Genomic DNA, 72,089 nt, shown 5'->3' on the forward strand with positions numbered 1-72,089 from the left:
GGCTCCTGCACGTGTCAGCTTTGTGACCTGGGGCAAGTGACTTCACTTCTCTGTGCCTTAGTTACCTCATCTGTAAAACGAGGATTAAAACTGTGAGCCCCATATGGGCCAGAGACTGTGTCCAACCCAATTTGCTGGTATTTCCCCCCAGTGCTTAGTGCAGTGTCTGACACATAGTAAGGGCTTAATAACAATAATAATAATAATTATGGTATTTGTTAAGCGCTTACTTCGTGCCGAGCACTTTTCTAAGCATCGGGGTGGATACAAGGTAATCAGGTTGTCCCACGTGGGGCTCACACTTTTAATCCCCTTTTTACAGATGAGGTCACTGAGACCCGGAGAAGTTAAATGAGTTGCCCAAAGTCACAGAGCAGACAAGTGGCAAAGCCGGGATTAGAACCCACGTCCTCTGACTCCCAAGCTTGTGCTCTTTCCACTAAACCAGGTTGCTTCTCTGCTTAACAAATACTACAATTATTATTATTATTATTAATCTCTGACCTCCCCAAACCACATCCCCACCGGTCACCACTCCGGTACTTAACATCTCCCAAATATCTGAGAACCCACACCCTACTCGGTAACATTTATGTAGCGGTGTTTAGATCCTATGACCCACTTCTATCTGTAAAGTATTTGAGTGTCTGTCTCCCCCTCTAAACCGTAAGCTCCTTGAGGGCAGGGAACGTGTCTACTGACTCTATCGTAGTCTGCCAAGGGCTTGGGATAATGTTTCGTGCACAGTGAGCAGTTGATAAATATCACTGGATTGACAGGCACAAACCCTGATTCCAGAGAAGGGATTTTCTGCTTGTAAAACAATCACGTGGAAATCAATGCACGCTCACTACGCAGAACCGTGGAAGGCTTGGAAGAGGTGACGAGGTTGAAGTCAGTCAATAATATTTATTGAGCTTTTACTGTGTGCAGAGCACTAGAGCAGTAAAGTACAATTTAGCCATCAACGGGCACATTCCCTGCCCACAACGAGCTTACGGCCTAGAAGGGGAGACGGACGTTAATGTAAATAGTGAGATTACACAGGTTTAAGAGAGTCGCTCTGGAAATCGGAGGGGATTCTCTTTGGCCATAAAACTGGATTAACTGTCGATTATTTCAGCCTTGGAAAAGTGCCTCTGGGTTCTTACTTGGGGAAGCCAGATGAATACCAAGCAGACCTAACTTCATTTTCTTTGGGAAGTTAACACCCGACCTTTGCGAATTAGCACTTGGCAGGACAAATTCCAATCGTTGGGATTCCTTTTTGAAGAATGGTAAGCCTTGGAAATGAAAAGCAGCGTGGCCTATTGGAAAGACCCCGGACGCGGGAGTCAGAGGACCTGGGTTCTAATCCCAGCTCCACCACTTGCCTGCTGGGTGACCTTGGGCAAGTCACTGAATTTCTCTGTACGTCAGTTTCCTCATCTATAAATTGGGATTTTAATACCTGTCCTCCCTCCCTCTTAGACTGTGAGTCCCACGTGGGACGGGGACCGTGTCCCACTTGATCATCTTCCATCTACCCTAGCGAGTGCTTAACGAATGCCACAATTATTATTATGATGATGATGATTTCTCTACAATGCTTTCAGTAGAATTGTCAGAATCCTAGGAGATTGCATGTTTCTCTGATGTCCTCTTCAGTGTTTCTCATTCAGAAAACCAGAAAAGGGTGGTGAGGTAACCACAGAACCACTGATGCGATAAATCACCTCACATTCGATTTATCGCAAAAGGGACGCCCTGTCGTTGGGCTCTTGTGCAATTATCACTGGATTAAGGGAGAATGAAGGTTCAGTTCTCCAAGCTGTCTTGTCACCAGATCGATTAATCAATTATAAAGCTCAATGCATCACCACCCCCTTTTCCTATCCAAGGATGTGGATGTGGTCTTCTAGACTGTGAGCCCGTTGTTGGTTAGGGATTGTCTCTATCTGCTGCCAAATTGTACTTTCCAAGCGCTTAGTACAGTGTTCTGCACACGGTACACGCTCAATAAATACGACTGAATGAATGAATGAATGGTTCAGTACTAATTGGCCCAAAAAAGAAACCATGAGCCAACAACGATTCAAATCGGGATCCATCCACCAAAGCTCTTACTCGGTGGCGGATTCTTGCAGTCTCCGTCAAAACGCGCATTCTCGGAAGAGAGACGTTATTGAAATGGAAAGTGTGTGCGACACTTAAGTGAGAATATGAATAATCTTGACTTCAGTTCAATGTGGTCATCGTTTCCAAAAGTCTTTATGAATTAGAAAAGGAGCTTCCAATTTTGTTATGCCTGACGCGGAGCCATAGCGGATGACAAAGTATTACAAGTTATGAATGGCTCGGCTTTGACTTTTAATTAGGCGTTCTGAGATTGCGGGGGTTTTCAGCGGGCCCCAGTGGGATGCAGCGATGGGTGTGAGGGTGGAATCAATGACAGGAACTCCATAGATCTTAATGGCCCTAATGGAATTTGACACATTAGCCAACTTCACACTTGGGCGATTGGATAGCATTACTTTTCGGCAGTAAGGTAGGACTCAAATGCAGTGGAGAAGTGGCCTAGTGGAAAGACCGTGAGCCTGGGAGTCAAAGCGCACGGGATCTCATCGTAGCTGTACCACTTGCCGGTGGTGTGACTTGGGGCAAGTCACTTCACTTCTCTCTGCCTCAGTTTCCTCATCTGAAAAAGGGGCCTAAAATGTCTGTTCCCCCTCTTACTTAAACCTGTGCGGTCAGAGACTGTGTCTTCTCTGATTCTCTCGTATCTATCTTAGGATTAGTACAATGCCTAACGTGTAGTAAGTGCTTAGCAAATGCCATTCTCATTATAATAATAATGGTGGTATTTGTTAAGCGCTTACTGTGTGCAAAGCACTGTTCTAAGCGCTGGGGGGATACAAGGTGATCAGGTTGTCCCACGTGGGGCTCACAGTCTTCATTCTCGTTTTTCAGATGAGGGCACTGAGGCCCAGAGAAATGAAGTGACTTGCCCAAAGTCACACAGCTGGTAAGTGGCAGAGCCGGGATTAGTATTATTATTACTATTAAGGAAGTGAGACTATATAAACAGGATTATCAGAATACAATGTCGGAGGTGAAGGGGTGGATCTGAGAAATATCGTAAAGGAAAACCTTTTACAAAAGGAAATGTTCCCGCTTATTCTTTCCACATGCAGAATGTAGTTATTTTGTTGCATTGAAATTCAGAAACATGAGGTGTATCGATGTGTGACTGGAAATCTTCTCCACCTGCTGAACCGGTAAAGATTGTTCTGTGCTGCATCGATGTATTTGTCACTCACAGTTCCTGGCGTCATTTTCTTTCCACTCCCAGAAAATACCCTGATTTCCGATTGAGGCCCATTGGGCTGATCTCGCTCTGTATATTCCTTCACTTGCCCACTGCTATACCATATAATGGAGCCTCGGTTTCCCAATACCTTGAAAAGACCTATCTCTCCACTCTAGAACTACTCTAATCCAGCTCATCAGAAAGCGGTTGATTTCTTCACTCGATCATATTTACTGAGCACTTACTATGTGCAGAGAACTGTACTAGACGCTTGGGAGAGTACATTGCTTTGCACACAGCAAGCACGCAATAACCACGATTGAATAAACGAATGAATACAATACAACAATAAACAGACATGTTCCCTGCCCACAGTGAGGTTACAGTCTAGACAAGAAGACAGAGATTATTATAAATAAATAAATTACAGATACAGACTACTGGGGGAGTGAATGAAGGGAGCGAGTCAGAGCGACGCGGAAGGGGGAGGGAGAAGAGGAAAGAAGGGCCTGGTCAGGGAAGGCCTTTTGGGGGAGAGGTGCCTTCGGTAAAGTTTTGAAGAGGGAAGAGTGTAATTGTCTGTTAGAAACTAGGACGCAGGGCATTCCGAACTAGAGGTAGGACTTGGGCAAGAGTTGGTGGTGAGATAGACAAGATCGAGGTACAGTGAGAAGGTTAGCATTAGCGGAGCAAAATGTGTGGTCTGGGTTGTGGTAGGATTGTAGTGAGGTGAGGTAGGAGGCCCCTCTCAGGGTGGCACCTGGAGAGTTTCCATCCTCTACCAGTCTCGGCTCCGGGAGGGAGAGTCGAGCAGAGGCCCGTCCGTTCCATCCCTAGCTTGGGCAGTGACTAGCGACGGGCAGGCCGTCGGCTACAAGTCAAAACTCACTCGTGCTGGGCGGCGGCGGCCCGGGGGAGAGTCGAGGGCGGAGACTCGAGTTTACCGAATGGAAGACGGCAATGGTAAACCACTTCCTGATTTTTCCCAAGAAAACTCTCCGGATCCACTACCGGAACGATTGCAGTTGGAGAGCGGGGCCGTCTGGGTGAGATTCATTCATTCAATAATATTAATTGAGTGCTTACTATGTGCACAGCACTGTACTAAGTGCTTGGAATGGACAATTCGGCAATAGATAGAGACAATCCCTGCCCATTGACGGGCTTACAGTCTAATCGGGGGAGACGGACGGACAAAAACAAGACAACTTAATTGCATTAAATAGAATCAAGGCGATCGACACCTCAATAACAAAATAAATAGGGGGTGATTAAAATATCTGTAGCATCTCTATGGGTCAGAAATGACTCGACGGCAAAAGACAAGACAAGTAGGAGGGGGCAAGGTGATTGAGTACTTTAAAGCCAACGGTGAGAAGCTTTTGTTCGATGTGGAGATGGACGGGCTACCAGTGGGGTGTCTTGAGGAGTGGGGAAACATGGCCTCGAATGTTTCCGTAGAAAATGATCTGGGCAGCAGAATGAAGTATGGACTGGAGTGGGAGAGATCAGCAAGGATGTTGATAGGGTAATCGAGACGAGGTAGAATAAGTAGGATATTTCAGAGAGTGCTCTTTTATGGGGAAAACCTGCACAAAACAGTGGTGGAAGACTAAGCTGAAAGATCACCAACAAGCCAAAGACTTTTATTCAACAGTAAGAATCTCTTCGGTCCCATTCACACTTCTACCGTACCGCTCAAGAGAGCTTCCCCCGCCCAGGACGGAGAGGAAATTCGACACAGGTGGTGAGCCCTCGGTCCTCTCTCGACCGCTTAGTATAGCGCTCCGCAGAGCACACGGTAAGCGCTCAATGAATACCCCTGATTGATTGAACGAGGATGTCCTAAATGGGCCTTCTACCACCAAGCAGGGCTTCGAGCATCATCAAAACTCTCTGAGATGGGAATTAGAGACCGGCCACGTGCAGGTGACTGAGCCTTGAAATGAGATGCACGAGAGGCTTCTGTCAATGATAATGACTACGTTTGCAGATTCATCACAGCACCGTAGACTGACGGTCCATCCGAGGAAAACGGAAGCGACGTGAGGGGCCGGCATCCGAGAAACGCTACCCACAACGGATGGTGGCCACAGACAACGAAGGATTCAGAGCACTCACTGAATTCTACGTTATTCTGTTCAGGGATGTCCAGATTAACAGTGGGAAAAAAAAGGATGAAGGGTATTTATTGAGTTCTTACTGTGTACAAAACACTGCACTAAACCCTTGGAAGAGTACAGCAGAATACAACAAATTGGTAGGCATGTTCCCAGCCCATCAGGAACTTAGAGGGAGAGGCAGACATTAAAATAAATCCTATCTCTCTGACCGCTCAGGCTTAGTTTCTCTCGTGGGCTCCTTCTCTGCCTCCCACCCCCTAACTGCGGGGGTCCCTCGAGTTTTGATCCTGGTTCTTCATTGCCATTGCTCTCGTCCGTCCGTCTCCCCCGATCAGACCGTGCGCCCGTCAAAGGGCAGGGACCGTCTCTATCTGTTGCCGACTTGTTCATTCCAAGCGCTTAGTAGGGTGCTCTGCACATAGTAAGCGCTCAATAAAGACTATTGAATGTTCTTCTATTCTTTATATAGCCCCACTTCCTTGGAGAACTCTTTCTCTCCCATGGCTTCAACTACCACCTCTAAGCGGATGATTCCCAAATCTCCATCTCCGGCCCTGATCTCTCTCCCACTCTGCCATCTCACAGTTCCTCCTCCCTCCAAGGCATCTCTACTTGGCTATCCTACCGTCTCTTCAAACTTAACCTGGCGAAAGCAGAGCTCCTTGGCGTCACACCCAAACCCCGGCCTTGCCCTGACTTTCCCAGAACTGTAGACGGCACCGCCATCCTTCCTGTCACTCACACCCGTATCCTTGGCATTTTCCTCGACCCCTCTCTCTCATTCAATTCACATATTCCATCTACCGCTAGACCCTGTTAGTTCGACCTTCGCAGTGCTAAAATGTTTCCTTTCCTCTCCATCCAAACTGCTGCCATGCTAATCCAATCACTCATCCTATCCCGCCTTGACTACTGATCAGCCTTCTTGCTGATCCCCCTGCCTTCGCCACTCCAGTCCATTCTACGCTCACATGCCCGGATCATTTTTTCACAGAAACGTTCCGTTCTGGTTTTCCCACTCCTCAGGAACCTCCAGTGTTTGCTCATCCGTTTCGGCATCAAACAGAAACTCCTTACCATCGACTTGAAAACACTCGAACACCTCACCCCCTCCTACCTCCTACTATAATTCCGCCCGTACACTTCCTTCCTCTAATGCCGACTTACTCACTGTAACTCGACCTCGTCTATCCCACCGCCGACCTCTTGCCCACATCCTGCCTCTACCCCGGAACTCCCTCCCTCTTCCTATCCGACAGACATTTACTCTCCTCCACTTCAAAGCCTCATTGAAGACACCTCCTCCAAGAGGCCTTCCCTGACTAAGCCCTCGTTTTCTTCCACTCCTTTCGGCATCATCTTGACCCGCTCTCTTTCTTCATCCCTCACCCAGTGCCACAGCATTTATGCACGTAGCTGTAATGTATTTATTTATATTAATGATAGTAATGATGGCATTCGTTAAGCTCTTACTACGTGCAGAGCACCATTCTAAGCGCTGGAGAGGATACAAGGTGATCAGGTTGTCCCACGTGGGGCTCACAGTCTTAATCCCCATTTTACAGATGAGGTCACTGAGGCCCAGAGAAGTTAAGTGACTGGCCCAAACTCAAACAGCTGACAAGCGGCTGAGTCGGGATTTGAATCCATGACCTCTGACTCCCAAGCCCGGGCTCTTTCCACTGAGTCGCGCTTAATGTCTGCCTCCCCCTGTGTACTGTAAACTCACTATATCGTACTCTCCCAGACACTTAATACGGTGCTCTGCACACAGTAAGCGCTCAGTAAATTCGATTGATTGATCAAATTACAGATAAGTTCATAACTGCAGTGGGGCTGAGGGTAAGGTAAATATCAAGTGCTTAAAATGTACAGATCCATGTGAATCAGAAGACTCAGAAGAGAGAGGGAATAGGGGAAATGAAGCTTTAGCTGGGGAATCAAAGAGGCTAGAAGAAGAACGTGAAACAGAGTGGAAGAGAAATGGAAAATCAAGTTTCAAGACAAATTGAACTTTAATAATAATAATAATAATAATAATAATGGCGGTATTTGTTAAGCACTTACTATTTTCTAGGCACTATTCTAAGTTCTGGGTAGATCCAAGATCATCAGGTTGTCCGACTTGGGGCTCACAGGCTTCATCCCCATTTCACAGATGAGGGAACTGAGGCACAGAGAAGTTAATAATAATAATGTTGGTATTCGTTAAGCGCTTACTATGTGCCGAGCACCGTTCTAAGCGCTGGGGTAGACACAGGAGAATCAGGTCGTCCCACGTGGGGCTCACAGTCTTAATCCCTATTTTACAGATGAGGGAACTGAGGCACCGAGAAGTTAAGTGACTTGCCCACAGTCACACAGCCGGCAAGTGGCAGAGCCGGGGTTCGAACCCATGACCTCTGACTCCAAAGCCCGTGCTCTTTCCAGTGAGCCACGAAGTTGTGCGGCTTGCCCAAAGTCACACAGCTAAGTGGCAGAGCCAGGATTCGAACCCATGACCTCTGACTCCCAAGCCCGGGCTCTTTCCACTGAGCCACGCTGCTTCTCTGCGTGGCTCATAGTAAGTCTACATAGTAAGACCTTAACAAATACTATAGTGATTAAGTGGGGATAGATCCTTGTTACGCTAACGGGTTTGTTGCACTTTGGTCTTGCTTCCGTTTCTCTCTCTGCCTCCTCGTGTTCCGGCCCCCATGAAGCAGGGTGGTCTAGTGGGTAGAGCACGGGCCCGGCTGTACTAAGCGGCGGAGGGTATGCAAGCAAATCGGGTCGGACACGATCCCTGCCCCGCGGGAGGCTCATCGTTTTCCCGCTGAGACACAGAGAAGTGAATCGACTTGCCCAAGATCACACAGAACACAAGACTGTAAGCCCGACGGTGGGCAGGGACGGTCTCTATCTGTTGCCGAATTGTCCATTCCAAGCGCTTAGTACAGTGCTCTGCACATAGTAAGCGCTCCATGAATGCTATTGAAGGAATGAATGAACGAAAGTACAAGGTGGACGGGAGAGTCGATCTCCACTGTCGGGGTGGTGGGGGAGGTGTCTTCTCCGTGTACCGTCACCCGTGAATACGAGCGAGAATCGGTCACATATGTTCACTTTATGGAATGAGTCCAGACCTCCTATCATTAAGGAATGATCCTCGTTCTGGAGTCTTAAGTCTGAACCTGAGCATATGTGCATTTCTTCAGTACTAATTAGTGTCTAATAATAATAATAATAATAATGTTGGTATTTGTTAAGCATTTACTACGTGCACGGCACTGTTCTAAGCGCTGGGGGAGATACAGGGTAATCAGGTCGTCCCACGTGAGGCTCACGGTTAATCCCCATTTACAGATGAGGTAACTGAGGCCCAGAGAAGTGAAGTGACTCGCCCCCAGTCACCCAGCTGACGAGTGGCAGAGCCGGGAGTCGGACCCGTGACGTCTGAGTCCGAAGCCCAGGCTCCTCCATTTGTTCTTACGTTGAATGCGTTTTAACAGTCTCCTTCAGCGTAGCGCTTCTCACCCTTATTTTTCCCCAGCCCTTCGATGAATGGCATAGTGACAAAACTGCTCTGATGGAAAGCTTTTGAGAAAGTGGTCAGATGTAATTACCTACGGCACTAGGAACACATCGGAGGATTACCCCGAACTCGCGGATTCTGGGATTTGCCTACTTTCTGCTGAACAAAGTATTTTTACTCCTATCAAGGCATCTTCCATCCCAGGCATCCCTACGGATGAATCGATACCTCAGAGGGTAGCCATGACAACGTGGAGAGATCATCTAGCCTAAGCACAAATCCTATTGATTTTTTTTTCCACTCCAAGAGAACGTAGTGCTCGAGTGTTGGAGTATGTCCCTTTTTAACAGCATACGCCGCTCTAACTCTTGCGTGGATTATTCTTTTAGAAACTCTCCTTCCCCGAGCCTGGCTGAAAAATGGCAACCTCTTTTGTTTCACACTTGTTACCTATTGCAATTTTACCATTTTTGAATATGCATTATTTACAGCGCGATTTATATCTATCCCAGAACTTAAACTGCTGTGTGACACATAGTAAGTGCTTACATAGTAAGTGCTTAACTCACTTAGAGAAGCGGCGTGGCTCAGTGGAAAGAGCCCGGGCTTGGGAGTCAGAGGTCATGAGTTTGAATCCCGGCTCTGCCACTCGTCAGCTGTGGGACTGTGGGCAGGTCGCTTCGCTTCTCTGTACCTCAGTTACCTCATCTGGAAAATGGGGATTAACCGTGAGCCTCACGTGGGACGACCCGATGACCCTGTATCTACCCCAGCGCTTAGAACGGTGCTCTGCACATAGTAAGCGCTTAGCGAATACCAACATTATTATTATTATTATTAACAGATACCATACAAAGAAGAAGAAGAAAGATAGGAACACCTGAACATTTCAAGGGATTGCCTAGAAATCCCAAGTTATATTAAATAGCAAACATCCCCTTACTAATAAGCAGTCACTTCATACTGCTTTTCCTCTAAATGGTTTATTTATTTATGGTTTAGGGCCCAATAGGGGCAGTGAAAAGAGAGTATGTTTTCTAAATACGGTGCGGGACATTCTTGGGTGATGGAGAGGATGTGGCATTCATTTAATTGTACTAAATTGAGCGCTTACTGTGTGCAGAACACTGTACTAAATGCTCGGAAAGTACAATTCGGCAATAGTTAGAGACAATCTCTACCCAACAACGGGCTCACAAGACTCTTTCAAGGTGGTCCTACGCTGGCCAGATTTTGATGCTGGTATATTAATTTAAATTAAAAGTCACCTTGGATATGCACGTTAGATTGCGTACTTTGTGCCTTCCAGAGCCCACTATAAATGGGGGAAAAAAATGTCAGTTTATAACTCATCAATAAGGTTGCTTAGAACTTAATGTTGCACCTTTGAATACGCAGTTAATCAATTGTCTTTACTGAGAGCTTCCTGTGTGCAGAGCACTGTACTAAGCACTTGGCAGAGTATAATATAACAATAAACAGGCATGCTCCCTGCCCACGGTGAGCTCACAGTCTAGACGGACAGACATTAATATTAATAATGTCTGTCTATATAATAATATCATATTTATCGCTATTGTTCTTGTCTGTCCGTCTCCCCCAGTTAATAATAATAATGTTGGCATTTGTTAAGCGCTCACTATGTGCAGAGCACTGTTCTAAACGCTGGGGTAGACACAGGGGAATCAGGTCGTCCCACGTGGGGCTCACAGTCTTAATCCCCATTTTACAGATGAGGGAACTGGGGCACAGAGGAAGTGAAGTGACTCGCCCACGGTCACACAGCTGACAAGTGGCAGAGCTGGGATTCGAACTCATGACCCCTGATTAGACCGTAAGCCCGTCAAAGGGCAGGGACCGTCTCTATCTGTTACCGATTTGTCCATTCCAAGCGCTTAGTACAGTGCTCTGCACAGAGTAAGCGCTCAATAAATACTATTGAATGAATGAATGAAGTAGGTTGGCTCAGTGGATAGAGCTCGGGCCTGGGAGTCAGAAGGACCTGAATTCTAATCCCAGCTCTGCCACAGGTCTACTGTGTGACCTTGGATAAGTCACTTAACCACTCTGGGCTTCAGTTAACTCATCTGTAAAATGGGGATGGAGAGTGTGAGCCCCATGGGGGACAGGGACTGTGTCCAACCTGATTACCTTGTATCTACCCCAGCTCTTAGAACAGTGCTTGGCACCTAGTATGCATGGAACAAGTCCCATAATAATAATGCTCACTGTAATATAAATAAATCAATTATTTCATAAACAATATTAATTATATTTTGATGATTATTGATGCCTCTACAGCAGGGAAGAAGTAATTGTGCATTTGTTAAGCGTTTACTACGTGCCAAGCCCCGGACTAAATTCTGGGGTAGATTCAAGATAATCAGGTGGTTCCCGATCTCTGTGACACAGGGGGCTCTCCGTCTCACTGGGAGGGAGAACAGGTGTTTGATCCCCATTTTGCAGAGGAAAAAATGGAGGCGGAGAGGAGTTAAGCGGCTAGCCCGGTGTCACACACCCGAGCTGGGATTAGAACCCGGGGCTTCTGACTCCCCGGCCACCGCTCGGCCCGCTGGGTCACATATCATTTTTAGCGGAGAGAGCCCGGGCTTGGGAGTCGGAGGGCATGGGTTCTAATCCCGGCTCCGCCACTTGTCTGCTGTGTGACCTTGGGCAAGTCACTTAACTTCCCCGTGCCTCAGTTACCTCATCTGTAAAAATGGGGATTAAAAAACGTGAGCCCCACGTGGGGCAACCCGATGACCCTGTATCTACCCCAGTGCTTAGAAGAGTGCTCTGCACATAGTAAGCTCTTAACAAATACCATAATTATTATTATTACTGGGTCCAGAAAGAGGGAGAGAGGGTTGAACGCCGCAGCCCCACGGCAGGAAGAAGCTTTTTAGTTCCAAAAACGGGTCGACAGCCGACTGCCGCTTTCTTGCTGTCGTGGGTAACAACTTTTGGTCCTGTCTTTTCCAGGCCGGGACAATTGCACGTCGATTCCTGAGAGCTGGTTGTAGTGATGGTTTTCAGTGAGTTTCCGTCGGGTGAAAAGCACTGTACTTTTCACCGGGGAAGTAATTCCCAGGTGAGAATTGGGAATAATAGCAACAGTATTTGTTAAGCGCTAACTGTGTGGCAGGCACTGTACAAGCAAAGCAGGTTGGACACAATCCCGGTCCCACATGAGGCTCACGGTCTCAATCCCCATTTTACAGATGAGGGAACTGAGGCCCAGAGAAGTGACATGACTAGCCTAAGGTCACACAGCAGAGAAGTGGGAGAGCTAGGATTAGAACCCATGACCTTCTGACTCCTAGGTCCTTGCTCTATCCAGTACACCGTGCTGCTTCTCTGAGGGGCTTCCTACTTTAAGATGATCACGTCCTAGGGTAACTAGGAGATGATTTATATTATTATTCATTCATTCAATAGTATTTATTGAGCGCTCACTATGTGCAGAGCACTGTACTAAGCGCTTGGAATGGACAAATCGGTAACGGATAGAGACGGTCCCTGCCCTCTGACGGGCTTAAGGTCTAATCGGGGGAGACGGACGGACGAGAACAACAGCAATGAATCGTATCCTTGAAGAAGCAGTGTGGCTCGGTGGAAAGACCCCAGGCTTGGAAGTCAGAGGAATGGGTTCGAATCTTGACTCTGCCGCTTGTCAGCTGTGTGACTTTGGGCAAGTCACTTCACTTCTCTGGACTTCAGTGACCTCATCTGGAAAATGGGGATGAAGACTGTAAGCCTCACATGGGACAATCTGATCACCTTGTATCCCTCCCAGCGCTTAGAACATCCATTCATTCATTGGATAGTATTTATTGAGCGCTTACTATGTGCAGAGCACCGGACTAAGCACTTGGAAAGGACAATTCGGCAACAGATAGAGACCATGCCTGCCCAATGACGGGCTCACAGTCTAATCGGGGGAGACGGACCGACAAAAACAAGACAACATAATCACGATAAATAGAATCGAGGGGACGGACACCTCATTAACAAAATAAATAGGGTCATGAAAATTTGTACAGTGCTTTGCACAGAGTAAGCGCTTAACAAATACCATCATTATTATTTTCGTGCTACAGATAATGTTTCGCTTTGTCTACCAAGACGTCATAATGGAGTTCCGCTACTTCTGTAGGACCGAAACCACCGGGTTCATCCCTCGGAAGGATCAACGAAAGCATCTTTGAATAATTTTCCTCAGAAAGGGTTATAGGGCAGAAAAGAATGCACACACTGGGATGCTATGATCTACTGTCTGCATTTCGGTCTGGTCGTACTTAATGTGAAAGCGTGATACAGTATTAAAAATAATTGCCTTGAATAAACACAATAGATTGTATATCTTATATCTCCCAGAACCCAATAAAATTGATTAAAAAAAAAATGTCAGCTTATAGCTCCCTGATAAGACTACTTAGCACCCAGTTTTTTGCCCTTGAGTGTAGAGTTGACGCTGACTCTGATGGGAATTTCAAGCACATTAGAAACACAAGATTAGAACTTTAATAATAAAACCAGTGAACCAAATCCCATACCTATGCAATACAGGTCTCTAAAGAAAAGTCTTCTTGAACAGACAATTTAAAAAAAAAAAAAATACAGCTGTGTGGATGAATTCTTCCTACAAGAAAGCAAGTGAATTTCCGGATTTTATTTCCAGGGTAATCCATATGCTTAAAATGCCTTAAAATCACCGTGTGGACGCACGTCAGCAAGGAGAGAATTTATTCTCTCAGAATGAAAAAGTGCTACATTGAATTACGGGACTATTCTTTGTCAGAACCCTATTTTGGGACAGATCCAAGCATTGCATTCCAAACTTCGGAGGAGCTTAAGGACTTTTAAAGGTACGTGAAAAAAGAAAAATCACAAATTTGCAGCAACTAGAATCCCGTCGCTCACCCTGACTTGATCTGGGAAGCAACGTAGTCTGGAGAACAGGCCATCGGAACAGGAGTCGGGAGGCCTGGATTCTCGTCCTGGCTCCATCACTTTCCTGCCGGGTTACTGGGGGCGAGTCGCTTCCAGTTTCTACATCTGAAAAATGAGGATAAATCATTTGTCTTGTCTCCCTCTAAGCTCTCCATATACTGTCCCTGATCTGATTATCTCAGAACTCACTCCCTCTTCATATCTGACACACGTTCACTCTCTCCATCTTCAAAACCTTATTTAAAACACATCCCCTCCAAGGGGCCTTCCATGACTAAGCTCTCATTTCCTCTTCTTCCCGTGATAATAATAATTATGGCATTTATTAAGCACTTACTATGTACCAGGCACTGTTCCAAGGGCTGGGGTAGATACAACGTAATCAGGTTGCCCCACGTGGGACTCACAGTCTTCATCCCCATTCTGCAGATGAGGTAACTGAGGCACAGAGAAGTGAAGTGACTTGCCCGGGGCCACCCAACAGACAAATGGCAGAGGCGGGATTAGAACCCACGGCTTCTGACTCCCAAGCCCGGGCTCTTTCCAGCAAATCTCGCCGCTCCTGCCTTCTGCCTTCTGCCAATTCCTTCTGCCTCATCCTTGCACTGGGATTTGCCCCCTTTATTCTCCCGTCCCTCGGGCCCAAAGCACTTATCTACTTATACGTAATTTAATTGATTTACATTAATGTCTGTCTCCCTCTCTGGACTCTAAACTCGTTGTGGGCAACCGATGCGTCTATCAACTCTGTCTTATTATATTGTCCCAGGCGCTTTGTACGTGCTCTGCACACAGTAAGTGCTCAAGAAATACAGTTGATCGATTAACCAAGCAAGTGCTTAATAAATATCATATTTTTGATTGTCCATTGGTGGAAAAAATGCCAAGGCCTTCATTTATTTCTCACTGACTCTACTGATAGCTCAATCAATCAACGGTATTTATCGAATGCTTACTGTGTGCAGAGCAATGTACCGTACAAGACCGTAAGTAAGCACGATCATAGCGTAGCCAGAGAATATAGCTACCCCTACCGCCGGTTTTCCTGGATTCGGGTCACGGCTCTGAGTTCCCACCACTGGAAAAATAACTGTGGCATTTTTTCACCCCTCATTTAGGCCGAGTGCCCTCCTAAGCACTGAGGTAAACAACAAGGTAATCGGGTTGGGCACCCTCCCTGTTCACGTGGGCTCACAGTCTGAGCCGGAGGGAGAACAGGTATTGAATCCAAGGTTTACAGATGAGGAAACTGTTGCCCAGAAAGCAAAGTGCGTTGCCCAAGGTCAAACAGCAGGCGAGTGGCAGAGGCGGGATTAGAACCCAGGTCCTCTGACTCTCAGGTCCGTGCTCTTTCCATTAGGCCATACCGCTTCACGTGGTGGGTTGGCTCGCTGGTCGAAAATATTTATAAAATAAATAATAATAAATAACGTTGGTATTTGTTAAGCGCTTGCTATGCGCAGAGCACTGTTCTAAGCGCTGGGAAAGATACAGGGGAATCAGGTTGTCCCACGTGGGGTTCACAGTCTTAATCCCCATTTTCCAGATGAGGTCACTGAGGCCCAGAGAAGTGAATTAACTTGCCCACAGTCACACAGCTGACAAGAGGCAGAACTGGGATTCGAACTCACAACCTCTGACTCCCAAATCCGGCCTCTTTCCACTGAGCCACGCCGCTTCCCTATTTATCGTTCAGACACATCGCTGAATTATTAATTCCAGAGTGCCTGTATGAAATACACTCATAAATGTGACCTAGAGAAAAAAAGAGAAGAGTCTTTTTGTTTTTTGTTGGGTTTTTTTTTTTTTCCCCCCCAGACACACTTTTCAGCTGTTCCACATCCAGAGACAGTTTAGGTTTCTTTTCAGAAGGATTCCTGGGGTCTAGACCACAAAGAATGGGACACGGCTCTTCCTCAAACTGCCAATTCAAGGATTTCTACGATCACGTCATCAGCCATAACTGGAGTTTAAACGGGCATTGGGTCTCTGGCTGTCATTTGGAATAAATTCTGAATCGGTGAGTCTCGAAGTGCTTCTTGGAATTCTGGCCACTCGGCACTGTAAATTATTCCAGAGATGACGCTTAGACGTTATCTTCCTGCAAATGGAACCTCCCCAGTTACAGAATTTATGCGTGCCTTGTAAGGGAAGCTATTTTCTGAGGTTAGAGATCAGCGACAACACCATTTTTCTTTTTTACTTTTGATTAACACATATTAATTGCAGAAATGAACAGAATATGTCACAGACAGCTATTTTAGCAAAATTCTTCCTTACAATTAGTAACGCCGCTTGACACTTATCGAAGCAGACTTTACATCCTCAGAGAAATGCTCAAACACCCCTGAACGACTGTCACCGGGAACGGATGTGATATGCAGGATATCTCCTATGATGTCCAACATTTCCATGAAGAAGTCGGTGACGTTTTCCCACCCGGGGTGACATGGCGACGAGATAAGGAGGTTGTTGTCTAGCGGAAAGAGCATCCGACCTAACATCCGGAGATGTGGGTTCTAATCCCGGCCCATCCGCTCTCTTGCCGTGTGACCTCGGGCAAGTCACAATCTCTCCGGGCCCCAGTTTTCTCACCTGTCAATGGGGATATCCGCTCTCCTCCCTCCCTCTCATGTCGTCAGCCCTATTTGGAACGAGGACAACTATTTTATTTTTTTTTTATGTTGCTATACGTACCCCATTGCTTAGCACGTACTAAATGGTCAATAAACTCTAGGAGACCTCATCCGACGAGACTACCAACACGATGAACTTCAATTATCCATTTTCTACATCACTAAAATGCAAATGATTTTATAGGGCTCCCCTGCCATTTTTTCTCTTCATTTTCGGTGGGGAGGTAGATGGGAATTGGGCTTATAAACCTGAAATCGAAAAGGAGAAAATTACGGTCTCTGTTAAGCACTGCACTAAGCGCTGGGGAAGATACAATAATGATAATCATAACAATGGTATCTGCTAAGCGCTTACCGTATGCCAGGAACCGTACCAAGTACTGGGGCGGATACAAGCACATTGGGTTGGACAGGGTCTCTGTCCCACATGGAGCTCACAGTCTTAATCCCCATTTTACAGATGAGGAAAATGAGGCACGGAGAAATGAAGTGACTTGCCCAAGGTCACACAGCAGACAAGTAGCTGAACTGGGATTAGAACCCACAGCCTTCTGACTCCCGGGCCCGTGCTCTATCTACTCTGTCACGTTGCTTCTCACTCCACCATGCGGTTAGACAGAGTCCCTGTCCCGCATGGGGCTCACAGTCTTCATCCCCATTTTACAGGTGAGGGAACTGAGGCTCAGAGGAATGAAGTGACTTACCCAAGGTCACCCAGCCGACACGTGGCGGAGTCAGGATTAGAACTCGGGTCCTTGGACTTCCAGGCCTATGTTCTGTCCGCTAGACCAGGCTGCTTCTCCTGGAAGGGAGGAAAGTGACCCCTAGAGCTACAACGAGGGTCACTGGGTCTGAGGCAGATGTGCAACAGAGACAGACTCAGACACTCAGCTATAAGGAGAGCGTCCCGGCATCAGAGCCCAGGGCCTGGTGGACGACCAGTCAGGGGCATTCATTCATTCACTCATTCAATCGTATTTATTGAGCGCTTACTGTGTGCAGAGCACTGGACTAAGCGCTTGGAATGCATCCCGGCTCTGCCACTTGTCAGCTGTGTGACTGTGGGCAAGTCACTTCACTTCTCTGGGCCTCGGTTCCCTCATCTGTAAAATGGGGATGAAGACTGTGAGCCTCACGTGGGACGACCTGACGACCCCGCATCTACCCCCGCAGTGCTCTGAACATAGTAAGCGCTTAACAGATACCAACATTATCATCGTTATCACAATTGGACAACAGATAGAGACCCGACGACGGGCTCCCAGTCTAAAAGGGGGAGACAGACAACGAAACCCAACAAGTAGGCCGGCATCAAGAACCCGCGACCTCTGACTCCCAAGCCCGTGACATCCCGAGTCGTAGTTACTGACCAGGCCACGGCAAGAGATTCAACACCGGAGCCAAACGTTTCTCCCTGGGGACCCATTCCGAGAGTCACAGAAACCTAGGCAGAGAGAGACGCAAAATCAAGAGAAGAAAAAGATGACTGTTTTTGCGAGGGAGAAAGGGAAGGAGGGGATGAATTAAGCGCTCCATATTCACCCCACCCTCGGTCCCACACAACTTACGGACACGTCTGCAATTTATTCATTTATGTGTCCGTCTGTGCCTCTAGACTGTAAGCTCCTTGGAGGCAGGGGACGGGTCTATCGACTCTGTTTTATTGTACTCTCCCACGTTCTTATGGTAAGAACTTAATAAATACTATTGATTGGTGAATTAGAAACCAAGGGGTGGAGAGCACCAGATGGCCTTAAAATGAAAGAAGGAAAGGGACAAGCAAAGATGGGGAAAGAGAAAAGGTAAAGGAGAGAGATGAGTCAGGGATAACACCAAGGGTTTGCATATTTTCATTACCCTATTTATTTTGTTCATGAAATGTCCATCGCCTTATTTCTATTTATTTGCTATTGTTTTAATGAGCTGTTCATCCCCTCGATTCTATTTACCGCTATTGTTCTCGTCCGTCCGTCTCCCCCGATTAGACCGTGAGCCCGTCAGAGGGCGGGGACCGTCTCTATCTGTTACCGATTTGTCCATTCCAAACGCTTAGTACAGTGCTCTGCACATAGTGAGCGCTCAATAAATACTATTGAATGAATGAATGAATGAATTTGTGAGACAGGGAGGATGGTGTCGTCTACAGTTATAATAATGTTGGTATTTGTTAAGCGCTTACTATGTGCAGAGCACTGTTCTAAGTGCTGAGGTAGATACGGGGTCATCAGGTTGTCCCACGCGAGGCTCACGGTCTTCATCCCCATTTTACAGATGAGGGAACTGAGCCACAGAGAAGTGAAGTGACTTGCCCACAGTCACACAAGTGGCAGATCTGGGATTGGAACCCGTGACCTCCGACTCCCAAGCCCGGGCTCGTTCCACTGGGAAAGTCCCTGCCCTCCTGGAGTTTAGAAGTAGAAGAAACACTAAAATAAAGTATAGATAGGAGGACGAAATGTAATTTAAAAATACGGACAATAGTATCCAAGAGTTCGGGTGACACAAAAGTGCTGATGGGGCACTGGAGGGGATCTAGGGTAGAAATGAGATGTTGATGGGGAAAACCTCCTGGAGCTTTGCATAATGATAACAGTGATAACGATGGCATTTGTTAAGCACTTAGTCTGTTCAGTCATTCACTCAGTCGTATTTATTGAGAGCTTACTGTGTGCCGAGCGCCATACAAAGCGCTTAAAAATGATCCCATTTGTTAAGCGCTTACTATGTGCCAAGCACTGCTCTAAGCACTGGGGAGATACAAGGTCATCAGATTGTCCCACACGGGGCTCACAGAAAATCCCTATTTTACAGATGCGGGAACTGAGACGTCGAAAAGTGAAGTGACTCATCCAAAGTCACAGAGCCGAGAAGTGGCGGAGCCGGGATTCGAACCCACGACCTCTGACTCCCCAAGCCCGGGCTCTTTCCACGCTGCTCCGCATCAAGCTCTGTTCTTAGAGCTGGGGTAGATACAAGCTAATCAGGTGGGACGCAGTCCTTATCCCAGATGGGGCTCCTGGCCTTAATCCCCATTTTACAGACGAGGTCACTGAGGCCCAGAGAAGCGAAGTGACTTGCCCAAAATCACACAGCAGACAAGTGGCGGAGCGGGGATGAGAACCGAAGTCCTTCCGACTCCCAGACCGGCGCTCTACCCACTAGGCCACGCCGCTTCCCATTTCGGCTCGGATTTTCAGCCCCGGCCGCTCCGGCCCTTCCGGGAAGGGGGAGTCCGAGCTGCGGTGGGCTGGATCCGGGCCGGAGCTGCTCTCCGGGCCGGGCGGGGTTAGGAAAGTCTGGAGGGCGGGAAGGATGATGCCCCTTTCTCACGCGGCGGAGAGCCGCCCATCCAGGGAAGACCCGGAGCGCCACCTCTCTCTCGTTAGGCCGCGAGAATCGATTTCCGAACTGCCCCAAGGCAAAGTTGGTGTCATGGCTACAGGAAAATCAACTCTCTCCCCGGTTACGGCAGGGTGTTTTATGTTTGTTTATCTTTGGTTGGCGGGGGGACGGTCTAAATAATATATCAAGGTTAGAAAAGAGCCTCGACTAGAATCCGCTGGGGAGGTTTTGATGCCTTTCCGTGTATTTATAAGAAAACGTTGCATAGGAATTTGCCTCTCGCTCCACGACCGCTGTGTGAGGATGACTTCTTCCTCCAGAAATCTGGCCTTCTGAGAGCGATAAGTCATTCAGCCGAACGGCCGGTCAAGTCCCGGACTCCGTAATGAGATCACCGGCTTAGACGGGGGAAGATCTGAGGCAAGACTTCGCAGATTCATGAACTGCTTCGGTTTTTCAATAAAAAAATGATGTGTAGAGTTCATCTAAGATGTCAGACACCGAAGGTCAGTTTTAGTTGTCTCGACGGAGATGAGAAATTGGGGGAGAGGAACGGCCCAAATACGGAGTTGGAACGGGATGAAACGATGCGTGATTAAAACAGAGTTGGCTGAAACTCCCGATCTTTATATATTTAAAAACCTGGCGTTTGGCCGTTTTCCAGACATTTAATCTGGTATTCGATCACAAATAATAGTTCTATTGAGTTCTGCAAAGTCAATACTTCTTACACTCTTCATTTCGGGCAAAGCTCCAGGAGAAAGCCTTCTCTTTATTTAATGTTTTCAAAAGTCTTTTCAGTCGAATCAGATCTACAAGGTTAAGTTATTCCCAAGTCACTAGAGCCGCTCTCCTATTTTAGAATTCTCTCTTTACTCGGGAAAATCTGCCCATCAATCCATCCAGAATTTCTTCAGGGCCGCAAATTCGGCATGACCGAACGTTGCCCCCTTTTACATTTCAAAAGTTAAAACTGTCATCAGATTACCGGGATTGCAGAGTCTACGGAAAAGAAATAAATTTCCCCGAATCGAAGAAACGTCTACTCCTTTTCCTAAAGGTTTCTGGGTTGTCGTTTGGAATTCTTTCACCTCATATTCGGATTTTCTACCTTTCGTTCATTTAAAGCGCTTTCCCTCCCAGAGAGTTCTCGATACACATCCGGATCCGTCCGCTCCGTGCTGCGAAACGGCTCCGGACGGAAAAAAAATCGATCTCTCGCTTTCCCTCATTTTCTCTCTCTTCCTCGGTCATTCGAAAGCAGTGCCGTGGATGGTGATTTTAAAAGTCAGCGGGTGGAGTCGAAGAGACCGCCGCTTGATGGATAGCCCTTTCACGGTGCGTCCGTACAAAAACAGCCACTTGGAATATTGAACTGCGTGCCGTCTTCAATGACAGTCAAAGCTCTCTAGGACGCCCAGGGCATTTCAATCTTCCCCGAGTCTCTGCTCAAGGACACCGAGCCCTCTCCGGGCCGTTACGTTGTCAGGCCAACCTGCCGACGGTCTCCTGCTCTGCCACACTACTTGAGACTATGCTCACTGCGGTATTTGTTAAGCGCTTACCGCGTGCGGAGCGTGGTACTAATGGTCCGTGGTGCCGCTATGGATCAGAGGCGACTCGACAGGGGCTGTTCTAAGCGCTGGGCTGGATACGAGCCAGTCGGGTTGGACGCAGTCCCCGGCCCGCGGGGGGCTCACGGTCTTAACCCCCGCTTTACAGATGAGATCACTGAGGCACACAGAAGTCAAGTGACTTGCCACGCAGCAAAGTGGTGGAACCGTGATTAGAATCCATGACCTTCTGACTCTCAGGCTGCGCTCTATCCACTACGCCATGCTGCTTTACCATGTTAATGCTTGCCGTGCCTGGCCCCGTTTTCTCTCTTTCATCCGGCGTGGCTCAGTGGAAAGAGCCTGGGCTTCGGAGTCAGAGGTCACGGGTTCGACTCCCGGCTCTGCCACTCGTCAGCTGGGTGACCGTGGGCGGGTCACTTCACTTCCCTGGGCCTCAGTTCCCTCATCTGTAAAATGGGGATTAACTGTGAGCCTCACGTGGGACGACCCGATGACCCTGTATCTACCCCAGCGCTTAGAACAGTGCTCTGCACATAGTAAGCGCTTAACAAATACCAACATTGTTAACATTATCATTATCTTTTTATCTTTCCAGGCGAAGCATAGTTCAAATAGAGGCGCATCCCTTCTTCGCGGCAACGTGCAGCTGTGGGCTCAGCGACTGACTCCATTATCAGCCGGATTGCACCTTTGCCTGCTTCCGACCGCGTCCTTAAAACATTTCCTCTGCCTTTCCGGATTTCGGTTCCTCCATCTCGGCTCTCCAAGCAGCAGCTGTTTGGGTATCCTGCTGCTGAGGGTGACCCCCCCGATTGGTGGCTTCTGGGCCGGGAGGACGGTGGTGTTATAAGCAGAGATCATAATGATAATAATTGTACTTAAGTACTCACGGTGTGCCAGGCTCTGTACTAAGCGCTGGGGAGGACCCAAGCTAATCAGGTTGGACCCAGTCCCTGTCCCACATGGGGCTCACGGTCTTAATCTCCATTTTACAGATGAGGTAACTGAGGCACAGAGAAGTGAAGTGATTTGCTCGAGGTCACACAGCAGACGCGTGGCGGAGCCGGGATTAGAACCCAGGTCCTCTGACTCCCAGGCCCCTGCTCTATCCACTCCACCAAGCTTCTTCGTGGTATTCGTTCAGCGCTTGCTATCGGTCAAGCACTGTTCTGAGCGCTGGGGTAGATACAAATTAATCAGGTCCCTGTCCCGCATGGGGGCTCACGGTCTAATTAGGAAGGAGGACGGGCATCGAATCCCCATTTTACAAATGAGGAAGCACAGACGTGACTTGCCCAGGATTAGAACCCAGGTCCTCTGGCTCCCAGGCCCCAGCTCTTTCCACTAGACCATCCTGGCACGGTGCCGTCAGCCAGGAAGGCCGAACCCCCTGCCCGATCACGTCTCCGGGATTGGAAGCTTCAGAATGAGGGAGTTAGCCCACTCTGGGCGGGGAACGTGTCTGCTTATTGTTTTGTTATTATACTGCACTCTCCCAAGTGTACAGCGTTCTGCACACCGTGAGCGCTCAATAAATACGGTCGAATGACTGAATGAGAGCTAGGAGGAGGGAAAGATTTAGGAGGGAAGATGAGACGTTCAGTTTGGGACATGATGAGTTCGACAACGGGCCTTTCAAAATGGAGGAGAGATAATAATGTTGGTATTTGTTAAGCGCTTACGACGTGCAGAGCACTGTTCTAAGCGCTGGGGTAGATACGGGGTAATCAGGTTGTCCCACGTGAGGCGCACGATCTTCATCCCCATTTTCCAGATGGGGCAACTGAGGCCCAGAGAAGTGAAGCGACTTGCCCACGGCCACCCAGTTGACTAGCGGCAGAGTCGGGATTCGAACCCACGACCTCTGACTCCCAAGCCCGGGCTTTTTCCATTGAGCCACGCTGCTTCTCCGATCAGGAATGGAGAGGTAGATTTGGGCTTCAGCCACTTAGAGACGGTAGCGGAGACGTGTGAGAGACGAGCTCCCGAGAGAATAAGTGTAGAGCGAAACGAGTAAGTGAGGCTGGCAGGACACCCGGTAGGGACGGAGGGATGACAAACCAGCAACAAATACTGAGAAGGAGGGTCAGAGATGCGGGAGTAGATGGGACATCAGCGACAAGGTTCTCTGGGGTACAAACTACTCATCAGAGGGTGAAAAGGGCAGAAAAATGAGAGAAATAAGGAACCTGGGGAAGGTTAGCGTTTTATTGTCTGGGATGAAATTCCTTTGCTTTCCATTCATCCGGCACTTAACCAAGACCTGATTCTGCCAGCCTTGAAGGCCCGCTGAAAAGGCCGATCCGGTTGCTAAGCCCTTCCTGAAAAGGAAAGAGAAAAATAAAGGACTATAGATCGTATTAGGTTGAGTCTCTACCGATGGGAAGGCTCTTACGGTTGTTTTGCTAAACTTGCACGAAACTCCCCCTGTATGAAACCAATTTTACATTCACCTTTTGAAGTGTGTGCTGGTAAAGCGATGTACAGCTCATATCGATCAAAACCGCGATACATTTTTCAAAATGCAACACTAATTAACACCCGGAGAGCCCGTTCGGAGGTAAGTTTGCTTGGAGACTTTTGTCTTCCGAGCGCTTCCTTAGCTTGTATTCATCCTTTAATTAGAATTGCAATATGGATTCTATTTACAATTCAGTGAATTGCCGCTGCTCCTGAAACCTTCAGATTAAGTGAAACAATCAACCAGAAGTTACAGAAGCAATAACTCTAAACAGATAAAACACAGTGTGTGAAATGATGCCGTCGCTGAGGCATGGAGCTTAATAGTTTTCCAGTACCCACACGCAAACACACACACCCCCCGAATCCGCGTTCTCTTTTGCCGAATATCTTAGAACCGCTGCGGGATGAGAGTATAAACTAGATCATTTCAAATGGCTAAAATGGTCTAATTCCTTGGGAAACCACCTGTGATTATTACGGAGACGGGTACGGACGTCCAGAGTTCGCCGCATAGCTCTGCCCGTCCTTTTCCTAATGAGCCACACTCAGCCCGTTCTATCGCTCGATCGGTCAGTGATATCTATTGAGCACTCGCCGTTTGAAGAGCACTGTACTAAGTGCTTCGGAGAGTACAGAACAATAGGCTTGGTGAACGTGATCTCTGCCCTCAAGGAGTTCACCGTCTGGAGGATGAGACGGACGCTGAAGGAAATTACAGAAAGGAGAAATGAATGAATAGAAGGATGTAGACATAAGCGATCAGAGCTGGGAGTGGGGCAGATATCGGATTTTTAAATGACGGAGCCGAGTCGATAGGGGACATAGACGAGAGAGACAATAGCGTGGGGAAATGAGAGATTTGTCAGGAAAGGTTTCATTCATCGTATTTTTTGAGCTCTGTGTGCAGAGGACTGTATTACGTGCTTGGGAGAATAATAATAATAATAATAATAATGGCATTTGTTGAGCGCTTACTATGTGCAAAGCACTTTTCTAAAGCGCTGGGGTGATACAATAAGAATGACGGCATTTGTTAAACACTTACTATGGGAAAAGCACTGTTCTAAGTGCTGGGGAGGATTTAAGGTGGTCAGGTTGTCCCACGTGGGGCTCCCGGTCTTCGTCCCCATTTTACAGATGGGGTAACTGAGGCCCGGAGAAGTGAAGTGACTTGCCCAAAGTCACACGGCTGACAAGCGGCTGAGCCGGGATTGGAACCCATGACCTCTGACTCCCAAGCCCGGGCTCTTGCCACTGAGCCACGCTGCTCCTACTCAGGACGTAAACACACCACGAGCTAACCATCTAGGGGGAGCTTACAGTCTAGAGAAGGTGTGGTTTTAGGAGGGCTACGGAGATGAGGAGAATGGCGGTCTGTCGTACGGGAAGGGGCTTGGGAATTCCAGGCCGGAGAGCGGATGGGAGCAAGGGGCCGGCAACCTGGCAGGCAAGATGGAGGAATGGGGATGGGGTGGTGTTGGAAGACTGAAGCGTGCGTTTTGGGATGTTGTAGTTGGACACTGTGTATGTGGTTTCCTCCCTCCTTGGTTCCAGAGAAACCGCCCTCTCTAAGGTAACCAATAACCTTTTACTCACCAGACTCTGCTCCATCTTAATCCTCCTCAACCTCTCATCTGCCTTTGACACTGTCGACCCTCCCCTTCTCCTTGAAACTTTATCCGACCTTGGCTTCACTGACGGCTCTCCTCGTGTCACTCCTTTTCAGCTTCTTTTGCGGTCTCTTACTCTGACTCCCACCCTGTGACAGTGGGGCTCCCTCAAGGCTTAGTTCTGAGTCCCCTTCTGTTCTCCATCTCCACCCACTCTCTTGGAGAACCCATTCACTCCCATGGTTTCAACTATCATCTCCAAGGATGATTCCCAAATCTACAAATCCAGATCTGGTGGCTCTCCTACGCTGTAGTCTCGAATTTCCTCCTGCCTTAAGGACAAATCTACCTGGGTGTCCCACCAACTCCTCAAACTAAACGTGTACAAAACGGAATTCCTTATCTTCCCATCCTGCCCTCCCTCCGTCTTTCCCATCACTGTAGACAATGCTACTCTCCTCCCTATCCCACAAGCCCGTAACTCTGTCCTTCGACCATCGCTCTCATTCAAACCACATATTCGATCGTTCAAAAAGTCTTGTCGGTCCTACCTTCACAGCACTGCTTAAAAGCCACCCTCTCCTCTCCGTCCCAATTGCTACCCCCTTAATCCGAGCACTTATCCTACCCCGCCTTGATTACTTCGTCTGCCTCCTCTCCGATCTCCCTGCTTTCTGTCTCTCCCCACTCCAGGCCATGCTTCACTCTGCTGCCCCGATCATTTTCCTACAGAACGTTCAGTTCACGTTTCCCCACTCCTCAAGAGCCTCCAGTTGTTGCCCATCCATCTCTAAAGTCCACAGAAACTCTTTGCCGTCGGCTTTAAAGCACTCAAACGGTTCACCTCCTCTGCTTTGCCTCACTTATTTCCTACTACAGTCCAGCCTACATACTTTGCTCCCCTAATTCCATTAAAGTCTGGATGGGGAGGCTCCCCTTTTTCACTATGCCTTAATCTCACCATCAATCCCTTTCGCAAATCCTCTCCGGGGTCTGGAACTCTCTCTCCGCCCATATATGCCAGACCATCCCTCTCCCCACCTTGAAAGCCTTATTGAAGTCACATCATCTCCCCCAATTCAGCCCTCTTTTCCCTCGCTCGCACTCCCTTCTCTGTTGTCTATGCGGTTGGATCTGTGACCTTTGGATATGTTTGATACTCGCCCCAAAGCCCTTATGGACATAAATAGGAATTATATATTATAAGCTATTTACTATTTATGTATATTCACGTCTGCCTCCCCATCCAGACTTTAAGCCAACTGTGGGCAGGGAACGTGTCGGCCAATTCTGTTGAACCGTACCCTCCAAGCGCTCAATAAATATCGCGAAGTCATGAATGAAATCATCATGAATGAAGATTCGTAAATCATGGTGAATGATGATGATCCACACACAGTAAGCACTCAATAAAAAACCGCTGATGGTGATGTGACCCAGAGATCTGGGGAGACTCCAGCCCCTTCCCGATAAAACTCCCAATTCTGAAACCCCAAGACCCCAGCCTGTCCCACTTAGGTTTTTTATTTCCAAGTTTTTCCCGCCTTCTCCCCAGCCCGTTCCTCCTCCCACTTCCATTTCCCTCCGTCACCTCCCTTTCCCCAGCAGCAGCCAAAGGAGCAGGGGCGGCTGCCCCTCTCCCACCCTCTCCGTCTCCAGAGGTACACGGTTCAGGGGGCTCGATGAGGGCACGGGGAGGGGAAGAACGGCAGTAGGGATCCTTCCCCGATAGCAAGACGGGGCCACCAAGCACGGCCTGCCTAATGGAAAGAGCCCAGGCTTGGGAGTCAGAGGGACCTGGGTTCTAATCCCAACTCCGCCAGTTGTCTGCTCTGTGACCTCGAGCAAGTCACTTCACTTTTCTGGGCCTCGGTTCCCTCATCTGCAAAATGGGGAGTGAGTTCCTGTGCTCCCTCCTATTTAGACTGTCAGCCCCATGTGTGACCCGTTATCTTGTATCTACCCCAATACTTTGTATAGTGCTGGGCACATGGTAAATGCTGAAGAAATATTATCATCATTATCACTATTAGGAAAGACGGGTGGGGTGACCGAGGGGGAACAACGGGAGACCGAGGAAGGGCAGGGCGAGCGCAAAAGTAACGGTTTTCCTAGTGAACTCGGATAGCATTAAGGATTAATCCCAGACCATCGTTTCCACCCGCTCTGATGCATTAGCTTTAATTAACTGTATTTCTTTATTCACCATTTCAACACCTTATTGACCTTAAAAAAAAAAAAAAAAAAACACCCAATTTATAAAGTGTGTGTCCAAAGGAACCTGCTTTGGAGTTTTAATATGAAAAGCAAATGGAAAACTATTTAACTTGGCGCACTGTTTCAGATTGAACGCTCGAGTTAATTATAAAGGGCAAAACACAAAATCCAGAAATGTAGTAATTATCTGGTGGGGAGCTTGATTTTCTGAGAAATCTCAGGTAGCTTTAGTGCAGACTGGAACATTGGAAAGGATCTAAAACGCTGGTGAAGAAGAGGTATGAAGGTGACTAGACTGTAAGCTCCGTGCAGGCAGGGAATTTGTCTACCAAATCTGTTCCGATGTACTCGCCCAAGCGCTTAGTACGGTGTTCTGCATTCAGAAAGTACTCAATAAATATGATTGATGGATTGATTGAGACTGGAGTAGCAAGCTGAGTTGCTCACTTCTTCCTTGGCCTAAAGCAGAAGTACAGCACGTTTTCTCCATTTTCCATGGTGCCTTTTACAGAGCAGGAGGAGAGTCTGGCGGGGAAAATCCTGGCTTCATTCCCAAGTATTGTGTGACTGAGAGAAAATGGGGGAATCCTTATTAATTCTAATAGTACTAATGATGGTGACGATAATAGCAGCGTGGTTCAGAGGAAAGAGCCCGAGCTTGGGAGTCCGAGGTCATGGGTTCGAATTCCCGCTCCACCACTTATCAGCTGTGCGACTTTGGGCAAGTCACTTCACTTCTCCGGGCCTCAGTGATCTCATCTGTAAAATGGGGATGAAGATTGTGAGCCCCACGTGGGATAACCTGATTACCCCGTATCTCCCCCAGCGCCTAGAATAGTGCTCTGCACATAGTAAGCGCTTAACAAATACCAACATTATTATTATTATTATTATTATTATTAATCCCAGCTCTGTCAGTTGTCTGCTGTGTGACCTTGGGCAAGCCACTTCACTTCTCTGTGCCTCAGTTACCTCATCCGGAAAATGGAATTAAAGACTGTGAGCCCCATGTGGGACAACCTGTTCAGCTCGTATCTCCCCCGGCTAACAGTGCTCGGCACATAGTAAGCGCTTAACAGATACCATTATTTTTATGATTTAATAGGAATAATAACAACTGTGGCATTTATTAAGCACTTACTATGTGTCAAGCTTACTTACTAAGAGCATAATAGATTAGGTAGACACAATCTATGTCTTCGAGGAGCTTACAGTTTAGAGGGGGAATCAGGCATTAGAATAATAATAATGATGATGATGGCGTTTGTTAAGCGCTTACTGTGTGCTAAACACTGCTAAATTTCAGATAGGTGAAGCAACAGAGTATAAGCTTGTGTACGTAAGTGCTGGGGGTGGAAGATGAGTATCAAAGTGTTTAGGGTACATGGACCCAGCTGCAAAGGGTGACCCAGAAGGGAGAGAGAGAAATCCTTTCAGGATTATTCCAACTTTTTTAGGAGGAGCGGCTGACGTAAACTTCACCAAGCAACACAAAGGGGAAGGGGAGGGATCCATCCCTCTAACTCAAGGCTTCATGCACAATTTCACCGCGCTACGGATTGAAGTCGACGTCTACTTGTGAAAGCGTCATTTTTTTGAGAGCCGCTCAAACTTCTTTCACCCAGTGGATAATCCCCAAAACAAAAAAAGGAAAAAGCACACCATAAGGTCAGAAGAGCCCACCTCCCAACTCCACTAAATTGGCAAGAAATATGCAGCAGGTCGGCTTAAAAGAATAGTCATCTGTTAACAGACTGGAAATCAACTAATATCGACACTGTTTGACTAATTTAAAACCTGCTTAGGAGCCATTAGTAAAAACCTGCCCACCAAAGGCAAAGAGAAAGCCAAACTGTGACTTTTCTAGGTATGTATATGAGTGTTGTGGGTCCGAGGGTGGGGCAGATATTCCAAATGTGCAAAGGTCTCAGTCCTTAAAGGGATCCGTGGCCCAAGCCTCTCAGACGGTGACTGTGCTCTGATCCTTAAATAAATACGTGATGGCTTACATGACAGTTAGGGGAAAACATTAACCATGTCGCCGTTCAGTCGCCGAACTCTCCTCCGTCAAAAAGAGACGAGCTTGGGATGTCCCAAACTGTCACTGGTGGGCCAAAATTTGGACACCGTTTGCAGCGAGAAATGCGTGAGCAGGTCCTTCTGCCTCTCAGGTCCGTGCTCTAGCCATTAAGCCACGTCGCTACTCGATGCCACATTCGCTCCCTTAGTCACGCGGGCTGGGACCGTGGTAAGATTAACCCCGCTACAGACTTGGTGTCTTCAGTGTTGGAAACGTATTTGCATATCTGCTGAACTCATCCCATCCCAAACGTCTCAGAAGCCCCAAGGAAAAGCTATTATTGTAAGCCTGCCGTTCGATGCTTCTCAAAATCACTTTCGGCCAAAGGTCAGCGTTTTGGAAAGCGGATTTCGCTCGAGAGACGAGAGCGGGCCGAGAGACCTATTACCGCATCGCGTTTTCAAATCTCGTGGCCAACCTTAAAAACAAATCAATAACCTCAAAGTAAGTCAAGTTTGAGATGCTAATATCCGAAATGGTGGTTATTAAAAGTCATAATTCAGTCTTCGCCATCTGACACGGCCCTTATTAAAGAAGTTTCTCAGTTCTTCGGTTCAGCCCATGGCTTGAGCCGTGGGTAGATGATATATCGAGGGGATTCTTATTTCATTTAGGCTCTGTGAAACACTGAATAATTTATGTCTTTGAAGTCAGGAAGGTATACGCCACATCGCTTTCCAATCATTGTATGAAAATTCAATATATTGCAAAAATAGCAAATATTGGTTATTAAAAGGAATTGCTTCTGTCGGGTAGTTTAATAGCTTGTTTTTCCAATAAGAACCCTGGAAAAGCCCGGACCGTGCTTACCGGCATTCAGTGAGGATTTTCATTCGTATTTTCGGTCGACTGACTTGTTCTGGCATCAGACACTTTATCTGCCACGAGACGGATCCATGGCGAGCTAGGCTGATAGGTTTTTCGCTTACTGACGGAATTAAACATTTACTATTAGCTACTCGTGCTGTTTAATCACTCTACACGACACATGAAAAGCCACTGCTCCCGTCTTCCAATGCTTCAGGTTTAAATTAGACGAGGCAGATGCGTAGAACACCACATTAGGGTTGGAACAATATAGGTGTTCTTATCATCAATCCATTAATCGTATTTACTGAGCGCTTACTATATGGAGCACCCTGTTCTAAGTGCTTGGGACAATACAATATAACAGAGTTGCTGGACAGGTTCCCTGCCCTCCATGAGCTTACAGTCTAGAGAGAAAGTCGGACACTAATATGAGTAAATTAATTACGGATACGTACCTAAGTGCAAATCCAAGTCGAGGGCGACGCACAAGGGAGAGGGAGAAGGGGAAATGAGGGCTTTGCCGGGGAAGGCCCCTTGGAGGAGGTGTTCTTTAAATAAGGCTTGGAAGGTGGAGAGGGTGATCGTCTATCAGATATGAAGTGGGAGGGAGGCAGAGGCAAGAATGATAATAATGTTACTATGTGCAGAGCACTGTTCTAAGCGCTGGGGGAGATACAGGGTCATCAGGTTGCCCCATGTGAGGCTCACAGTCTTCATCTCCATTTGCCAGATGAGGTCACTGAGGCCCAAAGAAGTGAATAATAATAATAATAATGTTGGTATTTGTTAAGCGCTTACTATGTGCCGAGCCCTGTTCTAAGCGCTGGGGTAGACACAGGGGAATCAGGTCGTCCCACGTGGGGCTCACGGTCTTCATCCCCATTTTACAGTTGAGGGAACTGAGGCACCGAGAAGTGAAGTGACTCGCCCACAGTCACACAGCTGACAAGTGGCCGAGCCGGGAGTCGAACCCATGACCTCTGACTCCCAACCCCGTGCTCTTTCCACTGAGCCACGCTGCTTCTACTATGTGTGTGCTTGTGAATGTATATACGTATGAGTGTGTGGGAAACAGCGTGGTCTAGCGGGTAGAGCACAGTCCGGGAGTCAGAGCACCTGGGTTCTGATCCCAGCTCTGCTACATACCCGCTGTGCGACGCGAGGCAAGTCACTTGACTTCTCTGAGCCTCAGTTCCCCCATCTGCAGAATGGGGATTCAATACCCGTTCTCCCTCCTACTTAGACTGGAAGCCCAGTAGGAGACCTGATTATCTTGAATCTCCCCCTGTGCTCAGTACAGTACACTGCACATAGTAAGTGCCTAATGATAATAATAATAATGATGATGGCATGTATTAAGTGCTTACTATGTGCAAAACACTGTTCTAAACGCTGAGGGGGATAGAAGGGGATCAGGTTGTCCCACGTGGGGCTCCCAGTCTTCATCCCCATTTTAATTAATTAATTAATGTTGGTATTTGTTAAGCGCTTACTATGTGCCGAGCACCGTTCTAAGCGCTGGGGTAGACATAGGGGAATCGGGTTGTCCCACGTGGGGCTCACAGTCTTCATCCCCATTTTACAGATGAGGGAACTGAGGCACAGAGAAGTTAAGTGACTCGCCCACAGTCACACAGCCGACAAGTGGCAGAGCTGGGATTCGAACTCATGAGCCCTGACTCCAAAGCCCGTGCTCTTTCCACTGAGCCATGCTGCTCCTCATCTGCAAGCAATGACAGTGGGAAAGTTTAAGTCTGAAATGCTTCCATTTACTGATAATAATGTTGGTATTTGTTAAGCGCTTACTATGTGCCAAGCACTGTTTGCACAAAAGTCACGGACCCGGGTTTGCAGACAGCACAGAATAATAATGATAATAATAATGTTGGTACTTGTTAAACGCTTACTACGTGCAGAACATGGTTCTAAGCGCTGGGGTAGATACAGGGTCATCAGGTCGTCCCACGTGAGGCTCACGGTTAATCCCCATTTTGCAGATGAGGTCACTGAGGCCCAGAGAAGTGAAATGATTTGCCCACAGTCCCACGGCTGACAAGTGGCAGAACCGAGATTCAAACCCATGACCTCTGACTCCCAAGCCCGGGTTCTTTCCACTGAGCCATGAATGCTTCCGTTTACTGATAATAATGTCGGTATTCGTCAAGCGCTTACTATGTGCCGAGCACCGTTGGCACAAAGGTCGCGGACCCAAGTTCGCAGATGACGCAGAAGGGAGAGGGAGCTGGAGAAAAGAGGGCTTAACTGGGGAAGGCCTCTTGGAGAAGATGTTAATCGATTGATCAGTGATATTTACTGAGCGCTTACTATGTGCACAGCACTATATGAAGAGCTTGGGAGAGTACAACACGATAGAATAATCGGTCACGTTCCCTGCTCATAACGCGCTCGCAGTCTAATAATAATGTTGGTATTTGTTAAGCGCTTATTATGTGCCGAGCACTGTTCTAAGCGCTGGGGGGAGATCCAGGGTCATCAGGTGGTCCCACGTGAGGCTCACAGTTAATCCCCATTTTAAAGATGAGGTCACTGAGGCCCGGAGAAGTGAAGTGACTCGCCCGGAGTCACACAGCTGACAAGTGGCAGAGCAGGAATTCGAACCCATGACCTCTGACTCCCAAGGCCGGGCTCTTTCCACTGAACCACTGCTTCCCAGCCCGTCTAGAGGGGGAGACAGATATTGACTACGTAAGGGGGCACGGAGATTCAAGGGGACCGATATACAACGAGCACATCCAAATCCAGCCCCAGCCCGGTTGGAGTATCCTCCTTCCGGCCCATCTTCGGTCCACGGCCGATGGAGGGCTGGGCCGAGATCGGGAAATGGCTCCGACCCTGTCCTGGGTAGCGTTAGGACAGGACACTTCGTAAAGGCTAAATCTCTCTGTCGGCGGCTTCTTCCGCCGACCGTTCAGAATACGGTGACAAAAACCATCTCGGCACTTCGTGTCTGTTAAACCTTTAAGGACGGGAAAACCCCGAGGCTCCGCGACAGCCTGAAAACGGAGCATCTTGTTAATCAAAATTAGAATTACCAGACCATCAGAGACACGAGATTACCGACGGCGTAGGGACGGACGGACTTAGAAATAACTAAATACATCCTGACGTTCCATTTTCGGCAAGCCAAAGCCTAGCGCCGCCGAGCCCATGACCTCGGGATGCATCCTCTTGGCTCCGGTTAAAGGAAAAAGAAAAAGAATCCCAAAAAAGATCGGTTATTCCTCCATCTGCCCGGCTCATAAGGAGGTTACGTTCAGCGGGATCTCGCTGACGCCGACTGCCGCAGAATGCGAGACTGACACGGGCCGCGCACGAAAGGCTGAAGGCAAAGTGCTGTAGCGGCATAATGATCGGCGTAGAGTGCCGGCTACGTTTCCACCCCGATGACTTTGAGAACGTGTCATCTACTCAGGACGGATGAGAGGGAAGACGGTCGGCGTTAGATATTCCGGGGAACCTAATGAGGAGAGAAAAAGGCAGAGGAGGAATTCAGCTCGCTCATTTAGCCGGCAGCCGGGAACGGCTGTGGCAAGACTACTGTGCTCCAACGGGAGAGGAGATAAATCTACCCTCTCTGTCAGAGAGGAGACAGTCTCCATATTCTACGAAGGGCTGAAATCCGCTCCCACGGGAAATTAAACGGGCCGTCTCCGTGGATCTCCGGGAGAAGACGCGATTAAAATTACATTTAAAAAAAAAAAAAATGATGTTTCCATCTCCGTGCTGGGGAACTGGCGGGTAAAAAGCCCACCGGAGGTATACCCGCTCCTCCTCCGCTATCCGGTCCTCCAGAGGAAATGGCATTTTAGGGTGTGGAAGAAAATAGGCTCCGGATCCTTCTGGAAGAGAGAGTTTTGACTTCTGTCGAATAGATAGGGAGGATGAGGGATAAGGCATATTCTCATTTCCAGCGCCTAGAACGGGGCCCAGCGCTTAGAACAGTGCTCGGCACATAGTAAGCGCTTAACAGACACCAACATTATTATCACCTTCCGCTTCCCGTCCATCTCCCGCCATCGCCGCTCACAAACCTCCAGCCAAAGTAGTTTCCACATTTCACCTTCCGCATTTACCCAATTCCGAGCCTCCTCAACCTTAAGGAATTTCAAAGAATTGGCTGTCCGTTTCTTAGGCTGTGATGATAATAATACCGAGGATGGTATTTGTTAAGTGCTTACTGTGCGCCGAGCACTGTTCTCAGCGCTGGGGGAGATGATAAGCGGGTTGTCCCACGTGGGGATCACAGTCTTCATCTCCATTTTACAGATGAGGGAACCGAGGCCCAGAGGAGTGAAGTGACTTGCCTGAAGTCACGCAGCTGACAAGTGGCGGGGTGGGGATTAGAACCCATGACCTCTGACTCCCAAGCCCGGGATCTTTCCCTCTGGGGGAGTAGAAGTAAGTCTGATCGGATACTCTTGGGTTGAGCAGCCGGCTTTGGGACGTAGGAAGGGCTTAAATGAATGCCACAGTGATTTTATAAATAGCACGTAGACACCCGTAGCCACGTATATCTATCCGTCCTTCACACTTGACGTTCCAACTATGAAAGGCATTCATTCATTCATTCAATAGTATTTACTGAGCGCTTACTCTGTGCAGAGCACTGTACTAAGCGCTTGGAATGGACAATCTGGCAACAGACAGAGACGATCCCTGCCCAACGTCGGACTCACAGTCTAATCGGGGGCAGATACTGTCTGTGACCGCACGTGTAGTGGAAATACTTCTGACAGATAAATACTGATAATAATAATGTTGGTATGTGTTAAGCGCTTACTGTGTGCACAGCACTTTTCTCAGCGCTAGGGTAGATAAAGGGTCATCAGGTTGTCCCACGTGAGGCTCACAGTCTTAATCCCCATTTTGCAGATGAGGTCACTGAGGCACAGAGAAGTGAAGTGACTCGCCCACAGTCACACAGCTGACAGGTGCCAGACTGGGATTCGCACCCATGACCTCTGACTCCCAAGCCCGGGCTCTTTCCACTGAGCCGCGCTGCTTCTCTAGCGGCGTAAACCATCTAGAGAAGCAGAAAAGCCATCCGCTCCTCATTGTGCGGGTAAAGATGGCCCATTATTTTGAGGATTTGCTTCTCATTTGGTACCTGCCTGAAGGAAGGAGCACTTACCGTAGGCGGAGCACTGTACGAAGCGATTGGGAGGGTCCAATATCACAAAATAATAGATGCATTTCCCGCCTACGATGAGCTTAGAATCTAGACGGGGAGGCGGACGTTAATCTAAATAAATAAAAAAATGACAGATATGTACGTAAGTGCTTTGGGGCTGGGAGGGGGGATTAATAAAGGGACAAGACAGGGTGTGACGCAGAAGGGAGCGGGAGAAGAGGAAAGGGGGGCTTAGTCGGGGAAGGCCTCTTGGAGGAGACGGGCCTTCAGTGGGGCTTTGAAAGGGGGGAGGAGGGAGGATGTTCCAATCCGCAGGCGGGACGTGGGCGAGAGGCCGTTGGCCAGACGGAGGAGGCCGAGGGACGGGGAGAAGGTTGGCACGAGAAGCAGCGTGGCTCAGCGGAAAGAGCCCGGGCTTGGGAGTCAGAGATCATGGGTTCGAATCCCGGCCCTGCCACGTGTCAGCTGCGTGACTGTGGGCGAGTCACTTCACTTCTCGGGGCCTCAGTGACCTCATCTGGAAAATGGGGATTAACCGTGAGCCCCACGTGGGACGACCCGATGACCCTGTATCTCCCCCGGCGCTTAGAACGGTGCTGTGCACATAGTGAGCGCTTAACAAATACCAACATTATTATGGGAGGAGCGGAGTGCGCGGGCCCGGTCGGAGTAAGAGAGTAGCGAGGTGAGGTAGGAGGGGGCCGAGGGGACGGACGGCTTTAAAGCCGGCAGGGAGTTTCTATCTCACGCGGAGGGGGATGGGCGACTCCTGGAGGTTCTCGAGGAGTGGGGACACGTGGACCCAACGGTTTTGGAGAGAAATCATCCGGGCAGCAGAGGGAAGTGGGGACTGGAGTGGGGGAGAGGCGGGAGGCAGGGAGGCCGATACATGAGGTCACACAGCAGACAAGTGGCAGAGGCGGATTAGAACCCACAACCTCTGACTCCCAAGCCCGGGCTCTTTCCACTAAGCAAAGGCAACATGGGGTAGTGGATGAGCACAGGTTTGGGAGGCAGAATGACCCGGGTTCTAATCCCGGCTCCTCCGCTTGCCTGCTGTGTGACCTTGGGCAAGTCAGTTCACTTCTCTGGGCCTCGGTTATCTCGTCTGTAAAATGGGGATTGGGACCGTGAGCCGCACGGGGGACAGGGACTGTGTCCAACCTGATCGGCTTGTATCATCCCCCCTAATGCTCTGTCCGGCGCCTGGCACATAGTAAGTGCTTGACGATGACCACAGTTATCATCACCGTCGTTATTATTCAACTGCTGGTGATCTGAGCGTGTTGGCGTATTGCGTCCGTTTGTCTTTTCCTTCCCACTCTCTATCGAATATGACTTTTTGTGATATTTGTTAAACGCTCATTATGTGCCAGGCACCGTAGTAAGCGCTGAGGAAGATAGAAGTTAATCGGTCCGTGCACGTCCCACATGGGGCTCACGGTCTTAATCCCCGTTTTACGGATGAGGTCACTGAGGCCCAGAGAAATGAAGTGGCTCGCCCTAGGTCACACAGCAGACGAGGGGCAGAGTTAGGATGAGAACCCAGATCCTTCTGACTCCCCGGCTAGTGCTCTGTCCACCAGGCCTCGTTCCTTCTCACAGTGCTGCTTCTACGTAATGCTCACGTCGAGAAGCAACGTGGTTCGGCGGAACGAGCCCGGGCTTGGGAGTCAGAGGTCGCGGGTTCTAATCCTGGCTCGGCCACTTGTCGGCTGTGTGACTTTGGGCAAGTGACTTCACTTCTCTGGGCCTCAGTGACCTCATCTGTAAAACAGGGATTTAGACTGTGAGCCCCATCTGGGACAACCCGATAAACTCGTGTCTCCTCCAGAGCTTAGAACAGTGTTTGGCACATAGTCAGCACTTAGCAGATACCGTCATTATCGTTATTATTATGTAACTGCCTGAGAAATTCAACGATCTGGTCTATTCTGCTTTCCAGCCTCTTGGAAAAACGGGCTTTACTCGAACTGTGAAAGAGCACAACTCTCTGGTTTCTAGCAAGGGAACTAAGATCTATCGCAAAAAACCCAGAATTCCCATTGGAATTCCCATCCCGAAAACCTCCTGGTGTAGAAGGGAAAGGCGGAGGAGCATCTACCCCTCCTGTGCACGTCAGTGTAGCTCCTGAGCTGCTGTGTCTTCAGTTGTGTCACTTGTGTACATTTTCGCGTCTTTAAGAGTGTGAACAATAGATGAGTTTCAAAATATTTTGAACAACACAAACCCATAGCAGCAGCTATTTAAGGTTAACGCTAAGACGCTTAACTTCCAAGAGGAGATCTTTCAAAGATAACAAAATGCCAAATTGTGTATTTTCTAAATTGTCCTCCGTTTTGATTCCGATGCTATGTATTTGCACAATTGCTATAATTAAGTCTAATTATACAATTAGGGCAACATGTGTGATCATGCAATTAGAACGTGCAATTATGAAGTGCAATTACATAATTACAATGTGTAATGGCATTAGGGTGTAAATATCCTCCTGAAATGTCATGGAAACTCTATATGCTCAATAGTTTATTTTTAAATCCCTAGAGCATAATAATTTTGTTTTTCAAAAACCGAAACCAAATCAAGGGACACACTTAAAAGCAGAGTTGGCTTAAATATGGTAGGAAATTTGGATTTTTTTTTAATTTATCCATTTTTTAAATCTCAAACAAGCTCCAGGGAAAACAAACTTTTTCTCTCCCAATCCCTTATAAAAAAGTGTTAGTGTTGTTCGATGGAGATAGGACGGTAGGATTGAAAGCACAAAAGAAAGAGACACAAAATACGAGAGAGGCAGCACGGCCCAGTGGAAGGAACTTGTGCTTGGGAGTCACGGGACCAGGGTTCTAACCCCTGCCTTGCCCCACGCCTACTGTGTGAGACCTTGGGTCAGTCATTTAACTTCTCTCTGCCTCGGTTTCCTCGCCTGTAAAATGGGGATAGATAGGAATAGCATGTATGAAGTGCTCGCTACGGGCAGAGTCCTCTTAGTAAACGCTGGAAAGAGTATACCGGTGAGAATTTAGATACAGCTTCGGCCTCCAGGAATGCATAATCTAGGAAGAAATACCAACCCTCCCTTCTGCTTAGATGGTGAGGCCCAGGTGGGAGGGGAATTGTGTCCAACCTGATTATCTTGTGTCTGTCCCAGTGTTTAGTACAGTGCTTGGCACACCGTAGGTGCTTAACAAGTACCACAGTTTCAATTACTATTGTTATTATTTCCAACTCGGACGAAGCTTTCATTCCCTGCCTAACCCCTCAATTCCTCACCTCCTCCAGGAGGCCTTCCCAGACATGAGCCCCCCCCTTTCCCTCTGCTCCTCCTCTCTCCCCTCCCACGACACTCTGCTCCTCCCCCTTCCATTCCCCTCGGCGCTGTGCTCGTCTGTATATATTATTTATTAGCCTATTTATTTTGTTAATGAGGTGTAGATCTCCTCGATCCTATTTCTCTTGATGATGTTGTCTCGTCTTGTTTTGTTCCGCTTGGCTTTGCTATCTGTCTCCCCCAATTAGACTGTGAGCCCGTTATTGGGCAGGGAGGGTCTCTGTTGCCAAATTGTGCATTTCAAGCACTTAGTACAGTACTACGCACGTAGTAAGCGCTCAATAAATACTAATGGATGAATGAATTAGTCCTGGATTCGGAGTTTTCCCCAGGGGTTGTGAGTGAAGAATGCAGTGGAGACTAGGGAGGCAAGGAAAGGCCTGAGGTCCTCCCGGAGCTTAGCCTGCCGTCTAAAAAGGGAGTCAGTCGATTCCGAAGCGGAGATAGTTCTCCAGGAGCATCTGGGAAGAGGCAGGGAGATCGTGGATGGGTGAGATTGGGAACCGTAGAACTGTGCCGTTGCGTAGGAAGGAAAGAGAATGAGGAGGCTTGCCCGTCAACCACCGTATCAAGCAAAAGTTCCTCACTTTTGGCTTCCAAGCCGTCCGTCCCCCGGCCCCCTCCTACCTCACCTCCCTTCTCTCCTCCCCCATCGCAGCCCGCACGCTCCGCTCCTCCGCCGTCGCTCACCTCCTCCCTGGGCCTCCTTCCCGCCCGTCCCGCCGTCGACCCCTGGCCCGCGTCCGACCTCTGGCCTGGAAGGCCCTCCCTCCTCACTTCCGCCAAAAAATCACACTTCCCCCCTTCAAAGCCCTACCTCACCTCCTCCGGGAGGCCTCCCAGCCTGAGCTCCCCCCCCTTTGCCTCCGTTCCTCCTCCCCCATCCCATCGCCCCGACTCCCTCCCTCTGCTCTACCCCCTCCCCACCCCACAGCACTTGCGAATACATGTACATATCTGTAATTCCACTTATTCATATTAGTGCTTATTCACTTGTTTTGATGTGTAGAGAAGCAGCGTGGCTCAGTGGAAAGAGCCCGGGCTTGGGAGTCAGAGGTCATGGGTTCGAATCCCGGCTCTGCCACTTGGCAGCTGTGTGACCGTGGGCGAGTCACTTCACTTCTCTGGGCCTCAGTTTCCTCATCTGTGAGATGGAGATTAACTGTGAGCCTCACGTGGGACGACCCGATGACCCTGTATCTACCCCGGCGCTTAGAACGGTGCTCGGCACATAGTGAGCGCTTAACAGATACCAACATTATTATGCGTATATATGTATCTATAATTCTATTCATTTATACTTATGACATCGGTGCCTGTTGACTTATTTTGATGTCTGCCTCCCCCCTTCCGGACTGTGAGCCCACTGTGGGCTGGGATTGTCTCTCTTTGTTGCTGAATTGTACTTTCCAAGCGCTTAGTACAGTGCTCTGCACCCAGTAAGCGCTCAATAGATGCGACTGAATGAATGACTGATCGAATGAATGAAGACGGGCGTGGAAGGAGGAATACGGTGAGATCTAGAGTCCAGAGGGAGAAGGCTCTGGGAAGGATGGGTGAAAAGGATTGAGAATGGAAGAGAGAGACTCGAGGGGTCATGGAGGAGAGAAAATAATAATAATAGCATTTATTAAGTGCTTAGTGCTGGGGCGGATACAAGCAAATCAGATTAGACACATGTCCCACATGGAGCTCGTAGTCTCGATCCCCATTTTACAGATGAGATGACTGAAGGACCTGGACTGTGTCGAACCTGATTAGCTTAGATAATAATGATAATAATTTGGTGTTTGCTAAGCGCTTATTACGTGAGCGTGATTAGCTTAGATAATAATAATAATAATTCGGTATTTGTTAAGCGCTTACTACGTGCCAAGCACCGTTCTAAGCACTTGGTAGATACAAGGTAATCAGGTTGTCCCACATGGGGCTCACAGTCTCAAGCCCTGTTTTCCAGAGGAGGTCACTGAGGCCCAGAGAAGTGAAGTGACTTGGCCAGAGTCGCACAGCTGATCAGTGGCGGAGCCGCGTTTAGAACCCTCGACCTCTGACTCCCAGGCCCGTGCTCTTTCCACTGAGCAACACTGCTTCTCACACACTGCTCCTTAGATCTAGCCCAGCGCTTAGTACAGTGCCTGGCATATAGTAAGCCCTTAACAAATACCATAAAAAAAAAACGGGTGTTGGAGAGAGGAGAAGAGAGATTGGAAGAAGTTTGGTGGAGAAAAGGTCTGCTTTAAATGTGAGAGGGGAAGACACGTTATTGATGCCTGTCTACTCGTTTTGTTTTGTTTTCTTGTCTGTCTCCCCCTTTTACACCGTGAGCCCGTTGTTGGGAAGAGACTGTCTCTATCTGTTGCCCAGTTGTACTTTCTGAGCGCTTGGGACAGTTCTCTGCACATAGTAAGCGCTCAATGAATACAGACGAACGAATGAACGAAGAAAAAGAGGTGGGGGAAGAAAAGAAAGAACAGATAAAAAGAAAAGGACAGGGACAGCTCAGAACACAGAGAAACTGCGAGAAGATCATCCGTCAGATTGGGGGCAGTGACAAGAAGCAGCCAAACACAGAAAGATTTCAGATGAACAGTCGGGACACGCAGGCGGTGAAACGCTAAATACGGTGAGATCCCCACAGTGCCGGGCTAAGTGTCCTCACTGGTAATCTTTCCGGCATAGAACATCTGCTTTTTTGAAAGCCAAGCTTGATGGGGTTATCTGCAATAAATTCCACTTATATTTCTCCATCTCATCATCCGAGGAGACGTACGCGGTGCTGTCCTTCAAGGTTTGAAGACGATGCCACTTAAGGGGAGAATTCAGCAGTGCGGCGGATAAGGCCGAAACGCGATCCACCATCTGCCGTGCCCTTACAGGGACTGTTTCTTGCACCGCTAACGCGTTACCCACTCTTTGTCCGCAGCCCCAGTTTCACTAGAACAGAGTTCGGGGCTTAGAACGGTATCCAACGTTTGACACATTGTATATTGCCTTTGGTTTCACAATCAATTTCCAAGAAGAGGCTTTCTAATGGTCGCACGTCGTACTGATCTGTGTTGTTTCTAATAATAATAATAACGTTGGTATTTGTTAAGCGCTTACTATGTGCAGAGCACTGTTCTAAGCGCTGGGGTGGACTTGACTCTATTTATTGCCATTGTTCTCGTCTGCCCGTCTCCCCCGATTAGACTGTAAGCCCGTCAAAGGGCGGGGACTGTATCTGTTGCCGATTTGTCCATTCCAAGCGCTTAGTACAGTGCTCTGCACACAGTAATAATAATAATAATAATGTTGGTATCTGTTAAGCGCTTACTATGTGCAGAGCACTGTTCTAAGCGCTGGGGTAGACATAGGGGAATCAGGTTGTCCCACGTGGGGCTCACGGTTAATCCCCATTTTACAGATGAGGTCACTGAGGCACCGAGAAGTGAAGTGACTTGCCCACAGTCACACAGCTGACAAGTGGCAGAGCTGGGAATCGAACTCATGAAGCGCTCAATAAATACTATTGAATGAATGAATGAATGAATACAGGGTAATCTGGTTGTCCCACGTGAGGCTCAAGTCTTAATCCCCATTTTACAGATGAGGGAACTGAGGCAGTGAAAGGTTAAGTGCGAAAATCACTTCTCCCCCAAGTGGCCTTGCCCAACTAAGCGCTCCTTTCCACACTCTCTGTCTTTTGGGCATCTCCTAAGTATTGGGATCCTCAGTCCCAGGTCATTCATGTACACATCTCTAATATATTTCTTATGTCTGTCACCTCGACGAGACTGGAAGTGCCCTACGACCAGGGAATGTGTCTAACGGTAACAATAACTGTGCATCCGTTAAGCTCGATGTGCCAGTCACTGAATTCAGTGCTTCCTACAGACAAATCGGGTTGGACGCAGTCTCTGTCCGGCCCGGGGCTCGAAGTCCCAATCCCCGTTTTACAGACGAGGTGACTGAGACGCAGAGGAGTGACTTGGCCAAGGCCACACAGCAGGCAAGAGGGGGAGCGGGGACTAGAACCCATGACCTCCTGACTCTCTCCCAAGAGCCTACTAGTGGTCAGCAAACAAGAAGAGCTCTTAAATTTTGAGATACATGAACAAATGCCGCTATACACTGCAAAACTGATTTTCAGAGATCCCTGGGTAGGGAAGAGGCGGGTAACAGAACTGAAATTTTCAGAGTTGAGGTTTGTTCAGACCAGAAATATACCGGCGCCCCAAAAACCTAAGCCAAAATCATTTAAGCCGTTCCACGTCTTCTTTCTCGAAATGAGTTCAGATATAATCGCCCTGGTAAACTTTCATCAGCAGACTTACAATAATTAAACCTAGGCTTCACAGCAGTCTTCATTTGCAGACTAGAATGGATGGGAGGGAAGGTGGCTTCCATGACCCTTCTCTCCCCCCCGTTTAGTACAGTGCTCTGAATTCAGTAGGTGCTCAATAAATACCGTCGTCCGGCTGATCGGCCTCCGGTAATCTTGAAGCATATCCGTCAGGGTTTGCACGATGGCTCTCCGGCACAAAGCAAGCAAGGACGAATCGGATTCATATTGCGACGTTTGCAAGAACTTCAACCGAGTCTACTTTTCCAAGGCTTTTAATGGCCACATCTTTGAAGCCTGTGAACAAAAAGCACACAGTGTCTCCAAACAGCAGAGAAACATCGGATACTTTAGCCCTGGTCTTTTTTCTCCGTAATAGATAGTTCGGGATTAGCTATAATGGCCTGCTAAACGCACCTAGATCATTTTATCGTTAGACCGCGTACACCGTGTTCCTCTGCGGGCTTTTAAGTTTTTAAGGTCCTCGGATGTTACTGCCCAGTGTTCAGCTTCCGAAAACCTCTCTGAATTTCACATGACCTTCTGACTCCCAGGCCCGTGCTCTATCCACTACGCCATGCCGCTTTTCTTTAAAAATTATGGTATTTGTTTAGCGCTTACTACGTGCCAGGCATTGTACTAAAGCACTGGGGTGGTTACAAGACAGTCGGGCTCCCAGTCCCCGTCTCGAGAGGGGCTCGTAATTGGGCCGGTTACTTGGATCAAATGGTCCAGGTGATTTATAAATTTCGACCTCCTTTTGTGTCGAAAATGTAGCCACCTAAAAATCTTTAGACCAAAGGAAAGGGGCAAGAACCAGAAGATCCGGGAATCCAGTCCCAGCTCCACCCCCGGCCTGCTGTGTGGCCGTGGGCTGGTCCCTTAACCTCTCGATCTCAGTTTCCCCGTCTGCCAAACGGGGATGAGATATCCCCCCCCCCTTCAGACCGAGAGCCCCGTGCGGGATAGGGGCCGAGTCCGACGTCCAAGCTGATTCTCTCGGATCTACCCCAGCACTGAGTACGGAAAATCCATCTTTCTCATTTAGTCCCGCCTCGAGGCCCCCGAAGAAATGTGCCTTTCCAAATGCAGAGAGCGGCCTCGCCTGTGCACACTCAGCTGGACTCAGACTCGAATCCCAACTTTCTCTCCCATTCCTGGCTCCGTCTCGTAGCTGGTCAGAGTGAAAGGATCATCGCCGAGGTCACTCCTAGCCCTCACAGGGAAGCTCACGGGACGAGCAAACGTAAAACTTCGACGCCGTGAGCGGGAAGAATCACATTAGGGCAGAGGACACGAGTTACCTGAGAAGAAATAGGCACCGAGACATTCTTCCCGCCATTGCGGAACGTTTCTCGAAGGGTGGATGGGTCTCAACTCCTTCACTTCTCTAGGGGCCTTTCGGAGATTTACAAGATGGTCCTTGTTCTTTTCATTTCTAGTTAACACTGAGTTCTTCTGTGAACGCTTCTATTCCGTACCTGGCTCTTTTATTTCTAATTCTATAGATGTACACACGGCCTGACCCCTCTCAGGGTCACACCTCGAAAGTTTCCAGTCCTCTACCAGTCACGACAGTGGGAGGGAGAGTCAGGCAGAGGCCTGTCTATTCCACTCCTAGCTTGGGCGGTGGCTAGCGAGCGGCAGGCCGTCGGCTACAAGTCAAAACTCCCCCGTGCTGGGCAGCGGCGGCCCCGGAGAGGGTCGAGGGCGGAGACTCGAGTTTACCGAGCGGAAGGAGACCACTGCCGGATTTTGACTCCTTGGACCCACTACCAGAACGATTGCAGATGGATTGCACGGGCGTTCTGGGAGAGATAATAATAATAACGTTGGTATTTGTTAAGCGCTTACTATGTGCAGAGCACTGTTCTAAGCGCTGAGGCAGATACAGGGTAATCAGATTGTCCCACGTGAGGCTCACAGTCTTGATCCCCATTTTACAGATGATGTAACTGAGGCCCAGAGAAGCGAAGTGACTTGCCCACAGTCACACGGCTGCCAAGTGGCAGAGTTTGGATTTGAACCCATGACCTCTGACTCTGAAGCCCAGGCTCTTTCCACTGAGATGTCGCTATGGGTCGGACAGGACTGGACAGCAAAAGACGACAACAACAACGCACGGCCTTCTGAACTATTTGCATGCAAATTAACCTGACACTTAAATATCTGCTTGGACCAAAGAACTGTGCGGAAAGAACTGCTGATTTTATCGGTTGCCACGGCAAAAGGTGTCCCTGTGTTGTGATTTCTGCAGGAAATAATAATCATAATAATGATAATGTCGGTATCCGTTAAGCGCTTACCATGTGCCGAGCACCGTTCTAAGCGCCGGGGTAGACACAGGGGAATCGGGTTGTCCCACGTGGGGCTCACCGTCTTCATCCCCATTTTACAGATGAGGGAACTGAGGCACCGAGAAGTGAAGCGACTCGCCCAAAGTCACACAGCTGACAAGTGGCCGAGCCGGGTTTCGAACCCATGACCCCTGACTCCAAAGCCCGGGCTCTTTCCACTGAGCCAAAGGCTCGACCATTTGCGTTCCGTCGGTTGTCCATCTCCGACCCGATTTCTATTAGTGTTATGATTATTTATTTATCCTTTCTGCGGTTAGGACTGGGGAGGAGACACACTCCTCGGCCTTATGGGAGTCGTAATGGTAGAGGTGGGAAATGTCGTTCTAAAATGGCCCCCGGAAATTCATTTCTGAGCATACCTGGACGACTAGTTCCCAAGGAACTAGGATTCCAACTACATAAGCCTTTGCGAGGTAAATGCCCACTCTTCCCCTGCCCTCCCTCTTGCCGCAGGAAGGAAGGAGGAGAATGAATGCATTCATTTCTAATGTTTTTATGGTCACGGAATCTCGACGGCCGCTTGACGATTTAGGCTTTAGAAAACGAAGCGGCGCGATTATTGCAAAAGAGGGAATTGCCGTGGTTGATTTCATTAAAGCTCTTCTAATTAACAGATGAGATCATATCGGTAAGGTTAGTAGGTGGCATTTGTCCAGTGTGGCAGGAATTTGAAATATCTCTTCCTCGATCAGAATTCCTTCGAATGAAAGTGTACTTGCGGAAATGTACCGGTGTTCCTTCGCAATCCCTTGCACGGTCTGACGATACGGAAAAATGATCGGCTGATGAAACTGCCGATCGAAATATTTAGAAGGATCATCTAACTCCGCCGAGTGGATAATTTGAACCATAGCTCGGCCTAGTGCACAGGCCTGGGAGTCAAAGGGCCCGGGTTCTAATCCCAGCTCTGCCGCGTGTCTGCCGTGTGACCTCGGGAAAGTCACTTCACTTCTCTGTGCCTCAGTTATCTCATCGGCATAATCGGGATTAAAACGGTGAGCCCTGTGAGGAATTTAGAAAAGCGTAGCATGGCTCAGTGGAAAGAGCACAGGCTTGGGAGTCAGAGGTCATGGGTTCAAATCCCGCCTCTGCCACCTGTCAGCTGTGTGACTGTGGGCAAGTCACTTCACTTCTCTGGGCCTCGGTGACCTCATCTGGAAAATGGGCACTTAGATTGTGAGCCTCACGTGGGACAACCTGATGACCCTGTGCGCTTAGAATAGTGCTCTGCACATAGTAAGCGCTTAACAAATAGCGACACTGTTATAATAAGCACTCAACAAACGCCGTATGAAAAAAACCAATTTCTCTTATTTGAATGGGAATAATCTCACAGGGATAGAGTTCACCGAACGTTCAACTAGTCGGCACGGTAGACCAGCAGTTCCTTACTTTTTGTCAGTTGGGACGTTTCTTATAAAAAGGAAAGTAGAATTAAAATATCTAAAATAAAACTTGGGGGGCAAACGTAATTATTGGGAAGCAGCATGGCTCATTGGAAAGAGCACGGGCTTTGGAGTCAGGGCTCATGAGTTCGAATCCCAGCTCTGCCACTCGTCGGCTGTGTGACCGTGGGCGAGTCACTTCACTTCTCTGTGCCTCAGTTCCCTCATCTGTAAAATGGGGATTAAGACTGTGAGCCCCACGTGGGACCACCTGATTCCCCTGTGTCTACCCCAGCGCTTAGAACAGTGCTCGGCACATAGCAAGCGCTTAACCAATACCAACATTATATTATTGACTCGAACGGGATAACGACACATTATTCGTTCCCATAAAATGAAAGTGGTCGCATTAAACTACCTGCCTTCGTACAGATCGTTTCTGAATCTAGCCTTCAGCAGCCTGCAAGGCTGATGGAAACGAGCCCAGACCCAGAGCCAGGAGGGAGTTTGGTTTGGGAGCGGAACAGACCGTTTCCTTTCGTCGTGACTTCAAGAGCAACCGTGGAGATCCTGAAGGAGACCTGCTCGGCCGGTGGGTGCTCTGACGCCGCGTGCCGAGGGACGAGTCCCCAGGCGGCCCCGGGCGGCCCCTAAGGCAGCCCTGGAGCCACGCTGGGACCTAGAAGCAGCGTGGCCTGGTGGATGGGCCACGGGCCCGAGAATCAGAAGGTCACCCCTCTCCGCTGTGTGACCTTGGGCAAATCACTTCACTTCTCGGGGCCTCAGTTACCTCATCCGTAAAATGGAGATTGTGGGAGAACCAGGTGGGACAGGGACTGTGGCCAACTTGATTGACTCGTAACTATTTTGTTAATGAGATGGACATCGCCTCGATTCTGTTTATTTGCTATTGTTTTAATGAGATGTTCATCCCCTCGATTCTATTTCTCGCCATCGTTCCCGTCCGTCCGTCTCCCCCGATTAGACCGTGAGCCCGTCAGAGGGCGGGGACCGTCTCTGTTACCCATTTGTCCATTCCAAGCGCTTAGTACAGTGCTCTGCACACAGTAAGCGCTCGATAAATCCTATGGAATGAATGAATGAACTACCCCAGTGCTTAGAACGGTGCTTGGTACATAATAAGTGCTTAATAAGTACCATAATTCATTAATGAATTATAATCGCTGGGCGTGGACTGGGGTGCGAAGTTTCCTCCTATCGGTTCGGAGGGTCTCGGCCGGTCAGTCAGTCAGTCGTGTTTATTGAGCGCTTACTGTGTGCAGAGCACTGTACTGAGCACTTGGGAGAGTATGATAGAGCAATAAACGAAGCCCACAACAAGCTTACGGTCTAGAAGGGAAAAGGCGAAGATGAAGTTAGTCCAGCTGTACCAGGCTTTCTGAAAGAGGAATTGACTGATCCGGCCTCTTGGATTCAATCAGTCGACCAGTGTTTAATACAGTGCTCTGCTCACGGTAAGCGCTCAGTAAATACAATTGAAATACGAATGAATGGTAAGCTCACTGTGGGCAGGAGATGTGTCTGATATATTGTTGTATTGTACTCTCCCAAGTGCTTAGAACAGCGCTCTGCACACGGTGAGCGCTCAATAAATAGGTTCTGACTGACGAGACCGGTATTTACTGAGTATCTCCTGGATGCTGAGCACAGTACTGAGTAACTGGGAAGAGAAGATCACGGTAAAAGACACAATTGCTGTCCTTAATGAAGTTACTAGCTGTACCGGAAGGATGGAGGGCGTTGGATGCTTTCGGTCTATTTGGGCATTTTTTTATGGTATTTATTAAGAGCCTACCGTGTGGGAGACATTATAAGAACGTTGGTATTTGTTAAGCGCTTACTATGTGCCGAGCACCGTTCTAAGCGCTGGGGGAGATACAGGGTCATCGGGTCGTCCCACGTGAGGCTCACGGTTAATCTCCATTTTACAGACGAGGGAACTGAGGCCCAGAGAAGTGGAATGACTCGCCCACAGTCACACAGCTGACAAGTGGCAGAGCGGGATTCGAACTCATGACCGCTGACTCCCAAGCCCGGGCTCTTTCCACTGAGCCACGCTACATCTCTACCAAACACTGGGGTAGGTACAAGTTAATCAGGTAGGACTCAGTCCATGTCCCATGTGGGACTCGCGGGCTTAATTCCCACTTTAAGATGAGGGAACTGAGGCGCAGAGAAGTGAGATGACTCGCCCGAGGTCACACAGTACACATAATAATAATGTTGCTATTTGTTAAGCGCTTACTATGTGCGGAGCACCGTTCTAAGCGCTGGGGCAGATACAGGGTAATCGGGTTGTCCCACATGGGGCTCACGGTCTTCATCCCCGTTTTACAGATGAGGTCACTGAGGAACAGAGAAGGGAAGTGACTCGCCCCAAGTCACACAGCTGCCAAGTGGCAGAGCCGGGATGCGGAGGAGCCGGGATTAGAACCCAGGTCCTCGGAGTCCCCGGTCCGGCCCCGCCGCTTCATTGGCAAACCGACCTTAACGCTTGACCTTGACTGAGGAAGATGAGCGTGTCTAATCATTATGGATCATAATAATGCTATTTATTGAGTGTTTACTACGTCCCAGGCACTGTCCTAAGCACTGGGGTGGAATCAGGTTAATCAGGTCCCACATGGGGCTCAGAGAGTAAGTAAGAGGGAGAACAGATGTTGGATTGTCATTTTGCAGATGAGGGAACTGAGGCGCAGAGAGGTTCAACCACTGGCCCAAGGTCACAGAGCAGGCAGGTGGCGGAGGTGGGATCCTAATCTACTGGGAGAGGCCCTTATAATCATCATCATCATCATCATGATTACGGTACCTGTTGAGTGCTTACTACGTGCCAGGCACTGCTCTGAGTGCTGGGGTGGATACGAGATGATCGGGGTGGACACAGTCCCCGTCCCGGGGCTCACGTCTTAACGCAGAGAAGCAGCCTGGCTCAGTAGAAAGAGCCCGGGCTTGGGAGTCCGAGGTCATGGGTTCGAATCCCAGCTCTGCCGCCCGTCAACTGTGTGACTGTGGGCAAGTCACTTGACTCTTCTGTGCTTCAGTTACCCCAACGGTCAAATGGGGACCAAAGCTGTGAGGTCCACGTGGGACAACCTGCTAGCCTGGTGTCTACCCCGGCGCTTAGAACAGTCCTTGGAACGTAGTAGGGGTTTAACGAATACCATCGTCGTCATCATCATTATTATTATATTAACCGCCATTTTACAGATGAAGGAACTGAGGCCCAGAGAAGTGAAGCGACTCGCCCAAGGTCACGCAGCAGACAAGTGGTGGAGCCGGGATTAGAACCCATGACCTTCTGACTCCCGGGCCCGGGCTCTAGCCACTAGGCCAAGCTGCTCCTCCGTATACCAATAAACAGACGCATGCCCTGCCCACATCCATCTTCAGGTCTAGAAAGATTTAAAACTTCCTACTGCCTGGCACGTCGCTGCAAACGTGGCTTAGAGAAAGTGAAGTTCCCGAACCATTTTGATGATGGTATTTGGCATTCGTCAAGCGCTGACTATGTGCAAAGCACGGTTCTAAGCGCTGGGAGGATACAAGGTGATCAGGTTGTCCCACGTGGGGCTCACGGTCGTAATCCCCATTTTCCAGATGAGCTCACTGAGCCCCAGAGAAGTGAAGCGACTTGCCCACAGTCCCACAGCTGACAAGCGGTCGGTCGGGATTCGAACCCATGACCTCTGACTCCCGAGCCCGGGCTCATTCCACTGAGCCACCCTGCTTCTTTTTGGAGAGGGGGAGTATTTAATCATAATAACATTTTCATCCGCGGACTTATTCTCCCGAATGGCAAAAGATGGGCGTAACGTAATGCAGGAAGATATTACAGCTTTAGAAGAGGATGGATAACGGTCACGGAGAGAAACAACCGTGGTAATTTCTTTTAAAAATAAAGTTCTTCAAACGAACGCAGAGGTTCTAGGAGCGGGGTGAGTTCTGAAACAGACAGAGGATCTGTGGAAACTTCCTACCGGAATATTCGGCCAAATCTCTGCGGTGGCCCGGTGCATAAAGCTCCCTCTGTTCGGGCCTCTCCTCGGCTCAGAACTAGGAATCGCGGTGACGTCGGAGGACGAAGATTGCAAATGGGTACGTGACAGCTAAACCGTCAGATTCCTTTTGGCTGGAAGACCGAGGGCGGATTTAACTACGGTCAAAGAGATGAAAAATGTAAAATAAGGTCCCTTGATTCCTTTCTCCGCTCTTAACTTTGGAAAGAGAAATCTAGAATCACAGCGCAAAACCCCCCGAGCGGAATCCCCACTGAGCACGGTGGAAATGCTCAGAGAAGCGGCGTGGCTCGGCGGAAAGAGCCCGGGCTTGGGAGTCAGCGGTCGGGCGTTCGAATCCCGCCCCCGCCACTCGTCTGCAAGTCGTTTACACTTCTCTGTCCCTCAGGTCCCCCATCTGTAAAATGGGGATGAAGCCTGTGAGCCTCGCCTGGGACAACCCGACACAGGGGAATCAGGTTGTCCCACGTGGGGCTCACAGTCTTCATCCCCATTTTACAGATGGCGTAACTGAGGCACAGAGAACTAAAGTGACGTGCCCACAGTCACACAGCGGACAAGTGGCGGGGGCGGGATTAGAACTCATGACCTCTGACTCCCAAGCCCGGGCTCTTTCCGCTGAGCCACGCTGCTTCTCCGAATTAAATAAAAACGTAACTCGAATTACATTATATTAAGCTCCATCATCTGTTGACCAGGGGCATGATATTCATTTTAAGGCACCGGCTGCTAATTCATTTATTTTTTTCTATTAAGAAAAAGAGAGGGGGATAACATAAAGCGACAGAAATGTGTAAATATGACTTCAACTCACCCTCACCTTCCCTTTCAACGAAACGTCGTTACGATCATTATTATTATCACCATAATTCTTATTACATTTGTTAAGCGTGTGCTCAAAGCAACGTGGGCTGATGGAAAAAGCGTGGGCCTGGAAGTCAGAGGATCTGGGTTCTAATCCCCGCTTTGCCACCTGTCCTCTGTGGGACCTTGGGCCGGTCACCTGATTTTTCTATGCCTCAGTTCACTCACCCGCAAAATGGGATTCGAAGCCCGTAGTCTCCCTCCTACTTAGATTCTGAGCCTCCTGTGGAGCCTGATCGTCTTGTAGCTAGCCCAGTGTTTAGTAGAGCGTCAGGCACACTGTAAGCACTTAACGAACACCACAGCTGTTATGATTATTATTATGATTACTGTGAGTCAAGCGCTATTTGAAATACTGGGATAGATACAGGTTGATAAGAATGGACGCATCCCCTACCCCGCGTGGGGCTCACGGTCTCAATCCCCATTTTACGGATGAAGTAACCGAGGCCCAGAGAAGTGAAATGACTTGCCCGAGGTCGCAGAGCAGACAGGTGGCGGAGCCCGGATTGGAACCCGGGTCCTTCTGACTCCCAGGCCCGGGCTCTACCCACTACGCCGCGCTGCTTCTCATCGTACTGATAAGGAAGCCTGGGCACAGAGAAGCTCAGTGACCTGGCAAAGGTCACAGAGCAGGCTAGCGGAAGAGCTGAAATTAGAACCCAGATCCTCCGACTCCCAGGCCCGCGTTCTTTCCACTGGGCCACGCGGCTCCCGTTGTGATCATTTGGAGAAGGCCTTCGTTTTCCGGTCCCCCGGGAGCCTCCGCTGACATTAGAGAGACGTGAAAACTTAGTTCTTTCTTCATTTTATGGCAGCCTTGAGACTTGAAATCCAATCAAGACTATAAATTAATAGCTTTGTTTGCTTTATTGCATGTGTAAAATAGTATGATTAAAATATAAATGTCAATTCATCCTTCAAATGTTAAATCTATGGCCAAGAGATTTGCCTAATTTGTCATCGAGATGTGACAGAGTTAGCCTATTTAGTTAGCATTCTCTATCGGCTTCCCTGGGAACGAGAAAACCGAGACGGCTTTTTCACTGTAACCCCGTCAAGCCGCGTTAAAACTAAATCACGTCTGTTCGATATTCCCCGTTTTTCCGGAATGCCGGGAAATGTAATCTTGAAAAACCCTTATCTTCCATACATAGAGAGAGAGAGAAGCGGGGCGGTGTAATCATGTTGGTATTCGTTAAGCGCTTACTATGTGCAGAGCACCAGTTCTAAGCGCCGGGGGAGATACAGGGTCATCAGGTCGTCCCACGTGAGGCTCGCAGTTAATTCCCATTTTAGAGATGAGGTGACTGAGGCCCAGAGAAGTGAAGTGACTCGCCCACAGTCGCACAGCCGACAAGTGGCAGGGTCGGGATTCAAACCCATGACCTCTGACTCCCGAGCCCGGGCTCTCGCCACTGAGCCACGCTGCTTCTCTGCAGCGGATAGAGCCCGGGGCTGGGGGTCAGAGGGTCGTGGGTTCTAATCTATGGCTCCGTCACTCGTCTGTTGCGTGACCCTGGGTGAGTCGCTTCACTTCTCTGGGCCTCAGTTCCCTCATCTGTAAAATGGGGACTAAGACTGCAAGCCCCAAGTGGCACAACCTGATCACCTTGTATCTTCCCCAGCGCTTGGTACAGCGCGTGGCACATAGTAGGGGCTCAACACCCACCGTAATGATAATTATTATTATTATTACAAGATAATCAGATCCCACATGCAGCCCCCAGTCCAAGTAGGAGGGAGAACAGGTATTCATCCATTCATTCATTCAATAGTATTTATTGAGCGCTTACTCTGTGCAGAGCACTGTACTAAGCGCTTGGAATGTATGAATCGGCAACGGGTAGAGACGGTCCCTGCCCGTCGACGGGCTCACGGTCTAATCGGGGGAGACGGACGGACGAGGCCGATAACGACAGATAGAATCGAGGGGAAGACCATCTCGTTAAAACAATAGCAAATGAGTACCGAATCTCCATTTTGCCCGAGAGGCAACTGAAGCACGGAGAAGTTAAACGTCCAAGGTCACAGAACGGGCAAGGCAGGGCCAGGATCAGAACCCAGGCCCTCTGGCTCCGAAGCCCGTGCTCTTTCCGCTGCTTCTCTGGTCTTCCGAGGGCTGGGGAATTTGTCGGATGCTCCGCTCCGGAATTCTATCGCTACGCGATCCTGCCCGGAGAATCGCAGAGACCTCGTCTCACTGGGGCCATCCCAGGTATCGGGCTGCCTTGCGGTGGACGGGGAATCCCGCCCCTTCCCGGGGCAGAGGTGCCGACTTGGGTGCCAAACCACCCCAACAGGGGAGTTTGGCCCCATCGCGTCATCGTCTAGGTCAGCCAGTCAGTCGTATGTATAAATATAAATACATACATGCATACATATGAATGAATGAATGAATAAATAAATAAGAATGAATGAATGAGTAAATGAATAGATAGATAAATAGATAGACACAGAGAGAGACAGAGAGAGACAGAGAAAATAGAGAGAGAGAGAGAGAGAGAGAGATGATAGATAGATATAGATAGATAGATATAGATAGATAGATAGAGATAGATAGATAGATAGATAGATAGATAGATAGATAGATAGATAAAGAGAGAGATAGATATAGAGAGAGATAGATAGAGATAGATAGATGGATGGATGGATGGATGGATGGATGGATGGATGGATATAGATAGATAGATAGATAGATATAGATAGATAGATGATAGATAGAGAGAGAGAGAGAGAGAGAGAGAGAGAGAGATAGATAGATAGATAGATAGATAGATAGATAGATAGATAGATAGATAGATGATAGATAGATAGATAGATAGATAGATAGATAGATAGATAGATAGATAGTATTTATTGAGCACTTACTATGTGCGATTAGACTATGAGCTCGTCAACGGGCAGGGATCGTCTCTCTCTGTTGCCGAATTGTCCGTTCCAAGCGCTTAGTCCAGTGCTCTGCCCATAGTAAACGCTCAATAAATACTATTGAATGAATGAATGTGCAGGGCACTGTACTAAGCGCTTGGAATATACAATTCGGCAACGGATAGAGACAGTCCCTGCCTAATGATGGGATTTATTGAGCGCTTACTGTGTGTAGAGTGCTGTACTAAGCAAATGGGAGACTGTAATATAGCAATACATCTGACACATCCCCTGCCCAGAATGACCTTACAGTCTAGAGGGGGAGAAAGACATTAATGAACAAATTTATAAAAAATTGTATATAGAAATTATATATATATATATAAATGTATATAACATATACATTTATAAACAAATAGGAGTTCACATTTTCCCAGGGAAACTCCCGATCCCCTTCCTGGTCCCTGTCACTCAATCAATCAATCAATCAATGGTAATTACTGAGCACTTCCTATGTGCAGAGCACTGTACTAAGCACTAAGGGAAGAAGCGTGGCATAGAGGACAAAGCCTGGGCCTGGGAGTCAGAAGGACCTGGTTTCTAATATCAGCTCTGCCACTTATCTGCTGTATGACCTTGGGTAAGTCACTTTGCTTCTCTGTGCCTCAGTTCCCTCATCTGTAAAATGGGGATGAAGACCGCGAGCCCCACGTGGGACAGGGACCGCATCCAACCCGATTATCCTGTATCTGCCCCGGCGCTCAGAACGGCGCTCGGCACGTAGTAAACACTTTAAAAATGCCATCGTCATCATCGTTTCTTGGGAGAGTCCGACACAACAGAATCCGTGGACACGTTCCCTGCCCATTGCGGGTTTACGGTCGAGAGGTTACAGTCTAGACAGTAAACCCAGATGCCGCTTCGAGGTCGGGCGGGGGGAGGTTGGAATCCCCAAATTCCATCCACCGTTACAATAATAATAATAACGATGGCATTTATCAATAATAATAATAACGTTGGTATTGGTTAAGCGCTTACTATGTGCCGAGCACTGTTCTAAGCGCTGGGGTAGACACAGGGGAATCAGGCCGTCCCACGTGGGGCTCGCGGTCTTCATCCCCATTTTACAGATGAGGGAACTGAGGCGCAGAGAAGTGAAGTGACGCGCCCACAGTCACCCAGCCGACAAGTGGCAGAGCTGGGATTCGAACTCACGAACCCTGATTCCAAAGCCCGTGCTCTTTCCACTGAGCCACGCTGCAGCGCTTACTGTGTGAAAAACACTGTTCTAAGCGCTGGGGAGGATGCAAGGCGATCAGGTCGTCCCACGTGGGGCTCCCAGTCTTCATCCCGTTTTCCAGATGAGGGAACTGCGGCCCAGAGAAGTGAAGTGACTCGCCCCCAGTCACCCAGCCGACAAGCGGCGGAGGTGGGATTCGAACCCATGACCTCTGACTCCCAAGCCCGGGCTCTTGCCACCGGGCCACGCTGCTTCTCGAGGAGGCCACCCCTTCTGATCGTCTGCGGCGAAAACGGGCCAGTCACCCCAGTCGCCTGAACGCTGACTTCCTCGCGGGGAAGCTTCCATTCTGCCTCTGCTCCGTCTGGACCGAAAGCCATTTCCCCGCCCTCTTTAAAGAGATTTCCTTTAGGAGTTTTAATAACGATAATAATGATAATGTTGGTATTTGTTCAGCGCTCACTACGTGCGGAGCGCCGTCCTAAGCGCTGGGGGAGATACAGGGGAATGAGGTCGTCCCACGTGAGCCTCACGGTCTTCATCCCCATTTGACAGAGGAGGGAACTGAGGCCCAGAGACGTGAAGGCGCGAGGCCCCTCCGGAAGGACAGTCCCCACGCCGAGCCGCCGAGGAAACGCAAGGAGGAATCTCGACTTAGGAAAGGAGCGCTCTTCCGAAGCCGTCCATTTCGCAAGTCGTTAAACATAACGGCAAATGTAAAGGAAGCGTCTCCCGGCCGATTCTGCGGCGTGGTGTCAGAGGGGAAAGTTGTAATGTTCCCCGTGAGCGGTCGTTAGATGGAGCGCGACACGGAGGGCCGGCCCATAATTGATCCCGCGGTGTCATCCTCACGTACGCGCACGCGTACACACCGAGCCCGTGCCCTTGGGTACAGCTCCGGGGGTGGAGACCACAAGCCTTTCCCGTGAATGCAGTGAAAGGCAATAATAATAATAATGTCGGTGTTTGTTAAGCGCTTACTATGGGCAGAGCACCGTTCTAAGCGCTGGGGGAGACACGGGGGAATCGGGTTGTCCCACGTGAGGCTCACGGTCTTCATCCCCCTTTTCCAGATGAGGGAACTGAGGCACAGAGAATAATAACAATAATAATAATAATGTTGGCGTTTGTTAAGCGCTTACTGTGGGCAGAGCACCGTCCTAAGCGCTGGGGGAGATACAGGGTCATCGGGTTGTACCGCGTGAGGCTCGCGGTCTTCATCCCCATTTTCCAGATGAGGGAACTGAGGCCCAGAGAACAATAATAATAATACTAATGTTGGTATTTGTTAAGCGCTTACTATGTGCGGAGCACCGTTCTAAGCGCTGGGGGAGATACAGGGTCATCACCTTGTCCCACGTGAGGCTCACGGTCTTCACCCCCATTTTCCAGATGAGGGAACTGAGGCCCAGAGAAGTGAAGAGACTCGCCCACAGTCACCCGGCTGACAAGTGGCAGAGCTGGGATTCGAACCCATGACCTCTGACTCCCAAGCCCGGGCTCTTTCCACTGAGCCGCGCTGCTTCTCTCATCAGGGCTCAAGTTATTCATCTCTCCGGAAGAGAAAACCAGGACGAACTTGCTTCCGTCGACGGGCAGAAAAGCATTTGAAGCAGCACCCCGCGTAATTCCCTCAACTTGCAGGAGCGCGACTCGATTTATCCCCTCTACGGTGCCCACCGGCCCCACGTCCAAAGGTGGGGGGGTCTCTCCAGAAGGAAAAGCAACGACGATGGAGTGGACAGAGCACGGACCTGGGGGGGGTCAGAGGGTCATAGGTTCTAATCCCGCCTCCTCCACTCGTCTGCTCTGTGACCTTGGGCGAGTCACTTGACTTGTCTGGGCCTCAGTTACCTCATCTGGAAAATGGGGATTACCGCGAGCCTCACGTGGGACGACCCGATGACCCCGTATCTCCCCCAGCGCTAGGAACAGTGCTCTGTACATAGTCAGCGCTTAACAGATACCAACATTATTATTATTGTCATTACTTCTCTGTGCTTCGGTTACTTCATCCGTAAAACGGGGATTAAGACTGCGAGCACCATGTGAGACGTTGACTGATTAGCTTGTAGCTATCCAAGCATTTAGTAGAGGGCCTGATACATAGTAAGCGTTTAATAAATACCATTAAAAAAAAAAAAAGCCAAAAGGACACAAATAGAAAAAACAGAGAATGACATGGTTTTGGCTTTATTCACTTTGAAGCGTATCACCGGTTACTTAGAGAAGCAGCGCGGCTCAGTGGAAAGAGCCCGGGCTTGGGAGTCAGAGGTCATGAGTTCGAATCCCAGCTCTGCCGCTTGTCAGCTGTGCGACGGGGGGCAAGTCACTTCACTTCTCTGGGCCTCAGTGACCTCGTCTGCAAAATGGGGATGAAGACCGTGAGCCCCACGTGGGACATCCTGATTCCCCTGTGTCTACCCCAGCGCTCGGAACGGCGCTCGGCACATAGTAAGCGCTTAACAAATACCAACGTTAGTATCATTAGGAGTTCGAATCCCAGCCCTGCCGCTTGTCAGCTGTGCGACTGTGGGCGGGTCACTTCACTTCTCTGGGCCTCAGTTCCCTCATCTGGAAAATGGGGATGAAGACCGCGAGCCTCGCGTGGGACGATCCGATGACCCTGTCTCCCCCAGCGCTTAGAACGCTGCTCCGCACATAGTAAGCGCTTAACAAATGCCGACATTATTACCCCAGACATGGTTCCCGGAGCCAAATTTCATTCTGCTTTGAAGAATTTCTGACAAGCGTCTTTGAGTAATTCACTCTCCTCACCTCCCACGGCCCTGTCAGATCAATCTGCAAAGCACTGAGACCAAAACAAATTCATCCTTTTTGAAATCCTCTCCCCGACCTCGCCCTGGCAAGTTTCCGAAGTTCTTACCTCCCGGTCCGGTCCTCAAGATCTGTGCAGCGGATCATTTTTATAGTATTACTTCTACCTAGGAGCCAAACTGAAAGTGCTTAAACAAAATGGAAACTTGGACTTCGGTGTTACCAGCAGATAAGCAGTGCGTTCCCAGACTCAAAGAAGCCGGAAACAAGAGGGGTAATTATTTTCTGTCACCGTTCGTCCCTTTCTAAAATCCCAAGGTGCATTCTGACTTGGTATTGGTTTCGACATGCCGATATCAAGCACGTCCAGATCCTTCGCTGATGACCGGAAGGCATCCGTATCTCGTGACTAAGAGTTCGTCGTCTGTTGTCTCACGTTATGAGCTTTGCATTCGATTTCTAAATACGTTTTTCCCTTAACGTTAACTCCTGAGATTTAAAGATGAGCCTGAGCGGGTTCCAGGCCAGGGAAAGGACGCGAACAAGCGGCTGGAGAGCGCGGGCCAAGGAACGGAACGATCGACTCAGTCGACGTTACGTATTTCGCGCTTGGCGAAACCGATATTTCGCCATCTAGGATCACGATGGGCTATTTTAAAATTCCACGCAGGGTGACCGAGCACACTGAAAAATGATGTTTGACTCTAAGAGAAGAGCTTCGATGAGAGATCTTCCTTCGTCTCATTCGCTGTCTTTTATCGACCGGGGGACAAATAAGATGAACGGTGAGATCTTCCCGCAGTCGTAAAGATGATGTCGATTTATGAGCGACGGCACAGTGACCTCGGCACCGGATCGTCGACGTACAGAGACGGCGAACCCTCTCCATTTTAAGCACGCGGCAAAAAGCCGCACGCGGTCTCTCCTTATTCTCTACGTTTACAAGAGCCACCCACTGTCACTACACTGGCTTTTGCGGCACCTGACGCAGTTCGGTTGTGTAGCCGGTCGTCCTCTAACACGGGAGTTGTGTTCTTGCGAAGATCCGTGTGAAAGATTCATTCAATAGTATTTATTGAGCGCTTACTATGTGCAGAGCACTGTACTAAGCGCTTGGGATGAACAAGTCGGCAACAGATAGAGACAGTCCCTGCCGTTTGACGGGCTTACAGTCTAATCGGGGGAGACGGACAGACAAGAACAATGGCACTAAACAGCGTCAAGGGGAAGAACATCTCGTAAAAACAATGGCAACTAAATAGAATCAAGGCGATGTACAATTCATTAACAAAATAAATAGGGTAACGAAAATATATACAGTTGAGAGAACTCCCATTTACTTCTTCTGCCTCTACGTACTCACACCAATCCTCTGCGCTTTTCTACGTGTCTTCATTCAAACCTATTCGCGAGGAGAAGTGTGGCTTAGAGGAAAGGACACGGGCCTGGGTGTCAGTGGACTTGGGTTCCAATTCCGCCTCCGCCAAACGCCCGCTGTGTGACCTTGGACGTGTCCCTTGACTTCTCTGTGCCTCGGCCGTCTCATCTGCAAAATGGGGGAGTCAATACCTGTTCTCCCCCCTATTTAGACCGTGAGTCCTAAGAAGGTCAGGGACCGCATTTAATCTCATGAATTGGTCTCCAGCCCGGCGCTTAGATAAATGTTCACAAATAATAAACACTTCAGAAAAACTGTAAGAAAGAAACGACCCAAAAAACTGCACTTCCAAGTATTTTGTTCCGATCACTCCTTCGGCAAATATTTTTTATGGCCGTCTTCCCCCGTAGAGGGTAAGTTACTCAAAGCCCCGGGTTAAAGTCAGTCAGTCATATTTACTGAGCGCTTACTGTGCGCAGAGCACTGCATTAAGAGCTTGGAAGAGGACAAGACAGTGTTATCGGATGAGACACAGTCCCTGGCTTACTAAGGGCTTGTAGTCCAAGGGGAAAGCCGTCTAAACTAGTGTATAGAGAAGCAGCGTGGCTCAGTGGAAAGAGTCCGGGCTTGGGAGTCAGAGTTCATGGGTTCGAATCCCGGCTCTGCCACTCGTCAGCTGCGTGGCTTTGGGCGAGTCGCTTCACTTCTCTGTGCCTCAGCTCCCTCGTCTGGAAAATAGGGATCAACCGTGAGCCTCACGTGGGACGACCTGATTACCCCGTATCTCCCCCAGCGCTTAGAACAGTGCTCTGCACATAGTGAGCGCTTAACAAATGCCAACATCATTATTATTATTATTATTAATAAAATCACACCTTCTCCAAGAGGCCTCCTCTGACTAAACACTCATTTCCCCTATTCCCTCTCCCTACAGCGTGGCTGGAGAAGCAGCGTGGCTCAGTGGAAAGAGCCCGGGCTTGGGAGTCAGAGGTCATGAGTTCGAATCCCGGCTCTGCCACTCGTCAGCTGTGGGACTGTGGGCGAGTCGCTTCACTTCTCTGGGCCTCAGTGACCTCGTCTGGAAAATGGGGACGAAGACCGTGAGCCCCACGTGGGACGACCCGATTCCCCTGTGTCTACCCCGGCGCTTAGAACGGTGCTCGGCACCTAGTAAGCGCTTAACAGATAGCAACATTATCATTATTACCGCTTTGGCTCTGTTCCTTTAGGTACTTGATGCTCACCTCACTGAGCCCACGGCATTTATTTACAGAGCCGTAATTTATTTTAATGGCTCTCTCCCTCTCTAAATTGTAAGCTCCTCGGCGGCAGGGACCTTGTGAGCCCACTCCGTTGCATTGTAAGTGCCTAGTCCAAGTGCTCTGCACACAGTAAGAGCTCAGTAAATACCATCGATCGATTGAACCCTGGCTGTTTTGCTTTTTTATGGTATCCGTTAAGTGCTCACTCTGTGCCAGGCCCTAGGCCCTGGCGTAGACGTAAGCTCATCGGGTTGGACGCAGTCCTTGTCCTATATGGGGCTTGCAGTCTCAATCCCCATTTGACAGATGAGGTTACTGAGACCCCAAGAAGATAAAGGCCCGCCCAAGGGCACACAGCAACCGAGTGACGGAGCCAGGGTGAGAATCTGTGCCTCAGCGGAAAGAGCCCGGGCTTGGCAGTCAGAGGTCGTGGGTTCCAATCCCGGCTCCGCCACTCGCCCGCTCTGTGACCTTGGGCAAACCCCTTCGCTTCTCTGTGCCTCAGTCACCCCATCTGTAAAATGGGGACTAAGACCGCGAGCCCCACGCGGGACAGCCTGATCACCTTGTAACTAGCCCAGCGTCTAGAACAGTGCTTGGTCCATAGTAAAGGCTTAACGAACACCATAATCATTCTTCTTCTTCTTCTTCCTCCCAGGCCCGGCCTCTTTCCGCTGAGCCACGCTGCTTCTCCATATTGCTTCTCGGTAAGACTTTGAAGGGGCGGGGAGGGTGGGGGTCTGTCATATATGAGAAGACGGAGGGAGTTGCAGGCAGGAAGGAAGACACGGACAAGTGGTCGGCGGCGAGGTGGACGAGATGGAGGTACAGTGAGTAGGCGGGCATTAGGAGAGCTGAAGCCCGCAGCCTGGGCCGGAGTAGAATCCAGAAGCAGGAGGAAGACGGATGTGAATCGCAGTTGGAAGAAAGGCGTAGGGTCCATCGACGGTGGAAACAAGAAGCGGAGATTCGGAGGCTACACACGGTTTGCTCGGGGTGGCGGGCCCGACCCGCTGCGACTGGACCCAGCTCTTCTGCCTTTTGCTTACTAGACCGTCCCAACTCCTCCTTTTCTCTTTTTCCTTATTTTTAAGGCCTTTCTAGACATCGGCCGCTTTCTAAGCGCCGGGGTAGGTGTAAGTCGATCGGGTTGGACGCCATCCCTGTCCCCCGTGGGGCTCCCGGGCTTGGGAGCCAGAGGGGGTTCGAATCCCGACGCTGCCCCTTGTCAGCTGTGTGACTGTGGGCGAGTCCCTTCGCTCCTCTGGGCCTCAGTTCCCTCATCTGTAAAATGGGGATGAAGACCGTGAGCCTCACGTGGGACATCCTCATTCCCCTGTATCTCCCCCCAGCGCTTAGAACGGCGCTCCGCGCGTAGTGAGCGCTTAACAGATACCAACATTATTATCGATCCCCGTCTTCCGGGGGTGGGGGAGGGTGATTGAGGCCCAGAGAAGTTAAAAGTGACCGATCCGAGTTCACACAGCAGACACGTGAAGGAGTCGGAATTAGAACCCATGGTCCTTCTGACTCCCGGGCCCGGGTTCTTTACACTAGGCCTCGCCGCTTCTCCTGGACCATTTAAACCTATTTTATTTGCAATCGCTGAAAGGAAAGAACCGGCACTAACAGTCTGAAGACCAAGGAAAAAACGATCCGCCCTCCCTCTGCTCAATTACTGGTGGGCAGAGGGAAGGCCATCTGTCCAGGGCAGCTGGTGTTTGGGGTGGGCCTTGTCCAAGGGCCTCTGGGACTTGGTGCGAAAGCAAACAAGCAGGCAGGACCCCGTTCGCTCGGTCGTTGAGAAGCCGACAGAGACGCCACCTCAGAATGGTCTTCTGAGTCAAGAAGGGTCAAGACGCGCGTGGGATTTAATAATAATAATAACAATGTTGGTATTTGTTAAGCGCTGACTGCGTGCCGAGCACTGTCCTGAGCGCTGCGGTAGACACAGGGGAATCAGGTCGTCCCCCGTGGGGCTCGCGGTCTTAATCCCCGTTTTACAGATGAGGGAACTGAGGCACCGAGAAGTGAAGTGACTTGTCCAAAGTCACCCAGCTGACGAGTGGCCGAGCGGGGATTCGAACCCATGCCCTCTGACTCCAAAGCCCGGGCTCTTTCCACTGAGCCATGCTGCTTCTCTGAACTCAGAGCTGCTCCGGGGACCAGATTTTGATCAGTAAAAAGCAGATATGGAACCCTACTGAGGTTGATGAGGGGGGTTTTTTTAAGCATATCTGTTAAGCACGTATGTGTCACACACTGTTCTGAGAGCTGGTGTAGATACAAGTTAATTAGGTTGGACACATTCCTTGTCCTGCAGGGAGCTCCTAATCCAAGTAGGAGGGAGCACGGGAGAACTGAGGCACAGAGACGTTAAGGGACTTGCCCAAGGTCACACGGCAAGCACTTGGCAGAGCCAGGAGTAATATTAATAATAAAACTCAGGTCCTCTGACTCCCCATCTCATGGCCTTTCCAACTAGGCCGTGCTGCTTCTCATAGTTCAGAACCAGACATCCACTGAGCTTTAATATAGTTTTATGCTAATAATAATGAGGGCATTTGTTAAGCGCTTCCTACGTGCCAAGCACTGTTCTAATCGCCGGGGTAGATACAAGGACATCAGGTTGTCCCACCTGGGGCTCACAGTCTTCATCCCCATTTTACAGATGAGGGAACCGAGGCGCAGAGAAGTGAAGCGGCTTGACGAAGGCCACGCAGCAGGTGAGCGGCAGAGCCGGGATTCGAACCCACGACCTCTGACTCCCAAGCCCGGGCTCGGGCCACTGAGCCGGGCCGCTTCGGGAGTTAATTCACTCTACTGCATCTCAACTTACATTCTTAGGCACGAAACAGAAATGACGATAAACGGATCAACTTCTGTTTTGCTTCATTAATGAGACTGTTTGCTTCCCTTGCCCAAAACCTGCGGAAAGAGCAAGGGCCTGGGCCTAAGGAGACCCAGGCCACCATTCCAGTTCACCTCCTGGACTGCTGCGTGACCTTGGGCAAGTCATTTAACTTCCAGCGTGGCTCAGTGGAAAGAGCCCGGGCTTGGGAGTCGGAGGTCATGGGTTCGAGTCCCGGCTCGGCCCCTTGTCAGCTCTGTGACTGTGGCCCAGTCACTTCACTTCTCTGGGCCTCAGTGACCTCATCTGTGAAATGGGGATTAAAACTGTGAGCCCCACATGGGACAACTTGATCACCCTGTATCTACCCCAGCGCTTAGGACGGTGCCCTGCACATAGTAAGCGCTTAACAAATACCAACAGAAGCAGCGTGGCTCAGTGGAAAGAGCCCGGGCTTGGGAGTCAGAGGTCGTGGGTTCTAATCCCGGCTCCGCCGCTCGTCTGCCGTGTGACCTCGGGCAAGTCGCTTCAGTCCTCTGTGCCTCAGTGACCTCATCTGTCAAATTGGGGATTCAAAAATGTGAGCCCCACTTGGGACAATCTGATTCCCCTGTGTCTACGCCAGTGCTTAGAACAGCGCTCTGCACATAGTAAGCGCTTTACAAATACCATAATTATTATCATCATTATTTTCCGGGCTTCAATTTCCTCATCCATAAAATAGGAAAGAAATCCCTGCAGTCTCTGTTCCCCTAAGACTGTGAGCCTTATTTGGGGACAAGGATTGTGCCTGTTGGCATAGAGCGTATCTACCCTACTGCCTTGTACGGTGCTTTGCACGTAGAGAGCACTCAAGAAATAGCGCCGTTATTAGAAAGGTATTAAAAACGGTCCCTCCAAGTCGAAAAAGCACCGTAAAGGAGCTGTTCTCATGGAAACTACCCTGATGAATATTGTATTTTCTCTTTCGATAGTCCTTTTCTCGCAGGTTACTCGAAGCTTGGGACGGCCTCCAGTCTTGGCACCTGGGGATCCAGCCTATGGAGCGCTGCCATTCGTGCAATATTCCCTAGCGCTTTGCCTTGCATTTTTCGTCGGTGCCCCTCCCCGCGTCGCCGTTTGGCTCGTCGAGTCCACGGATCTAAGGTTAGGCCAAGAAGCTGGAAGCAGAATTGCGATAATCCACAGTCAACGTACGGAAAGCCGAGGGCAGCCACGCAACAGCTACGAGATAAGCGAGCAAGCACTTGTGACCTTTCAAATACTGGGTGGTTTTTTGTTGGCTTGTTTGTTTTTTTGTTGATTTTTATTTTTTTTTCAAAACAAAAGTAGACCCTGGCTGCCTGTTTCAGATAACGTAAGAAAAATGTTCTTGGGCTATAAATCAAGCTTGCAAACTTACATTTACTACCTAGGAGAGGGAAGACGGATTTTAGAATGAAATCTTTACCCACTTCTCAACTCTGAACTCTGTTTCTAATTGGGATGCTGTAAGAAACCCAAATCGTGGTAGAAAATGCAAATCGAGAGCAGATCATAGCACGTGTTAAAATCTGAGGTGAAACCGTTCATTAAACTATGTGCAACTGGAAACCTCAGATGAATCCTCATGTGAATTATTGCCCAAACTCCAGTCCAGTAGGAAACATCGCCGTGCCGCTTCGTGGAGAAGCAGCGTGGCTCAGTGGAAAGAGCCCGGGCTTGGGAGTCAGAGGTCGTGGGTTCCGATCCCGACTCTGCCGCTTTCCAGCTGTGTGAGTGTGGGCAAGTCGCTTGACTTCTCTGTGCCTCAGTTCCCTCCTCTGTAAAATGGGGATGAAGACTGGGAGCCTCAAGTGGGACAACCTGATTACCCTGTATCTACCCCAGCGCTTAGAGCAGGGCTCTGCACATAGTAAGCGCTTAACAAATGCCAACATTATCATTATTATTATTATTATTATTAGACACGTAATTGAACCACAAGCGAGAATCCTTCATCTTTGAAGGGTCAAAAGGTTCAGGGAGACCTAATCATTTTAAGTTGAATAAATCTGAGTTTCATCTCACTCCTTTTCCACACCCCGGCGGTGGATTTAATGAACAGTCAGATGTCCAAAGGGACAGGTAAGGAGTAACAAGTCGATGGACGGACCGTTAAGGGCCCAATCCACTCCCCAAACTATCTGGAGATAATAATAAAAATAAAAATAACTGTGGCATTCGTGAAGTGTTTATTGTGTGTACTGTATGTACACCTCAGGCACTGTACTAAGCGCCGGGGCGGACACAAGCAAATCGTGTTGGACACGGTCCCTGTCCCACATGGGGCTCGCAGTCTTCATCCCCATTTTGCAGATGAGGAAACCGAGGCACCGAGAAGTCAAGCGACTTGCCCAACGTCCCACGGCAGATCAGTGGCAGAGTTGGGATTAGAACCCAGGTCCTTCCGACTCCCAGGCCTGTGTTCTCTTCACCACGCCACGCTGCTTCCCGTCGTTAAGCTCCACGTGGACAGGGAATATGTCCGCCGACTCTGTTGTACTCTACTCTCCTAAACCCTTAGAATAGCGCTCCGCACGCAGTGAGGTTCTATCTGGTAGAATCCGACCGAGACAGATCAGCCGGACCCTATTACGTGACGCGATAATCGAAGCTTAGCAAGCCGCCAATGGGTCTTGTCCCTTGAATTTCGGTGGCGGAGCTGAAACGCGCCGTGTACGCGTGCCCGGATCCCTGAATTTGCAGGTCTTTTAATGTCCCGTTTCCGTCCTTCTTCCCCTTCGCCTCTCTGGTAAACCTGCAACCTCTCCACTGTTCATTTCTGCCTGCGAGTGAGCAGGCGCTCGGAACCAGACCGGGGAGAGGCTAGAAAAGGTGCCCGAATAGGAAGGGAGGCTGGGTGGGTCAGTCACATATCAGTTTTTCCAATTACGCTTGCACGCAGATAGATATGATCGGACCATCAGGAATAAACGCCCTCAAATAAATGCAGTCTCTCTCTCTCCATATATTTTATATAAAACATACACACAAAATACACATCTCTAAGTCACCAACTACACAATTTGAGTGATGCCCTGCCCACAGATTCAAACAGGTGTCCCCGTTTCCCAGATCGATCCCAAAATTAAAAAAAAAAAACCAAAACCTGAATGATCTCCTGTCTGGAATCCCCACCCCTTTCCAATCTGTCAGATTATAGCTCTCCTCTCTCTCCATCTTCAGGGAACTTGGGAAACCCCCTCATCCTCCAGATAGCATTCCTATCCTGATGAATTCCCCATCTTCCAAGTCGTATTAATCCAACGATCCCTCTTGTCCCTTCTCTATATGCGCTGTTTGTTTGTTTTTTAACGGTATTTGTAAGGCACGGACTACGTGCCGGGGATTATGCTAAGTGCTGAGGTAATGATAATAATTTTGGTATTTGTTAATTGCTTACTATGTGCCAAGCACTGTTCTAAGCACGGGGTAGATAGAAAGTAATCAGGTTGTCCCCATGGGGCTCACAATCTTCATCCCCATTTACCAGATGAGGGAACCGAGGCACAGAGAAGTGAGTGACTTGCCCAAAGTCACACAGCTGACAAGTGGCGGAGCCGGGACTAGAACCCACGACCTCTGACTCCCAAGCCCGGGCTCTTTCCACTGAGCCACACTTCTCTAATATGAGATAGGTAGATATGAGATAATCAGACTGGACACAATTCAGGTCCCCAAGGGGCTCACAGTCTTAATTTCCATTCTACAGATGAGGTAATTGAGGCATGATTCAGGTCACGGAGCAGACCTGGGATTAGAACCCAGATCTTCTGATTCCCAGGACGTGCTCTTTCCTCTAGGCCACGGAGCCACCAGGCCAAATATAAATATAGGTGAGATGACCACTACATATCGATTCGCTCCCGTATTCATCCATTTCATCATTCCACACTCTTGTCACTCTCACCGTGTCCTTGTTCTTCCTCCTCTCGTACTATTTGTGATCGATCGTGTTCATTAAGCGCTTACTATGCGCAGAGCGCTGTACTAAGCACCTGGGAGAGTGCAATATAACAGACTTGGTAGACTCATTTCCCGCCCATAATAACCTTAAAGTCTAGAGGGGGAGAGAGACGATAATATAAATAAATAAATGACAGATACGTACGGAAGCGCTGTGGAGGGTGAAGAACGGGACCAAATCCGAAGCGCAACTAATTTCTAATTAATTTTACGTCCGCCTGTCTCCGCTACTGGACTCCGAGCTCCTTGAGGGCAGGGGTTTTTTCATTCTTCTGCACTCTCCCCGAGACATCTACAGCGGTCGGCCCGCAGGACCCGTTCAGGGATTCTCGCCCCTCGACTGATGGCCTTTTAACTGCGACGTCGGCGTCACGTAGCCACTCTAGATCTAAGTTGTGATAAAGAAAATATATCCTCAGTTCAATAAGTTAAGCTCCATTGCTTTTCGCCCCCGAAAACATTAACCTCGTATGATAAATATGATTGAAAACGCTCTACCTGGAAAATCTTCAAGATCGATCCGTTACGACTCGGTGAAGCGCCAGACCCCGATAGGTGGAGAAATAGTGACATCCTGTGGCCCGTCAGCTGGGTGAATTCCCCACTAAATTCTTGTCCTTTCGCTCAAATTAGAATCCATCACACTTAATTTGGCGAATTCGCACTATAGATGAACTAGTTAAGGATAATTCCAATTAGGTTTTTTTAAAAAAAACATCTTTACTTCTGTGTCAAAACCTCCGACAGTCTGCTGACAGAACTTTCACCAAGAGTGGCCATAGGAAAGTCATTTCTTCGTTCATAATCCATTAACGAATAGCTGCCTCTTCGGAAGGGCGTTCGGACTTCTGCAATCGCCTCCTCTTTCCCGCTGACCGTTTTTACGTTCCCGAGGTACGATTGTACGTCACCGTTTCTTTCTGACTCCCTCTTGACGTAAAGAAGCAGCAGGCCTAGTGGCAAGAGGCCGGGCTTGGGAGTCAGAGGTCGTGGGTTCTAATCCCGGCTCCGCCACTTGTCCGCTGCGTGACTTTGGGCAAGTCACTTCACTTCGCTGGGCCTCGGTTGCCTCATCTGTAAAATGGGGTTGAAGGGTGGGAGCCCCATGTGGGAGAACCTGATTATCTTGTATTCAGTAGTATTTATTGAGCGCTTACTATGTGCAGAGCACTGTACTAAGCACTTGGAATGGACGATTCGGCAACGGGTAGAGACAATCCGTACCCATTGACGGGCTTACGGTCTAATCGATGATAATAATGTTGGTATTTGTTAAGCGCTTACTCTGTGCAGAGCACCGTTCTAAGCGCTGGGGGAGATACAGGGTCATCGGGTCGTCCCACCTGAGGCTCACAGTTAATCCCCATTTGACAGATGAGGTCACTGAGGCCCAGAGAAGTGAAGTGACTCGCCCACAGTCACCCAGCTGCCAAGTGGCAGGGCCGGGAGCCGAACCCATGACCTCTGCCTCCAAAGCCCAGGATTCAATATTTGTTCTCCCTCTTACTCAGACCGCGAGCCCCATACGGGAGCTGATTAGTGCTTAGCGCATAGGAAGCGCTCACCTCGCTTCTCTATACCTCTCTTCCCTCATCCGCAAAGTGAGGTGACTTTCATTCGGTCAATAGTATTTATTGAGCGCTTACTAGGGACTGTACTAAGCGCTTGGAATGGACAATTCGGCAACAGATAGAGACAATCCCTGCCCATCGACGGGCTCACGGTCTAATCGGGGGACTTCACTTCTCTGGGCCTCAGTGACCTCATCTGGAAAATGGGGATTAACCGTGAGCCTCACGTGGGACGACCCGATTCCCCTGGATCTCCCCCAGCGCTGAGAACAGTGCTCTGCACATAGTGAGCGCTTAACAAATACCAACAACATTATTATTATTATCGTGACAATTATCCCCCCTTTCACATCCTTCCTCGCGGCTTCGGATAAGCCACCGGACATGTCTAATTTTTCCCTCCTTGCTTCTCGCTTTCCCTCTCTGTGGACGTCCCGTCTGGGAATCTATCCCGATCCCTCTTCCCTTCTCATTTGGATTTTGGGAGACCCGGGCCGTCGAGGGGACCCACCTCCCGGCCCCGACCCCCCAATAAAGGGGGCTCTGGTCCCCTCCAAAATTCCAGGTCTGACGTGGTCGCCTCACCCGCAGCAGTCTGGAGGATCCGACCGAGCCCTCTCACAGAAGCAACTTTTAAGGGAAGGCGGTGTGGCGTAGTGGTCTGGGAGTCGGAGGAGCTGGGTTCAGAGCTCAGGGAATGTGTCTGTTTGTCGTTATATCGTACTCTCCCCAAGCGCTTAGCACAATGATCTGCGCACAGTAAGCGCTCAGTAAATACGATTGATTGAATGAATGAGATAGACGAGATGAGGTGAATGAAGGGAAGCAGCGTGGCTCAGTGGAAAGAGCCCGGGCTTCGGAGTCAGAGGTCATGGGTTCGACTCCCGGCTCTGCCACTTGGCAGCTGGGTGACTGTGGGCGAGTCACTTCACTTCTCCGGGCCTCTGTTCCCGCATCTGGAAAATGGGGATTAACCGTGAGCCTCACGTGGGACGACCCGATGACCCTGTATCTCCCCCAGCGCTTAGAACGGTGCTCTGCGCATAGTAAGCGCTTAACAAATACCAACACTATTATTATAGACAAGATGGCGGTACAGTGACAAAGTTGGCATTCGAGGAGATCTTAGCCTCAGTTTCCCTCTATCTACCCAGTCCTGCTACCTCATCCTGACTCTCACACTCTGTTTCCTCCGTCCTCCCCCGCCCCTCACCAATCCACCTCCGATCCTCCATGCATCTTCCATCAAAATCTCTCACCTCTTCACCCCCCTCGCTTCAAGTCTCCACAACTTCGACCCTCGAGGGTCACGTCTGGGCTACCACAGGTCTCTGCCGGACTACCACCGGGCCCCCAGCTTCTCCTCCCTCGATTCCGGCCTGTCGACCCGGCCAGAATCCTTCCCGTTTTTATCAATTCGTTAAATTCCTTGGAGGTCTCCTTGGATGCCAGATGTCTTTCCTGTCAAATTAAAATTTCTGAGGTGTAGCGGATGGAGCACGCGCCTGGGAGTCGGAAGGTTGTGGGTTCTAACCCCGGCTCTGCCACTCGTCCGCTGGGTGACGGTGGGCAAGTCGCCTCGCTTTTCTGTGTCTCGGTAAAATGGGGATTAAGATCGTGAGCCCCATGTGCGACGGGGACGGCGTCCAACCCGACTGGCTCGTGTCCGCCCCGGTGCACAGTAAGCGCTTAACAAATACCACAATTATTAATTGTGGTAACACCTCTCGTACCCTGGTCACGCCCTGACCTTCAGACATCACACTGGCTACTTGCCAGGCTGGACCTGTCGTCTCACAATTGCCAAACCCCCCGGAATCCTTCCAACTCTTCACCAATCAATCAGTACATCAATAGCATTTATTAAGCACTGAACCGAGCGCTTGGGATAGTACATTAGAGCTGGCAGACCGGATCCCTCGGTGGACCAGAGCCCGGGCTTCAGAGTCAGAGGTCATGGGTTCGACTCCCGGCTCTGCCACTCGTCAGCTGGGTGACCGGGGGCGAGTCGCTTCACTTCTCTGGGCCTCAGTGACCTCATCTGTCAAATGGGGATCAACCGTGAGCCTCACGTGGGACGACCTGAT

This window comes from Ornithorhynchus anatinus, chromosome X1 (genome assembly GCF_004115215.2).
Source record: "Ornithorhynchus anatinus isolate Pmale09 chromosome X1, mOrnAna1.pri.v4, whole genome shotgun sequence".
NCBI lineage: Eukaryota > Metazoa > Chordata > Mammalia > Monotremata > Ornithorhynchidae > Ornithorhynchus > Ornithorhynchus anatinus.